Source organism: Candoia aspera, chromosome 5, assembly GCF_035149785.1.
Source record: "Candoia aspera isolate rCanAsp1 chromosome 5, rCanAsp1.hap2, whole genome shotgun sequence".
In the NCBI taxonomy this organism is placed as follows: Eukaryota; Metazoa; Chordata; class Lepidosauria; order Squamata; family Boidae; genus Candoia; species Candoia aspera.
Window position 1 is genome coordinate 87,502,899 of NC_086157.1, and position 72,089 is coordinate 87,574,987.

The window sequence follows — 72,089 nt, forward strand, 5'->3', positions numbered from 1 at the left end:
ATTAAAGACTCTGAGATTGAGAAACACTGCACTACAGCCTTCAGCTGCTTGTCTCCCATACGTAATCCAGATGAAAATACATCTGGCTTAAAATCATTTTCTGGATTTCAATTCTTTCCTCCATTTTTGCCACAATGATGGATGGCAGTTAACACAGGGTGATTTCCCTGCTTCTTTTCCTCTCCTACCCATGCCAGGAAAGCCTGCACCAATTGCCTTCTATTCTGTGGGCATGTCTTTTGATGACTGGCGAAAGAACAACAGTCCACAACACATTTACAGTTCCTCTTTCATTTGTGCAATATGGCTGTTGATGGCAGAGAGTGGGGACAGGGATGGAGGGAGTGTTTGCCAGAATGTTTACCCTGCCAATTGGAATGGAGGCATTTGGTACAATGGAACAAACCACAACAGGCAGACTGAATTGCCCTGCTGGAACCAGCTGAGAGGTGAAAAACAGTACTTGTGATGTGGAACAAGAACCTTATGTTGATGTTGCCTTCCCAATCATCCCTTGCTGCCCTCCAAAAAGGTAGGTGGTCCACCTTGTTGGCAGAGTACTAGAAAGCCTTTGGCCCAGGAGAGATCAGAAAAGTCACACAACAGGCATTTCTATAAAAATAAATTTATTTACAGAAAACAAACATATTTAAAGGCTGTTTGCTGAGAGGAGAGATTTCTCTCAGCTGCATACTCTGCAAGCCTACACAGAAGGGAAACTGAAACTAAAACAAGTTCAGGCAAGTTCCTCCCTTAGGCAATGCAACCATTAACATGTGAAAAGGGGACAATTAAATTCAACCTCTTCACCTGGCCAAAATGATTAGTTACCATAGTAACCTTAATCTGTAGTAGAAAACATATTAACACTCCACTTTTTATACTACAGAATAACATGCAAACCAATTTTGTTTGACAACTCTGTATGTCTTTCCATTCACAATATTTTAACATTATCTCCCTTTGGTTTAACAGAAAGCTACCATCCTTCTTCCTGTGTATTTCCAAACCTACGTAATTTGTTACAGTTCCAAGACTTTTTAATGTGAAATGGCTTTTCCTGCAGGCTTCAAAATCAAGCCTTTGTTTTTCTGTTGGTGTGAACAGCAGCAAATCATCAACATAAATGCACAGATACATACAGCCTTGTTTGTCTTTCTTCATATATACACATGGATCTGTTTTTCCTTTTTCAAAACCAAAATTCTGCAGTTTTTCATCTAATTTTTGGTTCCAGGATCTAGCAGCTTGTTTTAACCCATAGATTGACTTCTGCAGTTCACAGACTAGATTCTCCCCTTTTTCATAGCCAGGGGGTTGCTGCATGTATAATCTGTGGTCTAAATCACCATAGAGAAATGCAGTTTGAATGTCATAGTGGTGAACTGACATTCCTTTGAGTGCAGCAATTTTTTAACAGTAATCTAATTGATTCACCTTTAGTAACTGGTGCAAAAGTCTTGTTAAAGTCTAAACCTTTCCTTTGAGTGAACCCTTCTGCAACTAACCTTGCTTTATATTTTTGGATTTTGCCATCAGCATCCCTTTTCAGTTTGAAAACTCACCTACAACCTAGACAGCGTTCATTAGGAAGTAGATTTACCAGTTTCCATGTTTTACTTTCTTTCAAGGATGCTAACTCCTGTTGCATGGCAGAATGCCAATTTTGTGCAATCTCAGGTGGTAAGCATTCACTTGTTCTAAAGACTCAGGTTCTGTGAATATGTGAAATGCCTTTACTGTTTCAGCCTGATGGAGGAACACCTTTATTACTTCTCTGAGATCTGCGAGGTAATACAGGGCTTAAATTGTGACTCCTATCACTTTCCTGAGAAGCATCTGTCTCATCAGACAGATCTTCAGTTTGCTTTTCTGGTTTAATGTCCTCATCAGGCAAAAGATCACTATCAGCAAGTCCTTGCTGTTCTCTTGTGGTGGTCAGATCAACTGGAGAGCTAGAATTTAATCTCCCCCAGTTTTGTTCAGCAAAAGAAGCGCTTTTGCTAATTATCAATTTCTCTCCCACTATGAACCTGTAGCTCCTCTGGCTTTGTTCACAGCCAACAAAAATGGCTTTCTTTGTTGTGGGGCCTCCTTTCCTTCTCTGCTGTTTTGGAATATGAACCCATGCAGTGCTACCAAACACTCTAAGATGGTTTACCTTTGGTTTCACACCATAAAACAAATGGAATGGAGTGTCCTGAATCACAGAGTTATACAATCTGTTTTGTACATAACAGGCAGTAGATATTGCCTCTCCCCAATACTTAAAAGATAAATGTGAATCTTTAAGCATGCATTCCATCGCATTTTGCAAGGTTCTGCCCTTTCTTTCAGCAACACCATTTTGCTGAGGGGTGTAAGGGTTAGAAAGAATTTGTTCTATCCCCTTTTCAGCTAGGAACCTTTTGAATTTGTGAGAAAGGTACTCTCCTCCTCTATCACATTGGAGTGCAGATGCAGGCCTAGGGAATTTTTCATTTGCCCATGTCACAAAACTTTTAAATTTCTCAAATGCCTCATCTTTATGTTTTAAGATGTAGATAAATGTGTATCTTGAGAAATCATCAATGATGGTCATTGCATACCTTGCTTGTCCAAGACTTGGGGTAAAAGGACCAATAATGTCAGAGTGTACCATTTCCAAAGGTCTAGTTGTAACTCTGTCACTGTGCTTACTCACAGGAGCTTTTAGTGTTTTGCACTCTTTGCAAACTACACAATCTAAGGATTTGTGACAGGGTTTTATCTTTAGGTCAGCACACAGCTGTGGCATTTGTGCTATATACTTGAAATTAGCATGACCAAATCTCCTGTGCATCAGGTGTACACATTAGTCATGATATGGAGTGTTGCCAACTGCAGCCTTGCAGCTTGGCTTCCTTGCATTTTGCACAATGTACAAGGAGTCTTTTAACATACCAGTAGCACACAATTTTCCATTTTTACGTATCTCACAACCATTTTTCTTAAATGTTATGATATACCCTGTTGCAGCCAATTGTGCCACAGATAAAAGGTTTGATTGTAAATTTGGAACATACAACACACCTTTTACAGTTTGTCCCAAGCAGGATAAATACAAGTCACCTTGTCCCATAATTTTGGTCACAGACCCATCAGGCAAAGATACACGTTGTCTTTCAGTTTTAGACAGTGACACAAAAGAGCTTTTACAATTACATAAATGACAGTTGGCCCCAGAATCTAACACACATACATCAGAATTACCCTTCTCAGCAACCTGTGCAATTTGGGTTGTCTGAAGAGCCTTCTTCTGTGTTGCCCTTGTGTTCTTCTTCTCTGTCTTTCTACTCTTGGGTTTCAAGGCACAGTCTTTCTGCAAATGTCCAGCTGAACCACAGGTGAAGCATCGCTGGCTGGTTAGTGCTGTGGCCTCAGCTTCCTTTCCCTTCTTTTCCCTTGTTTTCTGGTATTGCAGCTTTCCAGAAGAAATGCGGAGGGGATCTTTCCTCTCTCTTCTCCCATTCAGCGAGTAAGCGCTGTGGAACATACGATGGGGTGAAGTCTGCTTCAGGCATAGCCTCCAGGGTACAAATCAGCATGTCCCATGTTTCATTCAGTGAGGACAGGAGAATATAGGATTTTGTGAGAAGTGTAAATTCCATTCCTCTCTCCTGCAACTCAACAAACAGCTGCTGAATATGATGCAGGTGCTCAGGAAGGCTATCTCCTTCTGCAAGGTAGGCTTTGTACAGCTTTCTTGTCAGGGTAACTTTACTCCCTGCTGTTGCCTTTACATACAAAGCATTCCAAAGTTGCTTTGCAGACTGCATGCCTCGCACGTGGACTAGCTGATTGTCCTCAACTCCCAGGATAATGGTGGCTCTAGCCCACTCATCCTGTCTAAGCCATTCAGCACTGGGATTTTGTGGGGTTTGCTCACCAATTGGCAGCCAAAGATTCTCTCTGCGAAGATACATCTTTATCTTCAGGGCCCAATTCAAAAAGTTGGTCTCTGATAGGCACTCCATAGGCATTGCTGAGGGCTGGGAGGTAGCCATGAGTTCTTCCTTCTTTTGCAAGTCACCTCAGCTGGCTTCTTTGTCCTGTAGACCAGCAGTTGCTGGAAAATCTCCAGGTGGCTCCAAAGGAAATCTTCACAGGTCTTTGCTACCTGCCTTTAAATTGTGCATGAGGTGTGGAGCTGATCTCTCTATTCTCTCTGGGATTTTACTGGGCTTCTTACTGGGTTTACTGGGCTGCTTACTGGGCCCATAACCTGTTGGCAGAGTGCTAGAAAGCCTTTGGCCCAGGAGAGATCAGAAAAGTCACACAAGGCATTTTTATAAAAATAAATTTATTTACAGAAAACGAACATATTTAAAGGCTGTTTGCTGAGAGGAGAGATTTCTCTCAGCTGCATACTCTCTGCAAGCCTACACAGAAGGGAAACTGAAACTAAAACAAGTTCAAGCAAGTTCCTCCCTTAGGCAATGCAACCATTAACACGTGAAAAGGGGACAATTAAATTCAACCTCTTCACCTGGCCAAAATGATTAGTTACCATAGTAACCTTAATCTGTAGTAGAAAACATATTAACAATCCTCACATAAAGATCAGTCCCAATAACTGCTGAATTTCATTTGTGTCATAGCATGTTCTTGCTCCATTGCTAATTACTAACAACAACAATTATTATTATTTACATGCCTTGTTCTCTTGATGTTCCTACTGGTTCATTTTCTTTTTCTGTAATTTGGAGGTTTGCCATTTAGGGGCTATTGGTAGGCCACTTGGTTGGTTGTTACGCTGTGGTGCTGCTGCATCTTCCTTGGTCATTATTCAACTTTCTAATCCTGTGCCAAGATTTCTGTCATGTTCACTGTTTCAATGTGCACTGTACATCGTAATGTTTCACATGCCATGGTGCTGACACGCGTTTCTGTTTGGGAGGGAGCTGCTGTGAAACCTTGTACCAAGCTCTGTATCTATGTTCATTTCAATGGAATGTGTTTGGGTTATGTGCTCTGCTCAAGGACTTTTCCCGCGGACCATCAGAAGCCGTTAGGAGCATCTGGGATTGTGACCCTGGGAAGATTCTACGGGGGGAGGGATCTCATTTGTACCGAGGGTTTTTAGTTTGCATTTGGCGCGCTTTCATCATTCTCAGCTTTCTCTGTGATCCTGCATACTATCCTTTAATAAATCAGATATCTTTGCATTCCTGCTCATGAGTCTGAGAGTGTTTTAGAATAGGCATTCATTACATAAAGCTGAGAATCACCAAAGTTGTACCATTAGCTCCTGCCAAGATCAGTTTCTTGTGATGGAAAATAGTTAACGATGGCCGAGTCCAAGCTAACGACCGGGGGACTTGAGGAGCTGGCTAGCTTGATGCCCAAGTTGACGGTCAAGAGTGGAGAACTGAGCCTCACCCCAGGACCTTCAGATTTCTGGCAGGATTCGAGTTCCAGCCCTGAGGTGGAGGAATCTAACGATGGGGGAGAACCAGAGCAACCGTCACCCAGCGAATCGCCTGCACAGTTGATCACCTGGGATGCAATGGGAGAACCCCAGCCAGGGACGTCCCAGGCATCCTGAAAGCATCAGTTCCCACTGACCCCAGACATAGAATCTACCATGGTATCAACAGAGAGACAGCCTAACACGCGAGGGAGGGAGGAATCTCAAACCCCTGAAAGGCTAAGAGTGGTGGAGGCCAAAATAGAATTGATGGAGTACATGTTAAGAAACCCCCCTCTATCATTGGGGGGGGGCAGGGGAGGCACGACGGAGGTCCCAGCTTCACGCAACCATCCCCCATCCTCCCACCCAGACCGCTGGTGGAGTGGGGCCGGAGACAGCTCCGGGATGAATCTCCACCCCGCAGAGCGACAACTACCGTAACCTGGGGCCCAAACACTCAAGCAGCCGCCGGTTCTGCTCCAACAGGAGTGGGGGTGAAAGACTTTTCTTTCAAGTTTGATGGGGATCCAACCAAGTTATCTTTCTTTCTAACCAATGCTAAAAGTTACATGAGGCAGTTTGGAGCATACTTCCCTTCCGAAGAGTCTAAGATAACTGCCATTGCCACCAAGTTGAAGGGTTGAGCAGCTGACTGGTATGTTCAATTAAGTGAGGCTGATTCCCCTGAACTTGAGTATTTCGAGGACTTTATGGGGGTGTTAAAGCTGCATTTTGAGGATCCTCTGGCCAAGGCAAGAGCTAAGAAGGCACTGAAGGATCTTACCCAGGGCCAGCTGTCTGTAGCTGATTATGCCCTGGAGTTTAAGGCTTTAGCTGGGAAAATCCCCGACTGGTCTCAGTCAACCTTAATAGAATGGTTTGAAGAGGGACTCAACTGGGATGTCCTATGATGGGCGTTGTGTAGAGAGACCCAGAGTCATTGTATGAATGGATCTGTCTGGCCGGCAAGGCTGAGCACGCCCAGCATACCTTCATGCAAATCAGATGACCTGAAAAACCACCAGCCACCATGAGGGGACCCCGAAGTGCCGCAACTGCTGCCCAGCCAGGCTATAGAGCCTGGGAAGAGGAGAGAGATTGGTGCTATGCGAGGGGTCAGTGTCTCCGATGCGGAAAGGAAGGGCATCAATCAGCTGATTGCCCAAAAGCCAAGGCTGGAGATCGAGCAGGCAAGCTGCCGGCCAAATCGCCCCCCCCTTGTGGCGGATGACAGCAGCCAAGGGGGCAGCCGACGCTGAGGAAGTATTCTACTTCTCGGGAGAGGCTGAAGATGACTCTAAGGAGCTAGCGGGAAACGCCAGCCACCTGCCATGAAGAGCACCTGCGGGCAGGTGGAGGAGGATGGGTGTGAGGATGCTATGGTGAGTACTGACTGTCCCATTCTAGCAGTAAAAGTGAAGTTGGGCTCCCGCACAAAGACTGCGGAGGTCTGGGCTTTAGTTGACTCTGGGTGTTCCAGGTGTCTAATTCACCCTGATCTGGTTGCTGCTTTGGACCTGCCTAGCTTCCCCCTCCAGCAGCCTTTGATCTTCACACAGTTGGATGGTTCAACGGTGGGGGGGGGGCAACCCATTTCACTGGAACTGTCGCAATGCAAATGGGCAGCCACCGTGAAACTTTAAAATTTGTAGTGGCACCTGTTGGCAATCCCTTGGTAATTCTGAGGATCCCCTGGTTGACCTATCAAAGCTCATATATAAACTGGGAACACAGAACTGTGACTTTTAAGGATGGATTTTACCAAGCTCCTACAGTGGAAAGAGCTTCAAGTGCAGGGGTTGGAAGGGCTGCAATTGCCACGCCTCGCCCTAGTTTGGCACATTTAGAAGGCTTGCCCGATAGATACCAAGACTTTGCAGATGTCTTTGGGGAAATGGAAGCAGATCAGCTATTCTTTAATAAATCAGATATCTTTGCATTCCTGCTCATGAGTCTGAAAGTGTTTTAGAATAGGCATTCATTACAATTTCTTACTGTTGTGGGTCATGTCAGTGCTTTCAGGCAACTCCTGCTGTATCTTATATTGCTTCTTAATTAGTATTGCCACAAGCTTTCCCTGTAGAGATGGTATTTTCTGCAGAGGAACTGGTATTGTACATTTCAATATGTTTTTAATATATAGTGGATAAAAAAAGGTGTAAGAAGAATATACTTTGTCTGAAAGTTTCTTTGTATATGTGTCCTGGCAGCATACTGCAAGGATTTGACAAAATTGTTATAGTTCTCTTGATTAGTTTTTATATCTGCTATTGCTGTGTCAAGAGGAGCTGTGAAACCCTGCCAGTTAGCTATGCTGAAACTGAGTTGACATTGAAAGATACTGTCTTTGCTGTATTTATCAGGTGAACTTGAACAGCAACAGGGCAATACTGGGAATGTAGGGTTGAGTCTAATACCATGTTGCTGCTAGTAATGCATTATCATTGCTAACAACTGTAATTAAGGACTCAGTACAGGTTTCAGAATAGACTCGTTCTTATCATGTTTATAACCTCTAGAATCTTCAAAATTCATTAGATTAACTTGATTAATTTAATGAGATTGTTTTAGCATGACTAACAGTCAGTAGTACTAGAAAAGATTCTTGATTCACAGACTTGATTCACAGATGTAGATCTCTTGCTGTGGTCCCATGAGGTGTTCTCAGATGAGATCTTGTGAAATTTCACATGAGAATACACTATGTATTGGAAGTAAATTTGCCAAAACTTTTTGAGATTTAATAATCTCACAAGATTTCAGTTTATATTTTTTAAAAGGAGGGTGGCATTATTGAAACTCAAAAGGTGTTCCTGACACCAGAAAAAGCTACCCACCCTAGATTAAAGTACTTATTAAATTAGTAATTAAGCATTAATTAAAGATTAAAATACTTTTGTTCAATACACATTTTTAATTTTTTTTAAATAAACTAAGCTGTAGTTAGTGAAATTGATAACTGCCTGTTATATAAGCTTACTCTGTTTTCAGAATAGAATAGAACTTCCTCTCACCTTGTGGTACATTATAACATGACCCATTCTATGGACATGTCATAATGTCCATTGACTATGAAATACTTAAATGTTCCTTGACATAATTATATGTAGTACAATCTTAAGACAAACAAATTGGTGTTCTGTGTATAAGGCTTATATTCTATGCTCTTTCCAGACACTACAAAGTCTAGAAACATGTTTTGCTGAAATTTTTATTATTCACTTGACAGTGACTGAAACTGCTAGAGTACAGTGAACTTGAACTGAACATTCAAGAAAATTACAATGACCAGATAAGCCAGGAAAATCAGAAGTAAGTACTGTGAAAGGTGATAGCAAAAATTTAATCATTCTTCTGTGAAACCATAAAGCATAGTTAAGTCAGTATTCTTCCGTGCCCTAAATGACCATGTTGTTTCTCATTAAAGTTTAATAAGGAGCAATATTTTTTCTCATGAAATGCTATCCACAATTTAATTTAATCAGATCTGTTAATTATTAATAATTATTGCCCTTCTTTAAACTAGTCTAAATTTGATCCATTTCAGTTTTGCATGTACAATAGAGAGTCATAAATCCAATCCATCAACACTGTATACATCCAGTAACTGTACACAGTTTGTTTCCACACAGTTTTCTATAACATGTTCATTTTATATATTCTCTCAAATACTTCATTTTTGCACATAATGTTTCATAATATACCCTTTTATCCTCCAATGGATAACTACTTATTTTCACAGAAGTCCAGAGAGTGTTAATGGTAGCCAGAGCCCAGCCTGGTCACAATTGGCCTGATAGCTGGGTTACATCACCCATTATCCAGAATTGCTGATTCATCCATTTTCTCAGTCTACTTGAGGCCTTTGGAATTTTCAGTGGCTGCAATTGGGTCCATCTGAATATAAGATAAAACTTTGATTCCTCCTACAAGACTATTCTTGGGTATTTATTAGTCAGGTTCACCTCTTCATGCCCCTTTATGTGATTCAGATGTGCATGTTGGTTTTGAACCTACTTTGGTTAAATTTAAAGTTTATTAACGTACTTACTGGTTAAATTTAACTGTCCCACTAGGCTCACATACACATAGTACAATCATACAACATCCTTATGTGGATAATTTCAGCTACACACAGACTAGATAAAACAAGTAACCAACTTATATATATGTAATGATTGCCTATTCCAATAAAAGGAGTCTCATCAGTAGTTACTAGAGAAAACTAATTTATTGAATGAATAGTATGCAAAGTATGAAGAAAGCTGAGAATGAGCAAAAGCGCGCCAAATGCAAACTTAAAAAGCCTTGCTCCCGTTGCGAACCCTCCCCTCAGGCTAGCATAGCAACCACCCCCCCAGATGCTAGCAACCATTAGAATCGGCCTGAGAAAGTAACCTTGAACAACAGAGATAACCCAAACATACATTCCAGAAGATTACAAGTCAGCACAAAGGAAATTTACCAGCGTGGCCAGGCAGGCACGCAACTGCAGATATGACATGTGAAACGTTACGAGGAACCATAAACATCGGAACGGGAACATGACATACTGCCCCCCCCCACCAAGAAAAAAAACTTAATTGTTAAGGCGCAGGTTTATCAGGGTAAGCAGCGTGAAACTGAGCAACCAAGTGGGGAGAGCGCACATGTTGTGCAGGGACCCACTCTGGATGAGAGAAATGCTTCCAGCGAATCAGATATTGCAGAGTGGAATGGAAACGTCTAGAGTCTAGTATTTCCTTGACTTCGAAATGTTGTTGACCATCAATCATTATGGGGGGAGGATGCCAATGGGTAGACTCCACGAATGGTTTAAGCAAACTGCAATGAAAAACAGGGTGTAAGCGCTTGAGATTGTGAGGTAAGTCCAACTTAAAGGTAACAGGATTAATCTGAGCAACAATAGGAAATGGACCTATGAACTTGGGCGCCAGTTTTTTGGATGGTTGAGGGGATTTGATGTATTTGGTGGAGAGGTATACTCTATCCCCTATTTGAAAAAGAGGTTGTGGTTTCCTTTTCTCGTTGCCATGTCATTGATAAGTGGCTTGAGCATCGGCTAAAGCTTGCTGTAGTTTTGGCCAGGAATCTGCCAGTTGTGAGGCCCAATCGGTCGGGGAGGTGGGCGAGGTAGACGGTGGAGGCAATTCAGGAATAGGGACAAAGTCATGGCCGAATACAGTACAGAAGGGCACCGCCCCAGTACTTTGATGCACAGCATTATTGTAAGCAACTTCAGCAAATGGCAGGAGGTCTACCCAGTTGTCTTGTTGATAATTAACAAAAGCACGTAAATATTGCTCCAACGTGGCATTAACCGCCTCAGTATTTCCATCCGTTTGAGGATGAAAAGCCGTGGATAGCGCCTGTTTAGTGCCCAATAGTTTCATAAATTCCCGCCAAAAGCGTGAAGTAAATTGTGTTCCTCTGTCGGTCACCAAGCGGGCGGGGCTACCGTGTAATCTGTACACGTGAACTAGAAAGAGGCGTGCCAGCTGTTGTGCAGATGGTAGAGACGCACAAGGGACGAAATGAGCTTGCTTCGAGAAAAAATCCTTAACAACCCAAATGACAGTCTTTCTCTGGCTAGGAGGTAGATCCACAATAAAATCCATAGAGATTTCCTCCCAGGGGTGGGAGGGATTGGCCACTGGCTGCACAAAGCCCTGAGGTTTCCCCCCTTTTCGTTTTGCAGTAGCACAGACAGGGCAAGACTTGACATAGGCTTTTACATCTCGCCGCAGGGTTGGCCACCAGAACTGTTGATGCACTATATGAATAGTTTTTGTAAAGCCAAAATGCCCAGCTGTTTTATCGTCATGAGACCTGAATAGCACGGTTTTGCGCAAGGTTACAGGCACATAGAGGCGATCATCTTTCCATGCCAAACCTTGCTTCAAAGTAACCTCGCTCTGATTGTTTTGCAACCAAGTATCTGATTTCAACTCTGCCAGAAATCTTTGTTGCAAATCTGCAGGAACGGATACATGTATCGCGCTAGGACCGGCAGGAGTGTCAGGTTGCTGCACTCGCGTCTGACTGTGAGTGACTGCTGCTAGTGCCATTTGGGAATCTGTCCAGAGGGTTCCCACCACATCTGGGGCTGTTCCCGAATCCTGGGGTTGGCGCGACAGTGCATCAGCTAAAAAGTTTTTCTTTCCCGGAATGAATCTGAGTTTAAAATCAAAGCGGCTGAAGTACTGAGCCCATCGCACTTGCTTAGGGCTGAGCTTGCGAGAGGCAGTAAGGGACTCCAAGTTTTTATGATCAGTCCACACTTCAAAAGGGTGTGCCGCCCCCTCCAATAGATGCCTCCAATTCTCCAAAGCAGCTTTCACCGCAAAAGCCTCCTTTTCCCAAACATGCCAGTGTCTCTCTGTCTCAGAGAATTTATGTGACAGATAAGCACAAGGCTTTAATTGTCCTTGCTCATCGCCTTGCAATAAGAGGGCACCAATAGAAAAGTCTGAGGCATCGACTTGCACCACAAATGGTCTGTCAGGATCAGGGTGTTGCAAGATTGGTTCAGAGGTAAACAGTCGCTTGAGTTGGTCAAACGCCTGTTGACAAGCAGGCGTCCATTTTAGGAGTGCCCCTGGATTCTTTGATTTGCGGGTGTCTCCCACACCCTTTGTTTTGAGTAATTCAGTTAAGGGTAAGGCAATCTCAGCAAATTTTTCTAAAAATGGATGATAGAAATTCGCAAATCCGAGGAAAGATTGTAGTTGTTTGCGTGTGCGTGGGGGTTCCCATACTAAAATAGCCTCAATTTTGGCAGGATCCATTTCAATGCCTTTTATCTGAAATCCTATACCCCAAATAATCAATTTGTGTTTGATGAAATGCACATTTGGATAGCTTGGCATACAATTCAGCATTTCTCAATTTGGTTAACACTTGCCTAACCAATTGCACATGTTCCCTCATGGTTTTTGAATATATTAACACATCATCTAAATAAACCAAAACCCCATTGAACAAGTGGTCGTGCAAGACCTCATTTATCAATTGCATAAAAACCCCAGGTGCCCCAGCCAATCCAAACGGTAACACTTTATACTGAAAAGCCCCAAATGCACAATTAAAAGCTGTTTTCCATTCATCCCCCTCCCGAATGCGAATGCGATAATACGCCTCCCTTAAGTCCAATTTAGAGAAGATTTTCCCCCCCGCCAAGTGGGCTAACATTTCCTTGATGACTGGGAGGGGAGATTTGTTTAATAGGGAGACTGCATTTAATCCACGGAAATCCGTGCATAGTCTTAAAGTTCCATCTTTCTTTGATCTAAAGAGTACTGGAGCAACCACTGGTGAATTGGCTGGTTCTATGAAGCCCCGCTGTAAGTTTTTGTCTATGAATTCACGAAGAGTAGCCAATTCCTTTGGGGTCATTGCATATACCTTTGGTCTGGGCGACTTGGCATTGGGAAGAATTTCAATGGCACAGTCAGTTTTCCGATGAGGCGGCAGCCGATCTGCCTCCTTCTCCCCAAACACATCGGCAAAGTCCTGGTATTGGTCCGGTAGCCCTTCCAACGGTACAGCGAGGGTATGCAGCGTTGACACTGCTGCCTTCCCCACATTGGTATCCTCCTCCTCATCATCCCCAGGAGGGGCTTTATAGAACCCATCTGCAAAAGTAACAGTTCGGTGTACCCAGTTTATACTAGGGTTCTGTTGAACAAACCAAGGCATCCCCAGAATGACCAAGGGACCACCCACCGGTGCAACCACAAAGGGCAACTTTTCCCAGTGGCTACCCAGTTGCAAAGCCACTAACGCTGTAGACTGGGTGACTGGTTTTCTCCCCGATATAGATCCATCCAATTGGGTGAAAATCATGGGACGTTTCAACAGGAAGGTGGGTAACTCCAAAGCAGCTACTACATCAGGATGCATTAAGGAACGTGAGCATCCAGGATCAATCATAGCCCATAGTTCCACAGTTTTTGTAGGGGAACCGAGCTTAAGTCTCACGGTTAACGTTGGGAAATTTCCACTCACTGAGACATGATCGCGCCCCTCTTCTTCCACCTGCTCCTTGGCGCTTTTTAGAGCAGGTGGCTGGAGTTTTCCGCCAGTTGGGAGGCTTCTTTTTCGTCTTGCCCACCATAAAACAAGTCCACATCCTCCACCAGCTCTGCTACTGTCGCTTTCAGCTTCCTCGGTGCCACTGGTGATTTCCCCCCCGATCTGTCTCTCCGTTCCTCTGGTTTCCTGCGGGGACATGCAGCTGCCAGGTGCCCCTCCTTACCACACCACAGGCACAATCCTTTGGCAAAACGGCTTTCTTTTTCTTCTTGCCACGACCGTCTCACTGGTTTGCTAGCAGTAGCTGCTGGCCTTGTAGGTTTCCCCATCGCTTGTTGTTTGGGACCTCTTTTAGTTTGAGTATACTTAGCTTGGGCTTGCTCAACCTTCGCAGCCAATTGTATCCACTCATACAGCGTTGCTGGGTCGTCCCGTACAACGGCCCATCGTAGTATATCTGGTCTTAGTCCATCTTTGAACATCTCTACAAGGGTGGTGGCAGACCAATCCTCTACTTTGCCGGAGAGTGCTTGAAACTCCAGCGCATAATCCGAGACTGATCTGGAGCCTTGAACCAACTCCCTTAGGGCTACCTTTGCTTTTTCCTCAGCTAGATGATCACCAAAATGCATTTTCATTGCCCACATGAAATCATCAAAGCAATCCAACTCCAAAGCGTCCATGTCAACCAGCCGCACGAACCAGTCTGCTGCCCTCTCCTCTAGTTGGGTCGCGACAGCATTAATCTTAGCCCGCTCAGAACGAAACACGCTCCCAAACTCTTCCATATAGCTGTGTGCATTAGTCAAAAAAAATGACAGCTTTGTAGGATCCCCATTAAACTTCACATTAAAGTCTCGATATCGGACCCGGGTTGGGCTATCGTGTCTCTTTTTTGTTTGCTTAGCCTTTCGTGGCTGTGGTGGCTCTTCCTCCTGCACCTCTGGCGCTATTTCTTGAGCCTCTGCCAGTCGAACTTTCACACGTCTCCCCCCCTCCCGGCTCCGTCCTCTCTCCTTCTGTTCCCTACTTGGGGAAGGTAAGGAGGCTTTCTTTGGAGGCTTGCTCGGCGGGGGCCCTCCCCCCCAATATTTCCGTGGCTTTCTCTGTTTGTCTACTGGGGGGGGGGGGTTGGGGATGCGGAGGTGTCAGGCGAGTCACTACCTTCTTTACCTCCCGTCTTTTTCTTTTTCTGAGTGTCCCTGGTAAAGGTTAACTTTGCCAACAAATCCTCTATGGATTTCATCCTCGCCTCCAGCTGCTGGGATTTCTCCGTCTCCATCTCCGTTGGTGTCACTGCTCTCGTCCTTTTGGTGATCTGCACGGTCGGAAACAGCGAGGAATACACCGGCTTGGCTGGGGCTGGTGGCGACCCATACAAGGGTCCCTCCGTCTTCTTGACTACCACTGACTTCACTGCCTTCTCCGTATCACAACTGGAATCCGTTGCCTCGGAGAGGTCATCCGACCCTGGCGTAAGAGTCCCCTCTCTCCGCGGTCCCATGGGCTCTTGTTCCCCACCTCTGGAGAGCTGACTTTCCCCCGAGCCGGTGGTTGAGGTTGGGGCAGTTTCAGTCATCGCTAATTAAACTCCTCACAGGAAACTGGATGGATGCTAGCGGACTGATATTAAAGATTCTCAGCTTTACGTAATGATTGCCTATTCCAATAAAAGGAGTCTCATCAGTAGTTACTAGAGAAAACTAATTTATTGAATGAATAGTATGCAAAGTACGAAGAAAGCTGAGAATGAGCAAAAGCGCGCCAAATGCAAACTTAAAAAGCCTTGCTCCCGTTGCGAACCCTCCCCTCAGGCTAGCATAGCAACCACCCCCCCAGATGCTAGCAACCGTTAGAATCAGCCTGAGAAAGTAACCTTGAACAGCAGAGATAACCCAAACATACATTCCAGAAGATTACAAGTCAGCACAAAGGAAATTTACCAGCGTGGCCAGGCAGGCACGCAACTGCAAATATGACATGTGAAACGTTACGAGGAACCATAAACATCGAAACGGGAACATGACATATATATGATTTATATAACCAGTGTAACTTTTGGCCAACATACAAGCCAATACTGTATGTCTTAACAGAAGCCTGAACTAAGGTTCTAATCCTACACATTATTTTCCTAGTGCAAAGTAATAATCAGTACATAGTGTTCAATAGTGCCCTTAAGCAATATGATACAAACATGCACTACCCTGTACATGGTACCAAGGTACTTCCAGCAGGGTTTTAGACTTCTTGGAAGCTTGGACACTGCAGTTTACCAAAAGGATGAATACAATTGCTCTGTTTATTTCATTTCCTTAAACTTATGAAAGGCTTATAACTCTTATTTTGCCTTTTAATTCTCTCAAACTTTGAACAATGCAAAAAGGATCCCCAAATTTTGTGAGCCCTTCTAGGAAAGGGGTTTGTCACAAAAAGGATGAAGGTGTTTCTCATGAGGCCGCTGGGCTGTGTTTTTTGTACCCGTGTACTAAGGCTTGCTGGTAATCAGATGATAGATAGGAGATTATCAAATTCCTTGGAGTCTTGATTCCTTTCTAGCACCTCTTCCTCCCATTGGGGGACTCCACCCAGAGTCCCCCAATGGGAGGAGATGGGTGGGGACAAATTAATTAATTAATTAAATAAATCTTGATCTTTTCTCAAACTAAACTGTAAATTGGGGGAATGCTTTAGTGAGAAGTAAGACTTCCATTTTAGCCTGCCTGCCTGCCTGCCTTCCATCCCAAATATTCAGAAGGAATGAAATAAATTTGTTTACAAAGGCTTAATAAGAGCTTGGTCAATTTTGTCCCATTTGTACAACTGTCTACCAGCTAAATGGATATGCATGAAACTACTACTTCACGTGGCCTACATTTTAGTTGTATTGTCTATTTGCTTCTGAAGAACACAAATATTACTTGATTATCTCTGCTTTCAACAGTAATGTTTAAAAGAAAATGCAAGTAAACCTAATTTACATCCCTGGAGACATTAGTGCTTGATTGTTGTTAAAATGCTAATATTACTGTGAATAATATAATCCTGATTTTCATAATTACTAAAAGAAAATACATCCAGAAGAGAAGCTTGCTTGTATGATAAATGCACCAGTGTAAACGTGATAGCTAAGAAAGTTCTCAGAATTCCTCTTTCTCTGTAAAATTGGTTATTCTGCCCTGTGATTGTGAAGAGAGAAAACGTCAGAGATAGAAGGTTGGTTTATGTCAAAGATAATTAAAATATATACAAATGAAGGAAAAACTGTTGGCCTTTCAATGTGGCTATTCATGTATTTCTCTTCTTTTTTCCTGCATGCCCTTTGCCCTTTCCAAAAGCAAAACCTCAGGAGATGGTGTCTTTTTCAGAATTTTGTTTTTGCAATGAACTGATTTGACTAAGAATGCTGATTTGTTTAATCCATGTGTTTCAAAGCAAGGAATGGGGATTGACAATTTTGACTGTGAATTTTTCTCCTCCTTGATTTTATTGAGAACCTATATGGACTTAGCTGATCATGCAAGAAAAGCTCGTCTGCCACCTCTTTTCTCTCCATTTATTTTTATTATCACAAACTATCACCCTTCCCACATTTCATGTTGAATCTATAGTTGTGGGTTTCTCTTGCATTTTAAAAGATATGCAGAACCTTTTTATCACTGTGGTACAGTTTTTGGTGTTGTACTGAATGCTTGCCATACTCAGTTTGTGCTACACATCTCCTCATTAACATCTGAGACAGAAGAGACCCTGTGTATGAAGAATGTTGACTTTTACTTTGACCAATTTTACTTTGAACAGTCTTCCACATTCTTCATTATATTTGTCACTCAACACTCATATCATTAGTTTTTTCCCCTCTGACACTTAACATAGATTATGCAATAGTAAGATGAGAAGCACTGCTAAAGTAAGATATAGGTAGTCCTCAGTTAACACCTGTAATTGGGACTGGGAACTCCGTCGCTAAATGACAGGGTTGTAAAGCACATCACATGACTGCACTGACTTATGATGGCAGTTCCAGCAGTTCCAGATGCTGTCATTAGGTGAATCCCACACAGTCATTAGGTATGATGTCATGTGATTGCCATTTGCAATCTCCTGCTGGCTTCCCCATTGACTTTGCTGGTTGGAAGCTGGCAGGGAAGGTTGCAAAAGGAAATCATGTGACTGTCGGACACTGCGACATCACAATAGAAAGCTGGTTGCCAAGCACCCAAGTTGCGATTATGTGACCGCAGGGACGCTGTGATGGCTGCAACTACAAGAACCAATCATAAGTCTCCTTGTTCAGTCCCATTTTAACTTCAGACAGTCACTGAACAAGTCGTTGTTGAACAAGGATACCTGGTCAGTAAGAGATGTCATATATCCATATATGTAGAAAACATTCCAGGGATCCATATATGTCATTAGGTCAGTGAATGTCATTATATTTATTATGTGAATAGTGGAGATAACAATGGTCTGGTGGATTTAAACTGCTATAGTGGGACAAGCAATGGGCAAACTTCTTCAGTTTGGTAGTAATTCCAGGATAGGCATTCTGGTCCCATGCACAGGTTTTGAAGTTCAACTTCCATCAGCCCCCACCATCCTGGACCAGAATGCCAGTCCCTGGAGTAATCTGTCAAAGCCATGCACATTAAGTAGGCAGAGACACAACCCAAAGTGGGTGTGACCATCACTATTCTTGCTTATACTTTCTCCTTCTCCACCTCTTTCCTTCTGATGATTTTTCCCCCTTCTCTCTATTCTTCACCTTGACTTCCTTGGGGGAGGGTCTGAACTATTCTTGCAAAGCCCTAAGCCAAGGTCACATTAAATTAGGTAGATTTTGGCAAGGGCTACATGTGGCCCTAGGGTCACATGTTATTAGCCCTTCAAGGTAGTCCAGATCAGAAAACAAAACCAAGAATACTAATACGCCTATGGTTACAGCAACAGAATCTTGCAAGTCTGAAAGCACTTCCCCTGTTCCCTGCCTTTAGTTCCAGAGAACTAGGGAGGGTCAACTCTTTGTCCATCCCTATTCCTGCTTTGGACTCAGATTTCTCTTATCAGACCATTGCCTAGGCTGCAGTTCTTCCTCCTGTCTCTCAGGTTATTCTCATAGCCCATTACATATGTTGCCCACCCCTGTTTTGAACTATATTTATGTCAGTATATACTGCACTGTTAAAAATGCACATACACTTACAGATAAACATTTTGAAATCCATATTTATGACTGAAGAAAGTGAATGCTTTGGGTTCACGTGTGACAGGCAACCAATTCAAGGATGTGTGACTGGACATGTAACATAGCATATTGGGCATAGTCAGTCTTGCCATGCATACAGACCAATAAATTGGAAGACAAATGAAGGGAGAAAGTGGTATCTATCCCTAACAATGTATATATCTGCAATGACAGGGAATCATAGCCAGGAACGAATTATGATATACATTTTCCTAAACAGTGTGACAAGAGTTCAGAAGCAGAAGTCATCCACAGCAGTGTTTTGTAAAACCATTTTCTGTGGAACACGACTCTACCCAGATAATTTGAAAGTGTTTCGCAAATGTCCTCAAAAGTACTGAAGCCCATTCCACCTTTTCCTTCACAATATCTTTATATAAAATGGATTTAGTACTCATCACAACCAAGACCAGATATTAAAATACTGTAGGTTGAATAGTTTTCAGCAAAGGATTGTTACCTTGCCGTGGTGCTGGAGCTTGAGCACCTCAATGATGCCATGAGCTAAACCATGGGCCACCCAAGATGGGAAGGTCATGACAGAGAGGTCAGACTAAATGCGATCCCTGGGGAAGGTAATGGCAACCCACTCCAGTATTCTTGCCGTGAAAACTAAATGGATCAGTACAACCAGAGATATGTCAGTATACCACCGGAAAATGAGACCCCCAGGTCGGAAGATGGTCAAAATGCTACTGGGGAGGAAGAGAGGATGAGTTCAACTAGCCCCAGACGTGATGACGCAGCTAGCTCAAAGCCGAAAGGATGGCTAGCGGCCGACGGTGCTGGTGGTGAACGGCGAAGCCAATGTTCTAAGGATCAACACACCATTGGAAACTGGAATGTAAGATCTATGAGCCAGGGCAAATTGGATGTGGTTATTGGTGAGATGTCAAGATTAAAGATAGATATTTTGGGCGTCAGTGAACTGAAATGGACTGGAATGGGCCACTTCACATCAAATGACCACCAGATGTACTACTGTGGACAAGAGGACCGCAGACGGAATGGAGGAGCCTTCATAATTAATAGTAAAGTGGCTAAAGCAGTGCTTGGATACAATCCAAAAAACGATAGAATGATCTCAATTCGAATTCAGGGCAAGCCATCTAACATCACAGTGATCCAAATATACGCCCCAACCACAGATGCTGAAGAAGCTGAAGTAGAGCAGTTCTATGAGGATCTGCAGCACCTACTGGACAACACGCCTATAAGAGATGTTATTTTCATCACAGGAGACTGGAATGCTAAGGTGGGCAGTCAAATGACACCTGGAATTACAGGTAAGCATGGCCTGGGAGAACAAAATGAAGCAGGACATAGGCTGATAGAATTTTGCCAAGACAACTCACTCTGCATAACAAACACTTTCTTCCAACAACCTAAGAGACGGCTTTGTACATGGACTTCACCAGATGGACAACACTGAAATCAGACTGATTACATCCTTTGCAGCCAAAGGTGGCAGACATCTATACAGTCGGTAAAAACAAGACCTGGAACTGACTGTAGTTCCGATCACGAACTTCTTCTTGCACAATTTAGGATCCGACTAAAGAGATTAGGGAAGACCCACAGATCAGCTAGATATGAGCTCACTAATATTCCTAAGGAATATGCAGTGGAGGTGAAGAATAGATTTAAGGGACTGGACTTAGTAGATAGGGTCCCGGAAGAACTATGGACAGAAGTTTGCAACATTGTTCAGGAGGCAGCAACAAAATACATCCCAAAGAAAGAGAAAACCAAGAAGGCAAAGTGGCTGTCTGCTGAGACACTAGAAGTAGCCCAAGAAAGAAGGAAAGCAAAAGGCAACAGTGATAGGGGGAGATGTGCCCAATTAAATGCAAAATTCCAGAGGTTAGCCAGAAGAGATAAGGAATTATTTTTAAACAAGCAATGCACAGAAGTGGAAGAAGACAATAGAATAGGAAGGACAAGAGACCTATCAAACAGTGGCACTTATTTCACATGCCAGTAACGTAATGCTCAAGATCCTGCAAGGTAGACTTCAGCAATTCATGAAGCGAGAATTGCCAGATGTACAAGCTGGGTTTAGAAAAGGCAGAGGAACTAGGGACCAAATGGCCAATATCCGCTGGATAATGGAAAAAGCCAGGGAGTTTCAGAAAAACATCTATTTCTGTTTGATTGACTATTCTAAAGCCTTTGACTGTGTGGACCATAACAAATTGTGGCAAGTTCTTAGCGGTATGGGGATACCAAGTCATCTTGTATGCCTCCTGAAGAATCTGTATAACAAGTAGCAACAGTAAGAACAGACCATGGAACAACAGACTGGTTTAAGTTTGGGAAAGGAGTACGGCAGGGCTGTATACTCTCACCCTACCTATTCAATTTGTATGCAGAACACATCATGAGACATGCTGGGCTTGAGGAATCCAAGGCTGGGGTTAAAATCGCTGGAAGAAACCTTAACAATCTCAGATATGCAGATGATACCACTTTGATGGCTGAAAGCGAAGAGGAACTGAGGAACCTTATGATGAAGGTGAAAGAAGAAAGTGCAAAAGCTGGCTTGCAGCTAAACCTCAAAAAAACCAAGATTATGGCAACCAGCTTGATTGATAACTGGCAAATAGAGGGGGGAAATGTAGAAGCAGTGAAAGACTTGTATTTCTAGGTGCAAAGATTACTGCAGATGCTGACTGCAGTAGGGAAATCAGAAGACGCTTAATCCTTGGGAGAAGAGCAATGACAAATCTCGATAGAATAGTTAAGAGCAGAGACATCACACTGACAACAGAGGTCCGTATAGTTAAAGCAATGGTATTCCCAGTAGTAACATATGGCTGCGAGAGCTGGACCATAAGGAAGGCTGAGCGAAGGAAGATAGATGCTTTTGAACTGTGGTGTTGGAGGAAAATTCTGAGAGTGCCTTGGACTGCAAGAAGATCAAACCAGTCCATCCTCCAGGAAATAAAGCCAGACTGCTCACTTGAGGGAATGATATTAAAGGCAAAACTGAAATACTTTGGCCACATAATGAGAAGACAGGACACCCTGGAGAAGATGCTGATGCTAGGGAGAGTGGAGGGCAAAAGGAAGAGGGGCTGACCAAGGGCATTGGTGGATGGATGATATTCTAGAGGTGACGGACTCATCCCTGGGGGAGCTGGGGGTGTTGACAACCGACAGGAAGCTCTGGTGTGGGCTGGTCCATGAAGTCATGAAGAGTTGGAAGTGACTGAATGAATAAACAAGAACAAAGTTGAATAGTATGCTGACTGTTAAAGAGGTTTTCATTGCAAACATTAATGAACTATGCCATCAAGTGCAGGCTCATATATTTCATTAAGAATTATAATAATTGGATTAAGGGAAAATAAACAGTATTATTAATACATTTTTATTTATTCCTTTTTACTACATTTTAAAAAATAATCTTTAGGTATTGGTCATTAAAAATATGTTCCATGTTGTTGAAACATTTAAGAAACACTAATTTAATGTGTACACTGAATTAGAGCTCTACATAGATGTTTCCTAGCAACCAGGTGGAGCCAAGTAAGCCTGCTGGGCTACTAATGTGAAATGTGTCCTTTACGTAGTGCTTTACGATGTGCTTTTCAGTCCTGATCTATGCTGGTAGACTTTCAAATGACTTCTTAAAAATTGTTTATATTTTTAACATCTGTTGAGCTTGTTTACCTCTGACTCAAGTGCAGTTTATGGAGTTAATTCTGGTTTTAAACTTCTAATTCAGAAACAGAGTTAATGTTACTATTACTTTGGTCTTACATTCACTTGAACGCATGGAGAGCTCAAAATGGGATCAGAACAGGAAGAAGTGTAAAGAAGAGCTTGAAGTGAAGTATGACTATTAGTGAGATCCCTATCTTATTCAAGTTCTAGATAACACTGAAAGTTGCATTCAGTTCTAGCCAATGCAAGGACATCTACCTTCAGATCCCTCATCTGAATGCAGAAAGCCTATAGAAGGATGTTCTATTCTTTGCCCACTTTATTGATTGATGATTGATTGATTCACTCATTAGCATTTCTATACCCCTCCATTCCTGCAAACTCTGAGTAGTGTACAATTATCAGAAAAAATTAAAAACACCATAGAATTACAACCATATAAGCTCAAAAAAACCAGTAACAGCATCTTCTACCAGGGCAAGAAAGATCTTAGCATTCCCAGAATGCTCTTTCAAAAGCCCTTAAGACTATTTTGTGGGGGAAAATGCACGGACAGAGGAAAGGGACTTACTAAATTAGAGAAAAGAATGAAAAAGGGCACAGCCAAGGAACCCAGTTTCAAGTCTCTTCTGCCATCTCTTGTCTCAGAGCTTCTTAAATTTTTTGTCATGTATTGTTTTTTATTTATTGGGCTGAAATTGGCACGATAGTTTTTTTTTATGTAAATATTTTTAATTGAATATTTTTGGTTCCAGCAGCTTGAAAACATTGCTTTTCCTGTAATCCTGTCAATGCTGACTTGAGTTCTATAGGCTCTGAAGAAATTGCATGGCTTGCGTGCTTGTTCAATGAACTGGCTTCACATACTTGTATGTGAAACACCTTGTGGTGGTGTTAAACACCTAAACAGTGTGTTAAAGAGGATTTTTAAGCAATTGCAGATAGAATGCAACAGATTAACTTGGTGAACTGGTGATAAGCACCAGTCAAACAGAGATATATAATTTTGTTTCATGACCATGCGGAATTCCTCCTCTCAGGAGTCAATCTTTCTCCTAGCAGTTCTTTAATTTCCATCCCTCTGGGGTATTTGCAGAATGACCTCTGTCTCATTTCATTCCCTTGCTTGTAGCCTTGAAAGGAAAATTAAGTCAGCTGAAAATACAAATAACAAAGGTGATGAAGTGCACATGGAAAGTCTGTCATAGGAGTAGTTGCAAGATGTTTGAACCTGCCAAGGCTGTCCCTGGAGTATGTGAGAATGGGGCAATTTTGAGCTTTGGCGCCACAGTGTCAGTTGGGAGTTGCACAGAGTTTAATTAGGAGACACCTTCAGCATCTCATTGGAGATTTATTGGGATGGGGAGCACTGAGCTCCTCTTGAGGGGAATATTGAAATAGAGGCAATAATCTTAGACTGCTTGTTTAGAACATCTTAGGATGATCTGCATTCTGTGGATATATCACTGTGTTAAAGCAAAGAATTATTGAGGGTAAAGAAGAAAATATTTATCTGGGAAGAGACTGAAGGATGGTATGAACTGCCTTTATCATAATGCCAGCTATTTGAGTACAGTGCAACACCAATGGCAGATCTCAGAGTAAAATCACTCAGAAGTTTGATGCAAATGGATGTTAAACAGCACAAAGGACAAAAGAGATGCTCCTTTGTAACATCCAGTAGGCTAATGTCCATGGAAGGCAGCAGCCATCCTCCAGTATCATTTTCTCAGACATACCTTAGGAAAGATCAGAGCCACTAGAGCCCAGCCCCCTGGCCCAAGACATTTTACAGTCTTGAGCAAAGAAAAAGAGAGTGCCTCCTCTTATCTAATGTCTGAAAATACAACTGCACTACTGGCAGCTGATTGTTTCATCAAAACTGATGAGGAGGCAGAAACCTCTATCAGAGGCAATAGGCCTATTTAGAGCTTGGGGAGGCTGTGTGAAACATCACTCTCTTTTCCTATCCTTTCTTGCTACTTTCCTGCATCTCCCACCTAGTCCAGCTTGGGTTGGTGACACAGCCAATGGTATTAAAAAATAAGAAAATCATCAATGAGGTGCTGCTCTTAAATATCTTCCTACATTTTAGGATAATCAGAATGGTTTAAGTCCCAAAACAAAGTCAGAAACCAGATTAAAAAGGATGAGTATCTTCTTAATTAGGCTGAATCTGCGGGTAAAAGAAACGTTGCAGATCTGTGACCAATTTAGCCTAATATGTACTGCTAGCAGTTCACAAAACTCTTGTTACCTCCAATTCTTCAATTGGAAATGCTTCAGGTCGAACCCAGGGTATTAAGAACATGTCCTTTCCACAATATTATGTAGTTATGAACTTCAGCAATTGATGAAGGTTATATACTAAGATGTGCTATTTTGAAACTAATGATTTAGATTTAAATCCAAAATGGATTTAAATGCTTAGGCAGTGACAGATGGAATGATACTTGAATAATCACAACTGTCATTGAAATAAAGTGTACAGATACTGATGAACCTCATGGCATTAAACCCCTAGTGTCATACTGTACAAATGTTACAAATAAAACTGGATTTTATGTGTATTGCTTGGTTAGCAATTACACACCTTTTTGTTTTAAAAGTAGGTTTAAGGGGGCAAGGGGATATGAGATTTTCATTGGAATCATAGTGTGATTGGTCACAAATCATACTATAAATGAATGTACAGTTTTCCCTTGATGGGAAAGACAAAGGTGAATATTTTTCCTCACAACAACTGAAATCCTAGAATTTCCTTTTTTAAAAAATTTCAGTTGCACTTGCAAGGGAGTTAGGGCATTAATATATTCAGTACAGGATCAGGATTCAAAGCCCCCAAAATTCCAGTTGCTTATAGGCCTTTTCAACTCTGGCCCAATTTCAGGCCTTCCTTCCTTAAAGGCATTGTTAAAAGGAATTATGGGTAGTCCCTGCTTAACGACTGCCCTGTTAAGTGACCATTCAAAGTTATGATGGCACTGAAAAAGTAACTTTACATCTGGTCCTTGCGTTTACAACTGTTGCAGCATCCTGCGATTACATGATCGCCATTTGCACACATCACATCTGGCTTTTGACAAGCAGAGTCAATGGAGAAGCCAGCAGTAAAATTGCAAGTTGTGGTCATGTGATGTCTTGCTTAACGACTGCAGGTGACTCACTTAATGAACATGACAGAAGTGAGGTCATAGGTCCATCATGGTCACATGATGTGTCACTTAATGGCCATGTCACTTAGCAATGGAATAATTATGGTTGTTAAGTGAGAACTACCTGTATTTCTCCACTGTGTGTATCAGGAAGTATTTTCTATAAAGCTGCTTGCTTTTCAAAGTAAAGGCATTTTTACTTCTGTGGCAACCTATTACTGGAATATCCAACTTTTCATGGGATTATTGTACTATCCTTATAACAGAAATGGATGATCTTTGGAGGGATTTTACTTTATAAATTATGTTAATACTATTTTAGGATTTATGAAAAATGACAGAAATCCATGTTATCAATTTTTGACAACTGTAGTTTTCCCAATGCTTTCTATATATTTTAACTGCTTTGAATGAAAAGTATTGCTCCATCTTATTGTCTCAAATATTAAACCATACTTTGGGTGATTTCCTTTATATGTTTGGGGCCCAGAGCAATTGTCTTTATTATCTCTTCTGAAAAAGATATAGAAGTACAGTATGTCCTCGCCCCCCCCCCCCCGCCGAGCCCACAAGATAAGGGGAATTTATTCTCCAGTAAGTGCTTTTAAGACTACAGTTCTTAGATTGTAATTCTGTGGCTATTTAATGAGCAGTATGCCCCACTGAACTCTGTGGGATTTTTTGAACAGACATGTAGGTTTGCAGGGCTATAACTGAAGATCAGAAGTTCCTCTATCAAATTAAGCTGGCTTGATGCTTTATCCAGCACTGAATGCCAGACTTGCTTGTATAAGATGATAAGGAAAGCTTGGGAAAAGGAGCTCTATAAGACTGTTCTTCTTCTTACTGAGAAGGAGGAGGAGGAGGAGGAGGAGGAGAAGGAGGAGGAGGAGGAGGAGGAGGAGGAGGAGGAGGAGGAGGAGGAGAAGAAGAAGAAGAAGAAGAAGAAATATTATCAAGCCTTTTATTGTATGTGGTGGTCATGTAAAAAATTTCAAAAGTACTGAAAAGAGATACACAGCATTATTCAAAAAATCTTAAAAATCTTGAATTGTAACCTCACTTTTTTCAGCATTATTCAAAAAATCTTAAAAAGCTTGAATTGTAACCTCACTTTTTTCTACTAGGAATATTTCCTAAACAAATATTTTTTTAAAAAAAATCACAATCTATTTATATATATTTTGACTGCTGCAAGGACAAACTTGGCCCAACATTGGAAAACAGACATTTTGCTGACAATATAAGATTGGGAAACCAAATCTGGGGGATATTCAGCAATGGCAAAATTAACAGTATACACCTAAAATAGAAGTTTGACTAATTTAAGCAAGAATGTCTATGTATTACATGTTACACAACAAGGCAAATTCTGTAATTGTACTAACTGTAATTAGAGTACAGTTTTTAAGGGTGGAATATTTTATGTAAAGATAGAACCAGAAGCATTGTTGACGTTTATAAATAATTTTATGTAATCACCAATCTGGTACAGTGGGAGGGAATGTAGAACTTCATATCATTTCTACTAATTGCTTTTAGTATTTTTCCCCCCTCTCCTTTTATTATAGGATCATGTGCATTTATTTTAGATAATAACAAATAGTGGTGATATCAATATCTAATATTAATGTTTATAATTTTGTAATGATTAACAATTATTAGTCAGGATGATATAAGTTTAGTTTTTTATATTAAATTAATTGTTTAATCAATGAAATAGTGAAATAATGAATTTTTAATTTTATGACAATTGTAAATACTGTTTATTTACTCATAGTTTATTTCCCATCTGCTATGTCTTTTGTCATTTTCTTCTTTTGATTTTGTATAGTCGTTTTATTTTTTAAATGTTTTAAAATAAATATGTAAACAGTCATCTTTTCTTTTCTTTTCTTTTCTTTTCTTTTCTTTTCATAAGCCTCCAGATGCCAACTTACAAATAACTTCTAAAGTAAAGAGCACATCAATATTGCAGGAGTTTCCAATACTAAAAGCTGATGAAGTTTATTGCACTTATAATATAAATAGAAGGAAATGCTTTGGGTTTCCTATTTATAGACCTCCAGAGAGGTCTCAGGTATGATTTATGGCTTCAATTTTTACCGTTTTATTCTCCCGGTCACACATGCTTGTGGACATATATACAAACTCTTCTGTATCTTGCCCTCCTGCACTTGGATACTCCTTCCTCCTTATCCACAAAGCTGGTGGGGTTTTCTCATATAAACAACAATTGAATCTTAATACGTTTTCCAGGGTACGTATCTGTCATCCTCCAAAATATGGAATGACCTCAACACTCAGTGAAGTCAGCAGATACACTGAGCACTCAAGCAGAAGGTTGCAAATCCCCAGTAATTCTTAATTCAAATGAAAAGATTTGTTAACATTTTCCTCATCAATCAACTCCTGAATTTCATTGCTTTTGCATCTCTCCATTGGTTCTCCTTGACTCGTTGTAGGAAAATGCAATCTTGGGTCTATTGCAGGGTTGTGCACATCTACATCTTGGTTATAACATCTGATATGTCATTAGTGCTACTTGTTTTGCTTTTGTTGTTCCATTTCCTACTTTCACTACCTATCAGATTTTTTTCCACATATGAGCCGATGGCTTCAGGGTTTCTGTGATCAAACAGCCTTTTCTGATTCTTCATCTTCCTATTACTTCACTAAGGAAGTAGTGAAGCAAAGCAAACCACAATTTTATTTTTGGTTCTGAATGTTGCTGTTTCTGCTAAAAATATATAATATATAATCAAGAGGGGGTCTGCTTCAGCAAAGCATCTTGGGCTACAACTGTATACACATTTACCTGAGATTAAAGCAAATTGAACTTAATACAAGTTACTTCTATTCTGAACTCAGAGATCAATCGATCGATTGGTAGAAAGGATAGTTGTCATAGCGTCTTAGAGTACTTCAAGGAGTAGGAAACACATAAAATTTTGTGGGTCAGAAATGACCTTATAGTCCCATACTATTGCCAACAAGAATATGAATCAACCAATCTGTTAAAAAAAATTAAAATAACTCATTGTCCATTTAGCACTTGGGGACCTCCTGTGGACATTTTGCTTTTTTCTTCTTTTCCCAGTATGAAGAATATCTATTTTCCAATTTATATTTCTCAAGTCCCAGCTGGACACAAGTTAACTCATCACCATCATCACCATCATCACCATCATCACCATCATCATCATCTTGTAAGCAACTCATACCTCAGGCATCCAGAGACTATTGTATGAGTCTTGTAGATTTCATCTTGCTACAAAATATAATAGCATGGTTTGCTGCCAAAATTTAAGTGGCAGATATCTAGGACATAGTTTTTAGCTATATGAAATGATTAAGCTTAGATCTAAGATTGAGTTATGAATGTGTGGCTCACCAGCATTCCTTCTATGGCCCTCAGATTCCCTGGGATAGGTCTGGTCTCTCACTCTGCTTCTTTTTGGAGAATTTGAGGGATTAAGCAACAATATACTGTAGATGCCTTAAACCGGTGGACACTCATACTACACTTATTGCTCCTTAAAACTCCTGAAACTGTTCTCAAATCAGTGTCTGCTGGCTCTGCCCATTCTGAAAAAGTCTGCCTCCCAATGTATCACACCAAAGTGAATGTATCACTTGAGCTGATGGAAGTTAGATATCCTAGGGACTGCCTGGGAATACCAGGGCTGCTCAGTGGACTGGAAAGTTGGGGGAAAAATATCCTGGAAGAAAATAATGGCAAAGCATTTCTATAACCGTGCCAAGAAAACTGCATGGATGCTGCCAGCAGTGGCTGAGATTGATTGAGAGCATTTTTATTGGGGGGGGGGGGGAATTGGTTTTGAGACTAGGATGAAGACAAGAATTTTTAAAAAAATATAAGCTGTCCAATGAAAACTGTCTAAACTGGTGATATATGTATTTAAGAGCTCTGAAATTTATATAATGTTACACCTCAAAAGTATATTAAAATAATCTGTTCACCTTTTTCTTCTTTCCAAATGCCCTCAAAGGCAAAATGGGTGGAGTGCATTTATTTGTGTGAGTGTGATACAGAGATATAAATATGGATATACTGTAGATGTAGAATACTCAGAACCATTTATCTTCATTTTAAAGGGGAAAAGCATTATGGGCAATAGAAGTTAAATTATATAAGAAAACTGTTGTGCCCTCTAAGGTTTTCATGCCATTATTTTGGATTACTGAGCTGGCTATCACATTTTATTTTTATTATATATTATTTATTCAATATTATATATCTCCTTCCCCCATGTTATTCCTCCTTTTAGCTATAGCCCCATTAACTTTCCTCCTTTGTCCTTGTTTGTAGCCATATTTTTATTTTCTGAGTCTGGTTCTTTGCCCGCTAAAAATATCTCAGTGCCCACAGAACTACCTCCTTGTTTTGAATAATAGCATTGGATCCACTGATGTGTATATTAATGGCAATTGCAAGGCATCAAGCATTTTAACTTGTATATGAGAGAATATTTTCATTTTCAGCAGACGAATATGTCGAGTAAAATCAGCCAGATAAATGGTATTGCAGAAACAAATAACTACATAATTTTCTTGCCTTGCGTCTTTGGAAAGCAAGAAACATCTGCTTGACAGGACTTCAGTTTTTTTTGTCAGGAGTGATGACCTTAGGTTAGTTTTCTGACCTCTTCCTGGCAAGAAGGAATACTGAGCTGCACTTAAATATTTGAAGCTCAAGCTAAATGCTGTCACACAAAATGAGAGCATGTTCAGAGTGTGTGGCTAAGTGGGATGTGACACTTCCCTTCCCATCATTAACAACAAAGGAACACTAATGAGTATAGGCTAAAGCAATACCACAAAGACAATACTAACACCCAAGTGGTAAAATAGGTTTCAAGAGTTATAGAAAAAAGTTAATATTTAACAATCTGGTTAAAGATGGTTACATTTTTTTAAAATGTTCCTCAATCTTCTATAAAATCCACTTATGGTTCTGTGAAAGGTTGTCTATTGTTTCCTCGTGGAAAGTTATTCCTCTTTTGGCCAATTGACTGACTTTGATTCTTTTCCTTTTTAAAACTCACCCTTCTCCATATGAAATAACATTTCATACAAACTGTTTCTGTTTAAGAATGAAATTCTTTATTGGCTGAATCAATACACTTGCTGTGGTTCTTAATTGTAATAGTGCTTCTTTATCAATAAACAGACAGTTACCAGTAGAAGAGAATATATGTAGCTCAGGGTTGAAGTGTGGAGGGTGTTCTCTGAGCTTGGTTGTTTGCTTGCAGATATTTCATTACCCAACTAGGTAACATCATCAGTGCTAGTGAGTGTGGGATTTGCTCCCTGTTTATATACAGTAGCTTGCCCTGCCAGTGTTGGTGGGGGAGTGGTTTTCTCAGTGTTGGTGGGTGGGTGTGTAGGAGAAAACCCTCAATTAAAAACACTACCCTAAAAAGGCAGAACTTCCTTAAGCAAAACTGGGAAGCAGCTCAGAGAAAAACCTCTTAAATATCCCACAGATATGTATTTCTGATGCTGTAAGAACTAAAAGACATTTCTCAAGACTTTAAACCCACAGTGCTGGGGATAAGGTTTATGGTAAAAGTGTGTGCGCATGTGTGTGTGTGCGCGATAGAGAAAGAGAGGTCATCTTGAGTTCCTTGGAATAAAAAAATAATAAAATAAATGCTAACATGTCTGAGATAAGCTGAGTGTGCTTGTACTGATAATTTAGGAGTACATACCAGAGTAATTTTCATTATTGTTTCTGCATCATGTTGCTTACTCAGAAAGAGAATAGCACAATGGGTATGCAGGCAGGTATGATGTAATGTCTACAGTATTCCATTTATGGTGAAAAAGAAACCAATTTCTCAAAAATAATCTCAGCGTTACCACAGGTGAGAAAATTAAGGATGATTAGAGAACAAAGATGGTATAGTAGAAAAGGTCTTGAACTAAGGGTATCTCCCTTTTTCAGTCTTGGAAGTGTTGTCAAGCTGTGTGGATACAGAGCCGATAATGATGTGCTTGAGGGACTGAATGCAGAGTACTGCAGAGACTACCTTTGAGAAGATACGTGGTAGCTGTAAGTGAACATGGACTCAGCCCAGAAAGCAACATAGAGTAAGAAATAAATTTAGAGTTGCACTGCCCTGACTTCCATTAGAATAAAAGGGAAGGAAGGGATGACAGTCAGGCTTCAAACTTTCTGTTGTTATAGCATATATCTATAAGTAGAGTTCCCATATTTCCTGAGCTGATCTGCTTCAAAGGACTAACACTGAATGTAAACTGTGGGTATGTTGTGTTTATAGAACAACTCTTCTCCAACAGCCTAAAACATTCCTAGAACCCTTCCTAAATCTCACATATGTTCACACCAACATGACAAGTGAAAGTGCAGTTACATATTATTTCAACATCGGTTTATTACTGTAGTGACAAGGACAAAAAAGACCAATTTATAATTTTATTGATCTGGCCAAAACTTCAAGGCAGTTGAGTGGGACACAAGGTTTCCACTGAAAGAATGGGTATGGGAACATGTAGTATACTTCTGAAAAATTACAGAGGGAGGCAAAGCAGGGGAAAATGGGGCCCCTTCACTTAGTGACTAAAGCAGTGTTTCTCAACCTTGGCAACTATAAACTGTGTGGACTTCAAGTCCCAGAATTCCCCAGCCATTTTTGCTGGCTGGGGAATTCTGGGAGTTGAAGTCCACACAGCTTAAAGTTGCCAGGGTTGAGAAACACTGGACTAAAGCCAAAAGGATAATTACAAAAAGAAAAAAAATCAAGATGTTTTGCATTAAGCTTCAGCCCTTTTCCCCTTAAACGTAGAGCAAAAATTATTAAAATTAACTGTGTGAAAATGTTTCTCTTTGTATGGAGAGTATGAAATTGCTGTAGGAACCAGAAATGCAGTGCCTAAGTGCATTTAAAATAGTGAATGCAGTGTTGAGTCTCCTTCATGTATTTATAATTTAATAAAACTTCAATTAGTGTATGACCTCAGTAAATAATTTTAATTCTACATTACAGCCTTCCTCAACCTAATGACCTCCAGATATATTGTACTTTTAGGGCTGAAATGAAATGAGAGTTTATTTCCCAGACACCTATCCCTGACCTTACAAAACATGACAGGGGCCAGGTTCAGTTCCCCACTTTACATAATCCATCAGACTCAAAAGAACTATTCCTGCACCTAAACAAAGCCCACCCACCTTCCTTGCTGAGAAGATAGAAGTATTGCTCACCATTAAACAAAGGCAGAATAAAACTGTCTACAGGCAGGGATGATCCAGTCCGAGGCAATTGACTAAGGCAATGTTTCTCAACCTTGGCAACTTTAAGATGTGTAGACTTCAACTCCCAGAATTCCCCAGTAGGCTAAAGTTGTCAATGTTGAGAAACACTGGAGTAAGGCAAACACATAAAGGAAATTGCAAAGTAACTAGGTAATATGTGCCTGATCCCATCAAGTTCCACAGCTTGCTAACAAGGGACAATGTATATTTCCAGCATTCCTGCCACCTCTAAAATGCACAATATTTATTAACAACAAAACCACTTTCCTTACACAATCAAACTTATCCAATTTTCCCTATATGGTCCAAAGACAGCAAATCAGAGCCTAAAATTTCCCAATCCCATTATTCAAAATGCTTATAACAGGATTCTCTGTTCCTTTTTATTTGTAAGCTGGAACAAAATGATTGTTGTTCCAATAAAGTGTGATCTTCCTCATCTGCATTTATGACAGTTTTCAAAATCCCAGAATTTCTAGATAGTGTGCTGTGAACAGTAGCATTACTGGTTTTGAAAATTATGTTTAACATCTAAATGAAGCTGCTGAGTGAGGTCATCTGATGATTTGCAGTGAGGTATCATCAGTATGCTGATGATACTCAGCTTTATATCTCTACTTCAGGCTGCCTGAGTGATGCTGTTGAGGTTCTCTGTCAGTGTGGGGAGGCTGTGGAGGCCTGGATGGCATGCAACAGGCTTCAGCTCAATCAAAGCAAGACCAAGTGGCTTTGGTGTTTTGAACCTCCTGGTTCCAAGGACATTCTGTCTTTGGTGGCACTGAGCAATGTGACCCAGTGACATGGTGCACAATCTGGGGCTACTCCTGGACTTGCAATTCCTGCTCATGGAGTAGGTGGCAGCCACAGGTTGGAGAGCCTTTGCACTCCTTCGGGTTGTGCATCAGTTGTACCCATTTGTGGACTGGGTAGCTCTGCTCATGGTCACTCATGCCCTCATGATCTCCACAGTAGACTATTGCAGTGTAGTCTTCAAGGGGCTGCCCTTGAAGAGCATTTGGAAGCTTCAACTGGTACAGAATGTGGTGGCGCAGGCAGCTAATGGCATTGGTTTTTTGGTGCATGTGGCACCACTGCTCTGAGAACTGCATTGGCTTCACGGCTTGGGACTGGGCTACATGGGACCATGTCTCCTCAACTGTTTCTACTCATCCCACTGGTCTGGTGCGGGGTGGGGGGATGCTCCAGGTGCTGTTGGCTAAGAAGTGTCAGCTGGCAGGGCCCAGGAGAAGGCCCTTTTCTGCTATGGCACCTGCCCTGTGGAGCACCATTCTACCTAAGCTTAGGTTAGACCCACCCTGGCTGTCCTTTTGCAAGGCCCTAGAAACTTGGTTTAGTGCCCGGGCTTGGGCCCCAGAAGTATGATAGAGCCCATCTCTTGGCTTCGTTGATGGTTATTTTATGATCCTCAACTGCTATACAGGTAGTCCTTGTTTAGTGACCGCAACTGGGACAGGCAACTCCATCACTAAATGAAGCAGTCACTAAGTGGGAAATCACAGGATTGCGACAAATACTTTTACTTTTCTTCAATGCATAAAGATGTAGCCAATCTAATCCTGAGATATTTCAGTATTATGATACTGTAAGAAGTGATAAAGATCATAAATTCATAGGGTTGGAAGAGAGCTGGAGGTCTTATAATCCAATCCCCTGTCCAAGACAGGAATCCTCAGATTATATTGCAGACAAATGTTTGGCCTCTGCTTGAAAAGCTCTGGTGATACAGCACTCATGACCCAGGGGCAGCTGTTCCACTGCTGAATAGCTCTCACAATTCAGAAAGTCCTCTTCCTTTGGGGTTCAGCTCTCCTCTATAAAGCTTCTACCCACTGGTTCTTGTCCTACCCTTGGGAATTACAGCAAATCAACCCACACCCTTTTCCCTGTGACAGCTCTTCAAATATTTGAAGATTGCTATCATTTTCCCTCTTAGTTTTCTTTATCTTTCTTCACCACTCAAGTTGTTAGCTGGCAGCCATATGAATTTGTTTCACAAATTAATAAATAAACCACACTGTGCCACACATTCAGGAGCATGATTGGTGGTTGATACTGGGTGGGTGGTGGGTGGGAGGGGAAAGAATGGCAAGGAATCTACCAATCACTGCCCTGAAACTGTCAAACAGTAAAAACTGTGTGGACAGCAATACTACGCAGCCTTGTTGCTGAGGCCTGCCAGGGGGAGGGGGTGGGTATACAGGAAGAAATGCAGTCTCAAGCCATTGCTTCATTGAGCCTAAGAATCTTCCTGTGCCTCTCAAAATGAACAGTTTCACTGAAATTCTGAATGTGTTTTTGTTAGTAGTATGAGTAACTAGCATCATTCTTAATTAATCTGCCAATTATTTCATGTAAATGACTTTCTGCGGGCACATTTGAGTCATACATTGGATTAAATATGATTAGGTTTTATGTTAACAGGTTATGAAGCCAATCTTGTTTTATATACCTATAATAATCCCTTCCAATTCCTGTAAATTTTAGATGCCCAACGTGTTCCATCTGCAGCCATAAACTAAAGGAAACTCAACTTGTGTTAAGTCAGGTTGTGAAATTCCTCTAAGCTACCCTTTTCCTTATTTAACAGAAACTATACTAATATTTATTTGCTCTAATGATTCAGATTCAGTATGAATATGAAAAGCTTTAACAGTACCTACTTCAAAATGTTTAGGAGGAATTCCCTTGTTATTTCTTTCAGATCTACGAGGAATTACAGGACTAACATTCTGACTTCCACTGTCTTCCTCCTGAGAAGCATCTGTCTCATCAGACAGTCCAGCTTCCTGCTCCTCTTTGACCTCATCTGGTAAAGAATCTTGCAGATCACCATCAGCAAATTCTTGCTGTTCCCTTGATGACAAATCAACCAGGAAACTGGAATTTAATTTTCCCAATTTTGCTCTGCAAATGAAGCACTTTTGCTAATTATTAATTTGCCTACTATGAACCTATAGCTCCTCTGGCTCTGTTCATATCCAACAAAAATAACTTTTATTGTTTTGGAAGCCCCTTTACATCTCATTTGCTTGGGTACATGGACCCATGCTGCACTACAAAAATCCTGAGATGATTGACTTTAGGTTTCATCCCATTGAACAGATGAAATGGAGTGTCTTGAATCACACTATTGAACAATCTGTTCTGTACATAACAGGCAGTTGAGACAGCTTCACCCCAAAAATTAAATGGTAATTTTGCATCTTTAAGCAAACAAGTCATTGTTTCTTGTAATGTTCTGCCTTTCCTTTCAGCAACTCCATTCTGTTGAGGAATATAGGGATTAGAATTTGTTCTATCCCTTTTTCTGCCAGAAAAAAATTTAAAGGTGTGAGACAGAAACTCTCCTCCATGATCACACTGTAAAGCAGATACAGGGTTTTGAAATTTAACATTTGCCTATGTTACAAAGTTTTTAAATTTTTCAAATACTTCATCTTTGTGTTTTAACAGATGGATGAATGTATACCTGGAGAAATCATCAATTATAGTCATTATATACCTTGCGCCACCTAAACTTGGAGAAAAGGGACCAATAATATCACTATGAACAACTTCTAAAGGTCCTTTTGTGGTTCTATTACTCTGTTTATTCTCAGGAACTTTGTGAGTTTTACACTCTTTGCACACATCACAATGCAGAAATTTGTTGCAAGGTTTCAGCTTCAAATCAGCACATAACTCTGGCATATTTGCTATGTACTTAAAATTGGCATGACCAAATCTCCTATGCATCAGATGAACACACTGATCATGTATTAGAATATTACCATCACAGCTTTTGCAGTTTGATTCTTAGTAACATTCAGCACAATGTATAAAGAATCCTTCTGTACACAAGTTGCACACAACTTACCATTTTTCTGTATTTCACAGCCATCCTTTTAAAATATTATTACATATCCAGCTGTTACTAACTATGCTACAGACAAAAGATTAGTTTGCAATATAGGGACATACAGTACACCCTTTACAGTTTCACCCAAACAGGATAAATACGTACCACCTTGACCCATAATTTTAGTTATGGATCCATCAGCTAAAGAAACAGTTTGTTTGTTAGTTTTAGAGAGTGATATAAAAGACTTTTTACAATTAGAAAGATGACAATTTGTTATCCAACACCCACACATTAGCCTTACAGTTTTCATGAACCTGTGCAATGTTGGTTGTTTGAAGAGCTTTCTTGCGTGTTGCCTCTCTGTTTTTCTTTGTTGTCTTCTGACCTTTAGGCAGTGAATCAGTCTTTGCGTAGATGGCTTGCTGACCCACAATGGAAGCATTTTCTACTTGCCAGTGCCTCATTGTCCTTCCATTCTCTAGCTCTCTCACGCTGCAGCTTTCCATGGGGTTTAAGTGCAGATTTTTCTTATCTCTTCTCCTACTCTGCTAGCAGCTGTGCAGAAACAAACAAAGGGGTTAAATCAGCCTCAGGAATGGCTTCCAGCATGCAGATCAAGGTGTCCCACGTTGTATTCAGTGAAGACAGAATGATGTAGGCTTTTGGCAGAGGAGTGAATTCCATTCCTCATTCTTGCAACTCAATAAACAATTGTTGGATTGCATGCAAATGGTCAGGAAGACTGTCCTGTTCTGATAAATAAGCCTTGTAGAGCTTCCTGGTCAGAGTGACTTTGCTCCCTGCTGTATTTACATATACATTTCATAAAGCATCCCACAGCTCTTTGGCAGTGTGCAAACCACGGACATGCACAAATTGGTTGTCCTCCACTCCCAAAATAATGGAGGCTCTGGCTTGCTCATCCAGCACCAGCCAAGCATTTGTGGGGTTTGCAGGAGTTGGGCCACCTATGGGGGTTCAGATATCTTCCTTTGAAGGTACATCTCCATTTTCAGGGCCAAATTCAAAAAATTATAGTCATTCAAATTCCAGCGGCATACCTGGGGTTTGAAAAGCTGCAGCAGCAGCCATGGCTTCTTCCCTGTTCCAAAATCTCATAGCTCAGCTTCTTCAAGGAAGCAACAGCTTGGAAAAATCCAGCCAGTTCCAAAAAAAAAAAAAGTTCACTGGCCTTTTTCACTCACCTTTCAAATGTAAATGAAGGTGCTGCAGAGATCTCTCTTTTGGCTTTTCTTCTGGGTGCTCCTGGGCCCATAACCTGTTGGTGTGTGATCCTGAGGATCAAGGCAGGAATTTTAGAAGATCTTCAACAAATATAAACTGTATTTACAAAACAGAGAGTAAAAGCATTTTTACAGTTCTGCCTCTCTCCATGCAGGGAGATAAACTTTCAAGCAGGACTTAGTTGAATCTGAATAGCAAAAACAGAAGCAGAGAGAGACGAGAAGAAGAACGAGGTGAGGCAAGGATATTGACCTTTATCTAGGCTATTGACAATTAGTTACCATAGTAACTATTAGCATATGAATTTGGAAGACAAAGGATTGACTTCTTGATCTAGCTGATACTTAGAGTCTTTGGCTCCAACAAGAAAACTACACCCACCAGAACTTTTTGCTTGTCTTGCCTCTTAACTCCTGTGCTATAAAAAAATGAAATAACAACAAATACTGTGGTGGATTTTGGTAGTGCTGCTGGTTCTCAGGAAGCAGGGAGCACAGTCCAAGGAGCTGGAGGAGATAAGCAGATGCATAGTCCAGGGAGCAACGGTGGGGAAACGAAGAGGTCCAGGATAGCCCTGCCCTAGAGTCTCCCAGGTTATTTCACCTTAGGTTAGGTAGAGCAGCTTTAGTCCAGCAAGATTCTGTCTGTACAGTGTGAGCAAATAAAGAACTGGAGTTTGAATGCCCTGACTTCCTTGTTCTTGGGCTGGGCCCAACAAATAACTTTCTTTCATAGAAGCAAGGGCACTTCTCCAGGGCTCTTTGCTGACCTGAGACTGGAATAACAACAACAACAACAACAACAATAATAAATTAAACTTGTACACCCCTCAGTTCTCAACGATTCTGGGTGGCTCACAACAAACAAAAATAATTACAATAAAATCAATAAAAGATAAAAAATAAAGTTAAAGATGACAAGTTCAGTGAAGTAAGGGGTCTCACTCTCCCTCACCAAAGGCCTGGGTGAAGAGCAAAGTCTTCATGGCCCTTCTAAAGAACAGCAGGGGAGGCATCCAGATCTTGGGGAGCACCTTGTCTTAGGAGGCAAGCACTGCTACCAAGAAGATGCACTTCTGGGGACCTGATAGATTACATTGTTTAACTGAAGTAACCTGGAGCATGCCAACCCTGCAGGATTGAATTGGCCAGGCAGATTTATGGGAGACATGTGGTCTCTCAAATAACCAGGCTCTATATCATGTAGGACTTTATAGATAGTGACCAGCACCTTGAATCACATGTGGAAACAAACTGGGAACCAGTGCAGCTAGCAAAGTAACCATGATTGATCTGCTATTGAACTTTTGCGTGACTGACCTGCTAGCGAAGTCTTGAGTTTCAAGTAAAATGACACACAGGCATTTAAGGGAGGTCTAGGAATGTAACTGAGGGTCAGAGGAAGTGGGAGGTGTGAAGTGGGCAGTGGACACAGTATATGTGACTCATGGAAAGGAGAAGAAACAAGGTCACTGGTTATGGCATAGGAAGAAACAAGGTTGCTACCATATATCAGATATGGAATGAACTGTAAAGATTGATAGCCCTGTTACTGATTGCTTTGAACAATGTACTGTATAAATACAGAGCATTCGTAATTGTTCACGGTCTCTTCTCCTAAGAGAGAAGACCCTGTTTTCCTTCACTAAGAAAATAAAGTGTTTTGCTATACCCTTTTTGTATGGCTATTGACTCTGGGCTAAAAACCAAGGATCTGGAATTCTGGGAGCAGGCTAGTGGCCCTTATACCTTGGCAAGGTGAAAGTGTTGACCTGAGGGACATGAATAGCAAGGGGTTGCTGTCAGATTTGTCCATGACAGTAGGAAAGCATTTGAACTCAGAAATGCTTTATGAATCTCTTTAGAGTTTGTATGCCTTTAGAATGTTTTTAAGCATGCCTTTAGAATGTTTTTGCTCTTTTATTCTGTACCTTTTTCTGCTGATTGAAATTTGTATTATTATACTGTAAAGTATGAGTGCAACAAGATGCCCACTTTAGACCTTGATTTCAACAAGAGAAAGTTGCTTACTGAATGACCAGGGGCAGAGATCTTGGAGGTGGGAATTGAAACTCCATATTCCCTCTCAGTATTAGGCCTGCTGAACTGCCATTCACAACTAGCATGGACAGCTAATATCAAAAGTTCTTTCTGCACAAGAGATGGATCACTCTTTTGCTCTGAAAAAAGGTTGGCTGTTATTCATTCAACTTAAGCTTCTTGCTTGCTAAATTCAGTGGCATCTTGGAAAGCACAGAGAAAACTCCACTTCAGGAAGGACTCATGTTTTACTGTGGCTGCTGCTGGTTTACAGTGACTTTTCTGAAAGAATTCTTGGCATTCTCAACTAAGCAGCCAGCTGCTTATTTTATGGTTTCCATAGTGATTAGAACATGATATAAAGGTAGTAGTGGTAGAGGTATATGGCAAAGGAAAAAGTAAGGCAGTGTGTGGGGGTTCTCTGCAAGCAAATAAATGAAGCTGGATGAGTGAAGGAGGTGGGAAAGAGGTTGACTGTCATAATCTCACATTATTTAAGTCCCATGAATCCAAATATAACATCTAAGAACGAAGTCACAGTTGAATTTCTTTCTTTTTTAAATGCACAAAACACAAGTTCTTATATATTATCTGCTGGCCACATTATTTCTAAAGAATCCATTTTTTTTTGTCTTGCTCTATAATAAGTAGCTCTGTATTTCAGCTGAAAGTAAGTTAATCAAGGCCTAGTTAATGTATGAATGGAAAATAATATTTTAAAAATATTTTAATATAGTCAATATTGGAACAACAAGATGGTCTCTTGCCTGAAGAAGTTACAAATTATAAGATCAAATTAAAGATATATTAAATATGTAGGGTTCAGATGGTCCTCTGTTCTTTTTATATCTCTAAAGCAAGTAGATTTTGAGGAGAGACTTGAAAGAAGAAATAATGGGTATAAGGCATTGTGTTTTTGACTATGCATACCATGAAATAACTGATCCACAGAATTCTGTAACTCGGTCAACTTCAAGGGCAGGACCACAAACAGCTTTTTACTAGAGTCTAAATGTGAGGTCATTAAGGCTAACCTGGCAGGTAAACCACCTAAGCTGCAGATACAACCATGAACCACTAACCTAACCCCTACAGCCATCTCAACTTGCACTGATAACATTTGTGATAAAGAAGAATCCCAAAGCTACCCACCTGCCAGCTCCATCCAGAACATAAGATGTAAAATACATGCATTGGGTATACACTGGGAAGCACATCAGAACATGCAGTTTGGATCCAGCTTGAATTTTAATCACTACGAATGTAATCTAAATTATGAGGAGTGGAAGATGACATTTGCTTCTTTTTGGAGACAATCCAGAAAAAAGAATCAAGAGACTAAGCCTCTTTTCAGACAGCCATCCAATGTGTGGTAAAGCGCCTGACCTTTGTGCATTTAGCTGATTGCCTGGACAAGGCCAGTATATGCATATCCTCTGTTAGCAATCTGGAATCCTGTGCAGACTGCATGGAAAAAAAAAAGAACTGTGCATAAACTGTAAATTCATAGGCACTGTAAAACGATTACATGAATGAGTAGAGCTGAGCTGGCACATCAGTTGTGTTCTTAAGCTTTTCCCTTTTTCTTCTTTCCTTCCCTTTCGGGTTTTTTTTTTTTTTTGCTCGTTAACTTAGATATATAAATAAACATCGAAATCGTCCATATCATTTCTATTGGTGGAAAAAAAATAGCAAGATTCTTCTTGTGACTTTTGCAACAAGGTTTGAATATAGAAGGAGAGAGATTTCTAGTATTAATATAATTAATTAATATTAATATAATGCTAGTTCTCGTCTCGTGATCTAACCCTACCTAATTGTTATTATTACCCATGGAGTGTTGTATGCATCTGGAGTCAGACTGGGACTAATAGCTCTTGCACTGAGGAACTGAACACATTTGGGATTTGGCGTTATAACTATTAGTATCTGCTTTATCATTCCAAGGTATCTGATTCCAAAGAAGGACACACACTGGCTTACTTTTCTTTCGAGTGCATTGAAATTATTTGATTGTCCAGTTGCCATGAATAGAAGAGTTAATCTTATTAACTTAACCCTAATTATAATTATATACAAGAAATGCTTTGTTGCCTGTATTCTTACATTTTGACTATTCACATTCAACACCAACATATATTTCACAAAAGCTTTTCATATTTGTGGCAGCTTAAAATGCTTCATTGATAAAATGCAATTACAAACTTGCCTGCAGACTGAGAGCATGAAAGAGTATCAAAATGAAGAAAAAAATACTCTCTGATAGAGGAACAAGGCAGGGAATTGACTATAGATCCAGCTGATTCATTCCCCTCAGGTAGCTAACCCTCCTCCATATCAACGAAATAAGGAAGACGTCATCCTATCACAACAGTTTGGAGGAAATACAAAAAAAGATGTAAAAAACAACAATACAAAAATGCTGTATATTTTAGCATTCCCCCAAAAGACAGCCAAATACGGTTGAAGCATATTTAGTGCCTACAAAATCCTGACTTGACTGATGTGAGGGGAAAAAAGACAAAAACAAACCCAGACATGGAAAGTGATGGGAGAAAACCTGGAGTACCCTGGAAAAGGGCAGGAGTAGCTAGCTGGACCTTGGGGGTGGGGAAGGGAAATATAATATTGAAACACCTTATTTTTTAACTGCTAATCAGATTTGGAATGGCTTCGTTTTCTAATAGAGGATGGAAGAATTCCATAAAAGGGTGCAGCTGTAAAATGAATCACTTCCTTCCCGCATACAAGAACTACATTTTAAAGAAATTATTTGATTTATATCCTGCCTTTCCACCTGGATCTCAAAGTACTATATAAAGCAGCCCTTCCTCCACCTTTTCCCCCCACAACCCTCCTGTGACATAAGTTAGGCTAAAATAGAGTGAGCAGCTCAAGTCACCCAGTGAATTTCTCTGAGGATGGACTTGCAGGTGGATCTTCCCAGTCCTTAACCACTACATTATATTAGGTCTCCCAGATGCTTCTTGAAACCCTACTGTCATGGTCCCTGTTCCAATGTTCCTGGAAAACATCGTAGTGTGTTCCCATGCCATGCTGATGCTGATGTTGACACGGGTTGCTGTATGGGAGGGGGCTGCTCCTGTTCCCTTGTACCAGGCTGCAATGCAGGGAGTGAAGAATGCATGTTTGGGTTATCTTGACTGATCAAGGACATTTCCCGAGGACCTGCAGAAACCATTAGGGGAACCTGCAGGGAATGGAATTGTACTGACTCTGGGGGGAGGGACTGGATACTGCTTGGAGTTTTACTGGGAAAAATCCCACATTTTTATATTCTCAGCTTTGCTTGTGATCCTGCATACTATTCATTATTAAATCAGATATCCATGAAAGCCTTGTGTAAGTCTGATAGTGATTTTGAATAGGCAATCATTACACCTACAAGCAGGATTCAAAGATAACAAGTTGATCTTACAATATGACTGTAAGATCATATTGGCATACAGGTTCTGGACATGGAGCCATTAAGATTCATATTTATTTGCTAAAATTAATATCAATTTTTAAAAAAATGAATAAGCTTATTAAGAATGACAATTCTGCAGAATAGTAAAAATAAATAATTATTAAAGCAGTGGCAAAATAGTAGTAGTATCAAAATAGTAACAGCAGTAAATCTTGAATCTTTTTTTGAGTATTGAGAAACCAGTGATTGATTTATCATCCAAACAAGTGGTGATGTACTGTATATTATATTTGCATTATAAAACCTATATGATAGTAGTGATCCATGCACCTTTCACCTTCATACATCAGTATCTTTCCCAGATATAAGTCTTTTCTCTGACTTTTCTCCTGATCTGGATTTAAATTAGGAGGCTTTTGGCTGGTTAGGCAGAACAATTATATTGCTATTACCTTAGCAATAATTTTCCACTGAAGTCTCCTTCTGGAATTCAGAGTTGCATTAAACTAACTTAAGTACAGCACAATTTTAAAAAAAAAATAAACAAGCAGTTTTCATGGTAAGGCTAAAAGCAGGTTCTATTGTAGTGTTTGGCAGGAAAACCTACCTAGAAGATACCTATGAAAACTTGACATTTTGGTTATGAGATTTCTGGAATGCTGCTTCATTTCTAGGCATTATCCTGTAGTATTCAACCAACCAGTTACATTAAATTCTTGATTTTCTGTATTTTGTATGAAAGTCTATGCTGAAGAATGTGAATGGTGTTTATGTTCAGGAAAAGGATTGAGTTTTCTGAATTTAGATTCTTCATGGTCAAAGAGCATGACTTTATTATCCCTTTCCAACTTACAGAATGACATTTTGGAGAACTTGCCTCAACCTTGCAGAAATTTATCAGGCTGAGAAAAGTCAAATGAAGACTGCTTTAAAAATTAGAACAGCTCCCTGCAAGGGAGGTGGATCTGGTAGATTTTGATAGGGCTTCAGTTGACTTTAGAGCAGTAGGAGAAACTTCAGGGCTTCAGTTGACCTTAGAGCAGTAGGAGAAACTCAGCATTATTCACTCAGAGAGAAGCTTTTTAGCTTGACACTCTGATCTCTTCTTTTGATTTTGCACAGTGGGCCAGACCTCCCTCTACCAGGACCAGCCAGCCCTGATTATTTCTGATACCCCTAATTTCATCTGATACACATAGATAATTTCAGGGTGTGGCATTTGAGAGGCTTCTTCACCTTTATTTGGCATGTAATTCTTGCAGGCTTACAACTGTCTTCCAAATCTGTTTTCTTTGTTGTTGTTTTTAAATACTGTTTCTAGAGATGACAAGAGGTAAGAAATCACAATAAACTCCTCATGTTGTTCCATGAGGAAGGAAAAAAAAAACAAATGGAAGAGTTACAAATATAAGAAGCCACTATTTTCTCTGTTTATTATGAATGGGAATGACTCTTCCGGGTCTTCAGCAGAAGAATGACCATTATTTGATTTATATTCGCAGACACTGAAGATGAGAGGAGTTGAACCATCTACATTGAAACCATGTGTTCTACCTCTGAATTTTGAATTCTACCTGAATTCACTTCTGAACTGAAAATCAACAGACAGTTAAATATCCCACCCTTTTACTTTTTAGATGCAGTCTGCTTGGCCTTCTTTGGTTAAACATTGTGAAGGAAAGAATTATGGAGATGGAACTGGAGCCTTGGAGATCTACAGCCCACAGAAGCACCAGATGGTGCACAGTCTATGCTGCTGGGATATTTCAGGAAAACACGTCTGCTTCCTTCAACTTATTTAAAAGAATGCCAGATATTTTCTGTTGACTGCATATTTCCATAAAAGATGCTGTGCTTTCCAAAACTGGACAAGAAAATATGGCTTTTTCGTTCTGATTCAGTCTGTGCTCACACAGAAGAATCTATTGCTTTGCTTAGCTGCATATGTCACTTATACACTATAACATGGACATTTTACATACAAATTTTGCATGTATTCAAATAAATCAGAGACATAGAAAAATGTCTTAATTTTGACAAACTATGAAATGGGAATGCAGGAGAACCCTTTACCATCTTGCTACACTTGGAATAAAAACAAATATATGTCTTTTTGATTACTTGAGTCAGCATAAGCTATACATGAATCACACTTTTATCCTTTTTATTATTAACGCTTATTTATGTACCACTTGCTCTTCTATAAGATACTAGGTCAGTACAATAAGCATTTCAGGCAGGAGAGTCTTGACAAAGCAATCTCTTTAAAAGCCATGAGACCAGAACAATTCATCCTATCTATACTTCTGAACTGGAGAAGGCTGTGGCGCCAAGATTAGAAAATCTGCCAATGGAAGCAGGTATTTGGGCTGGAAAAGGCTGCGTGATACCTTTCATGTCAAACCTTGCCATTTGATTTTCACAGTAATACAGTTACTGAAAATGACTGATGCGTCTGCTGGGGTAGGGTGGGGGTGAAAAATCTTATGGGTTATGAACAGATAGTTAGATCACCACCAGTAATAGTAAGTGACAGCACATGCCTTCAATCACTGCTTTCATCTATGCACCACTTTCACTTGGCACCCAGCCTGCCTTTAATGGAATGTGACCCACATCTGGGAATGAGATCAGCTGTAATCCACTTAGAGGAACTGTATGAGCAAGACTCTGATGCCAGAGGTATGCTCCTGCAATTATCTTTCCCAGTATTATAGTTCAGAGAAAGAAACCTGCTGCATCTATTTCTACATTTTTAAAGTTGTTTTGTAAGAAAACACATGGAACTTCTGAATAATTTCTATATCAGGAATTGTATTTTCCCAGTGGCAAAACAAACACACTAAAAAATTATTTTATTTTTTGGGCCATTCTTTTCCAGGCTAGGGGTCTCCGAAGACCCAACCACTGGAAACAATGGACAAAGGGTGGGAGGTTATTTGCATAACAGTCTAAGTAAGAATCCCAAGTTAATAAGTATATGGTGAAATTTTAAAGTCTCTGCATACTACTCTTTAACTGAAGTTTTAGGCTTACTATGTTATTCAAACTGTAAATGGCTACTATCTTGGTTCCTTAACTCAGATACTATACAGTTGGGTTGTTGTAAGCTGGAACATCCAGTTTAAAGGGATTCAAGATAGTAGCTGTTTGGGTATTGGGAAGAATCCAAGATGATAGTTATTTGGGATTAAACACCAATTAAATAGTGTGTCAGCCCTTCAAAGTAGACCAGACTAGGAAACCATGCTACTACTACTTTTATTATAAGGTTATAGTCACAAAATCTTGCAAGTCTGAATGCACTTTCCCCCTCCCTCCCTTTGTCTTTGTGAGAACTAGAGAGGGTCTTAAGACTTTGTTTTAGGTTACAGTTCTGCCCTGGATTCAGATTTCTTTTATGTGACTGTTGTCTTGGTTGTGACTCTTCCTCCTGTTCCTCAAGGTTATTCCTATTAAATCATGTCATAAAAGGAAATTAAAAATGGCATCACTCATGTGATCACTGACTGAGGTTTCTTGCACAGCATGTTGTGTTGACATAGAATCATGGGTTTGTTTCAAGAGCCCTTGCAAAGGAGAGCTCACTACTTCATATGGCAGCCTGTTCCACTGGCTGACAACTTGTACAGTCAGGAAGTTCCTCTTGATGTCTAGCCTACTTCTTTGTAGTTGTAATCCACTGGGTATGGTTTGCTGTCTTGAGCAATAGAGAATAAACTCCACTCTCTTTTCTATGTGACAATATTTCAGATATTTGAAGACTGCTATACTATCTCTCCTTGGTTGTCTTTTCTGTAACTAAACGTACCCAGGTCCTTTAGCTGTTCCCCATATGGCTTGATTAACAGACCTTTCACCATCAATAATTTGGTAGTCCTCTGAATGTGCTGCAATTTGTCCCTGCCCTTTTTGAACTGTGATGCCCAGAACTGAACACAGTCCTTCATATCATGTCTGACCAGAACAGAGTAGAACAATTACTTCATGTGATCTGGAATATTTTTAACTGTTTGTGACTGTGCCTTCATTATCTTGTTTTATAAGGTTTCCCCCCTTCATGGACCCTTTTCCTCTCAGCATTTCAAGCCATAGGATCAGACTAAACTTCCCTCAAAATCTACTCATCTGAAGTCCAATATGCAAATCTGATTCTTCTCAGGTCCTCTCCCTCAGGATATTACAAATTCAAGGATAACACAATCACTTTTTCCTCAAGGTGACAATTGCTTTTCATTCTGTGACCAGTTCCTTCCTATTGGTGAAGCTGAGGTCCAGGTTACCAGAGTTTCTTGTTCTTTCTTCCACTTCCTAGAAAATGAAAAGCACAAGAATTTGTTGGACATCTGAGTTGTGACACAGTTAGATTCCCAGCATATGTCATGATAATAGAAATCCCCTGTTATCACTATCACATGCCTCTTTGAAATACTGGTAATTTGATGTAAAATGCTCATCTGAATCTTCTGCCTTTCTAGGTTGTGTATAATAAACTCCCACTGTAGTAACACTTTTGTTTCTCGCTCCTTTTATTTTTATCCAAATACTTTGCAAAGAATTTCCATGTTCTGGCAGAATTTTCTGTGCAAGTATATATTTTTTCTTCATGTGTAGTATCATGCCTTCATTCTTTCTTTTGCATCTGTTCATTTGAAGAAACTGTAGCTTTCTATTGTTGTCTGCCAATCATGAGTATCATCAACCACCACACAATGCCTATCACATCTTCCAGAATTAGGATCTCTAGTTCTCCCTGTCTATTTGCCATACTCTGTGCATTGATGTAGAAACACCTGAGGTTTTGAGTGGCACCATCTGCTGGCTTCTCTGCAGTTTCCTGCAAAACTCTGAGTCTCCAACCTGCCTGCATCTGGCTTTATGTTCTGCTTTCTTGAGTCTAGTCCTTGGCTATATATTCAGTTCTGGGCTTTTACCACTTTTGTTCTAATTTAATAACATTCTGCTAAAGTTGGTGAGGTGTCTTTCCAGTTTTTGTAAGATGTATTCCACCTCTTCTTCGGAGTCCTTCATGAAATCAGCATAGGTCATTTTCATGGAATCTAAACTCTTCTCAGGGACTCCATCTGTCTCATACATGCATGGCTCAGAAACTATTGTGACTTTGTACTTCTAAAACCTCCAACTCCCTTGCATGAAAGAAAATTACAAAAGGGTTCCAGTCCCCTCTTTCCAGCAGAGTCCATAACAAGCATCAGTGATGTTAATATGATACCATGTGTATCATGATGTCATCACCCCAATGGTGCAATGCTGCCACAATAATCTCTGACCTAAGTACATATTGTAAGGTCTGTAATTTTGTGCTTAGATCATGATGCATGTGTCTTCATGATTGCCCTCTTTGCCTACCAGAGTGGATGCCCTTGATCTTCTAGCAATTAAATTACAAGATCTGGAAGTGAGAATCTCTTTTCTAGTGCAAATGAATTGTATGTAATTGACTTCTTCTAAACATGGAATTAAATGGTTAGTAGCTAGTATAAGTTTATTGTGGAAACCTTAGTTTGGACTATGCCAACTGCATGGATTTTGTTACTCCAGATGGAATAATAACAATTAGTATTTGGAACACTCCATTCTTTGTGATTTACAAGCATTGGGCACATTAAATTTTCACTGGCATCATCTTAGGCTTTGCAAAATTTGCACATCAATCTTGAAATATAGAGCAAATTAGTGAATTATTAGTGCTTCCATATGGATGATTCCTAATGTTACTAATCATTGTGCATTGATTATGTCTTTTCCTCCTTAAGAGAGTTTGTAGGAATTAAAAAGACATAAGCAGCAGTGGGAGGACACATGAAATTTGCAAATGATAAATGATGTCCAGATTTTCCCTATATCTGTTAATAGGGAATTATGACTGCATGGTAAAAGCTCCTCTGAAAGTGCCTTAGGTTTCAGAAAACATGAAGAAATAAGTCTAGTCTTTATAAACTTGTCTGTCTGGGTGGTTAATGGGTCCATTTAAGTCATCTGGGGATGTAGAAAGGAAAATATAATTAGAGTAGTAAGCAATTCTCTTGAATCAGAACTTCTATCTCCAGAAGAGATTACCAGAAATAAAGAATTTCCCCTGTAGAAGAGAGCTGACAAGGAGCAGACCACAAATGAGCTGCTAGAAATGATTACGGACAGACCTCAGTCTTTTAAACATTATTATAATTATTGGCTGAAATCTGCTTATTTCAGTCTTTTCAGGACTTTGGGGGATGTTCAGAACACACACAAGCATATACACACCTTTTCTGGAAAATTTCCCTGAGCGCAGAAAGAACCATTGCAGGAAAATTCTTTAACAATAGTTATCCTTTTTTTCTATACACTCTCCATTGCCCAAGTTAAAGAATCTCAAGAGCAAGTAAGATATGGTGATATAACTACAGATATTTAGCCAATTGTCTTTCAGATCTAAGGAGAAATTGTTGAGGTACCTTCTGGAGTAAAACCAGTTAGAAAGTTAAAAATCTAATAGATAATTGGTGCCCAATTTTCTAAATTGATGGGACGCGGTGGCGCTGCGGGTTAAACCGCTGAGCTGCCGATCGGAAGGTCGGCGGTTCGAAACCGCGCGGTGGGGTGAGCTCCCGTTGCTCGTCCCAGCTCCTGCACACCAAGCAGTTCGAAAACATGCAAATGTGAGTAGATTAATTGGTACCGCTTCGGCGGGAAGGTAACGGCGTTCCGTGAGTCATGCCGGCCACATGACCACGGACGGGTCCTTAGGGACAACGCCGGCTCCAAGGCTTAGAAACGGAGATGAGCACCGCCCCCTAGAGTCGGACACGACTGGACTTTACGTCAAGGGAAACCTTTACCTTTACCTTTTAATTTTCTAAATTATATTTAAAATTAGAAATGCCATTTTCCCTTAGGGCTTTATTATTTGTTAACAAAGCTATTTTCTCGTTTGTCTCTGCACCTGATACAGGAGGTCATAAATCAATATTAAGAGGGTTCACAAAGAAAGACAGACTCTGAGAATCTTCTTCGAACACAGGAACAACATGGAATTCCAGCTCCAAATTAGAAATGGTAGATGAAAACAAGTTATTGTACTCATGGCAAGTTACTGATTGAATTATTGAAACTTTTATTATCTTTTGGCCACATGGCCTAGTCTGGGGCAGCTGTATAAATCTGATAAATAATGTTATTAGTATTAATTAATTAATTAATTCTATTTTATCTTTTTACTTATCTATTTATATTGTAATTTATATGTTTTAATTGTGATTTTATTGTAAACTTCCCAGAGTCCCCTTTTTGGGAGAGATGGGCAGTGATAGAAATTTGAAAAATAAATAAATAAAATAAATTTATTTAATAAACCTACAGATTTGTAACTGATTGACAGATCTTTTGAAGTATATACTTTTTTACATATTACTTGACAGTGTTACTCCATGAGTGTGTGTGTGTGTGTGTGTGTGTGTGTTTTGTAGATGACCTCCACTGTATTGGGATGCCTGTCAAGGATATGTATTGAAAACATGGAGATTTGTTCAATCTGTTATATAAAGAATAAACATGTAAGAAAACTATTACGTTCAGAAGAAATTATTTATCTGTCAGATTGAGTGACTGTGAATAAAAGAATTGAGATATTTATATTTTAGTAGCACTATTTTTTATTTTGGTCATCAGCCAGCATCAAATAATATTTAATTACAAAATTACACCCATCCCATTGTAATAGTTATTGTTTATTCATTCAGTTGCTTCCGACTCTTCATGACTTCAGGGACCAGCCCACACCAGAGCTTCCTGTTGGTTGATGCCACCCCCAGCTGCCCCAAGGTCAAGTCCATCACCTCTAGAATGTCATCTATCCATCTTGCCCTTGGTTGGCCCCTCTTCCTTTTGCCTTCCACTCTCCCTAGCATCAGCATCTTCTCCAGGGTGTCCTGTCTTCTCATTATGTGGACAAAGTACTTCAGTTTTGCCTTTAATATCATTCCCTCAAGTGAGCAGTCTGGCTTTGTTTCCTGGAGTATGGACTGGTTTGATCTTCTTGCAGTCCAAGGCACTCTCAGAATTTTCCTCCAATACCACAGCTCAAAAGCATCTATCTTCCTTCTCTCAGCTTTCCTTATGGTCCAGCTCTCGCAGCCATATGTTACTATGGGGAACACCATTTCTTTAACTATGCAGACATTTGCTGTCAGTGTGATGTCTCTGCTCTTAACTATTTTATTGAGATTGGTCATTGCTCTTCTCCCAAGGATTAAGCGTCTTCTGATTTCTTGGCTGCAGTTAGACTCTGCAGTAATCTTCGCACCTAGAAATACAAAGTCTGTCACTTCCTCTATGTTTTCTCCCTCTATTTGCCAGTTATCAATCAATCTTGGTTTTTTTGAGGTTTAACTGCAAGCCAGCTTTTGCACTTTCTTCTTTCACCTTCATCATAAGGCTCCTCAGTTCCTCTTCGCTTTCAGCCATCAAAGTGGTATCATCTGCATATCTGAGAATGTTAATGTTTCTTCCAGCGATTTTAACTCCAGCCTTGGATTCTTCAAGCCCAGCATGTCGCATGTCGTGTTCTGTGTACAAGTTGAATAGGTAGGGTGAGAGTATATAACCCTGCCATACTCCTTTCCCAATCTTAAACCAGTCTGTTGTTCTGTGGTCTGCTTTTACCGTTGCTACTTGGTCATTATACAGATTCCTCAGGAGGCAGACAAGATGACTTGCTATCCCCACACCACCAAAACTTGCAAGAATTTGTTATGGTCCACACAGTCAAAGGCTTTAGAATAGTCAATAAAGAAATATATATGTTTTTCTGAAACTCCCTGACTTTTTCCATTATCCAACGGATATTGGCCATTTGGTCCCTAGTTCCTCTGCCTTTTCTAAACCCAGCTTGTACATCTGGCAATTCTTGCTCCATGAATTGCTGGAGTCTACCTTGCAGGATTTTGAGCATTACCTTAGTGGCATGTGAAATAAGTGCCACTGTTTGATAGTTTGAACATTCTTTAGTGTTTCCCTTTTTTGGTATGGGGATATAAGTTGATTTTTTCCAATCTGATGGCCATTCTTGTGTTTTCCAAATTTCCTGGCATATAGCATGCATCACCTTGACAGCATCACCTTGCAAGATTTTAAACAGTTCAGCTGGGATGCTGTCGTCTCCTGCTACCTTGTTATTAGCAATGCTTCTTAAGGCCCAATCAACCTCTCTCTTCAGGATGTCTGGTTCTAATTCACTAACCACACCGTCAAAGCTATCCCCAATATTGTTATCCTTCCTATACAGGTCTTCTGTATATTCTTGCCACCTTTTCTTGATCTCTTCTTCTGTTAGGTCCTTGCCATCTTTGTTTTTGATCATGCCCATTTTTGCCTGGAATTTACCTCCAATGTTTCTAATTTTCTGGAAGAGGTCTCTTGTCCTTCCTATTCTATTGTCTTCCACTTCCGCGCATTGCTTGTTTAAAAATAATTCCTTATCTCTTCTGGCTAACTTCTGGAATTTTGCATTTAATTGGGCATATCTCTCCCTATCTCTGTTGCCTTTTGCTTTCCTTCTTTCTTGGGCCACTTCTAGTTTCTCAGCAGACAGCCATTTTGCTTTCTTGGTTTCCTTTTTCTTTGAGATGTATTTTCTTGCCACCTCCTGAACAATGTTGTGAACTTCTGTCCATAGTTCTTCCAGGACCCTATCTACTAAGTCCAGTCCCTGAAATCTATTCTTCACCTCCACTGCATATTCCTTAGGAATATTAGTGAACTCATATCTAGCTGACCTGTGGGTCTTCCCTAATCTCTTTAGTCTGATCCTAAATTGTGCAATAAGAAGTTTGTGATCTGAACTACAGTCAGCTCCAGGTCTTGTTTTTATCAACTGTATAGATGTCCGCCACCTTTGGCTGCAAAGGATGTAGTCAATCTGATGTCGGTGTTGTCCATCTGGTGAAGTCCATGTATAAAGCCGTCTCTTAGGTTGTTGGAAGAGAGTGTTTGTTATGCAGAGTGAGTTGTCTTGGCAAAATTCTATCAGCCTATGTCCTGCTTCATTTTGTTCTCCCAGGCCATGCTTACCTGTAATTCCAGGTGTCATTTGACTGCCCATGTTGACTGCCCACCAGTCTCCTGTGATGAAAATAGCATCATTTTTAGGTGTGTTGTCCCGTAGGTGCTGCAGATCCTCATAGAACTGCTCTACTTCAGCTTCCGCAGCATCTGTGGTTGGGGTATATATTTGGATCGCTGTGATGTTAGATGGCTTACCCTGAATTCAAACTGAGATCATTCGATTGTTTTTTGGATTGTATCCAAGCACTGCTTTAGCCACCAAGAGGACCACAGAAGAAATTGAGTAGCTTCATAATTAATAGTAGTTACTCCATTTCTTCTGTGGTCCTCTTGTCCACAGTAGTAGATCTGGTGTCATCTGATGTGAAGTGGCCCATTCCAGTCCATTTCAGTTCACTGACACCCAAAATGTCTATCTTTAATCTTGACATCTCACCAATAACCACATCCAATTTGCCCTGGCTCATAGATCTTACATTCCAGGTTCCAATGGTGTGTTGATCCTTAGAACATCGGATTCACCATTCACCACCAGCACCGTCAGCTGCTAGCCGTCCTTTTGACTTTGAGCTAGCTGTGTTGTAATAGTAATGTAGTCTATATACTGTGAGAAATGATTATGATTTAAGTAATTTTGTTGTTTATTCGTTTAGTCGCTTCCGACTCTTCGTGACTTCATGGACCAGCCCACGCCAGAGCTTCCTGTCGGTCGTCAACACCCCCAGCTTCCTCAGGGACGAGTCCGTCACCTCTAGAATATCATCCATCCACCTTGCCCTTGGTCGGCCCCTCTTCCTTTTGCCTTCCACTCTCCCTAGCATCAGCATCTTCTCCAGGGTGTCCTGTCTTCTCATTATGTGGCCAAAGTATTTCAGTTTGGCCTTTAATATCATTCCCTCAAGTGAGCAGTCTGGCTTTATTTCCTGGAGGATGGACTGGTTTGATCTTCTTGCAGTCCAAGGCACTCTCAGAATTTTCCTCCAACACCACAGTTCAAAAGCATCGATCTTCCTTCGCTCAGCCTTCCTTATGGTCCAGCTCTCGCAACCATATATTACTACGGGGAACACCATTGCTTTAACTATGCGGACCTTTGTTGTCAGTGTGATGTCTCTGCTCTTAACTATTTTATCGAGATTTGTCATTGCTCTTCTTCCAAGGATTAAGCGTCTTCTGATTTCCTGACTGCAGTCAGCATCTGCAGTAATCTTCGCACCTAGGAATACAAAGTCTTTCACTGCTTCTACATTTTCTCCCTCTATTTGCCAGTTATCAATCAAGCGGGTTGCCATAATCTTGGTTTTTTTGAGGTTTAGCTGCAAGCCAGCTTTTGCACTTTCTTCTTTCACCTTCATCATAAGGCTCCTCAGTTCCTCTTCGCTTTCAGCCATCAAAGTGGTATCATCTGCATATCTGAGATTGTTAAGGTTTCTTCCAGCGATTTTAACTCCAGCCTTGGATTCCTCAAGGCCAGCTTGTCGCATGATGTGTTCTGCGTACAAGTTGAATAGGTAGGGTGAGAGGATACAGCCCTGCCGTACTCCTTTCCCAATCTTAAACCAGTCTGTTGTTCCGTGGTCTGTTCTTACTGTTGCTACTTGGTCGTTATACAGATTCTTCAGGAGGCATACAAGATGACTTGGTATCCCCATACCACTAAGAACTTGCCACAATTTGTTATGGTCCACACAGTCAAAGGCTTTAGAATAGTCAATAAAACAGAAATAGATGTTTTTCTGAAACTCCCTGGCTTTTTCCATTATCCAGCGGATATTGGCAATTTGGTCTCTAGTTCCTCTGCCTTTTCTAAACCCAGCTTGTACATCTGGCAATTCTCGCTCCATGAACTGCTGAAGTCTACCTTGCAGGATCTTGAGCATTACCTTACTGGCATGTGAAATGAGTGCCACTGTTCGATAGTTTGAACATTCTTTAGTGTTTCCCTTTTTTGGTATGGGGATATAAGTTGATTTTTTCCAGTCTGATGGCCATTCTTGTGTTTTCCAAATTTGCTGGCATAGAGCATGCATTACCTTGACAGCATCATCTTGCAAGATTTTGAATAGTTCAGCTGGGATGCCGTCGTCTCCTGCTGCCTTGTTATTAGCAATGCTTCTTAAGGCCCACTCAACCTCACTCTTCAGGATGTCTGGCTCTAGCTCACTGACCACCCCGTCAAAGCTATCCCCGATATTGTTATCCTTCCTATACAGGTCTTCCGTATATTCTTGCCACCTTTTCTTGATCTCTTCTTCTTCTGTTAGGTCCTTGCCATCTTTGTTTTTGATCATACCCATTTTTGCCTGGAATTTACCTCCAATGTTTCTAATTTTCTGGAAGAGGTCTCTTGTCCTTCCTATTCTATTGTCTTCTTCCACTTCCGCGCATTGCTTGTTTAAAAATAATTCCTTATCTCTTCTGGCTAACCTCTGGAATTTTGCATTTAATTGGGCATATCTCCCCCTATCACTGTTGCCTTTTGCTTTCCTTCTTTCTTGGGCTACTTCTAGTGTCTCAGCAGACAGCCATTTTGCCTTCTTGGTTTTCTCTTTCTTTGGGATGTATTTTGTTGCCGCCTCCTGAACAATGCTGCCAACTTCTGTCCAGAGTTCTTCCGGGACCCTATCTACTAAGTCCAGTCCCTTAAATCTATTCTTCACCTCCACTGCATATTCCTTAGGAATATTAGTGAGCTCATATCTAGCTGATCTGTGGGTCTTCCCTAATCTCTTGAGTCTGATCCTAAATTGTGCAATAAGACGTTCGTGATCTGAACTACAGTCAGCTCCAGGCCTTGTTTTTACCGACTGTACAGATGTCCGCCACCTTTGGCTGCAAAGGATGTAATCAATCTGATTTCGGTGTTGTCCATCTGGTGAAGTCCATGTATAAAGCCGTCTCTTAGGTTGTTGGAAGAGAGTGTTTGTTATGCAGAGTGAATTGTCTTGGCAAAATTCTATCAGCCTATGTCCTGCTTCATTTTGTTCTCCCAGGCCATACTTACCTGTAATTCGAGGTGTCATTTGACTGCCCACCTTAGCATTCCAGTCTCCTGTGATGAAAATAACATCTCTTTTAGGCGTGTTGTCCAGTAGGTGCTGCAGATCCTCATAGAACTGTTCTACTTCAGCTTCTTCAGCATTTGTGGTTGGGGCGTATATTTGGATCACTGTGATGTTAGATGGCTTGCCCTGAATTCGAATTGAGATCATTCTGTCGTTTTTTGGGTTGTATCCAAGCACTGCTTTCGCCACTTTACTATTAATTATGAAGGCTACTCCATTTCTTCTGTGGTCCTCTTGTCCACAGTAGTAGATCTGGTGGTCATTTGATGTGAAGTGGCCCATTCCAGTCCATTTCAGTTCACTGACGCCCAGAATGTCTATCTTTAATCTTGACATCTCACCAATAACCACATCCAATTTGCCCTGGCTCATAGATCTTACATTCCAGGTTCCAATGGTGTGTTGATCCTTAGAACATCGGATTCGCCGTTCACCACCAGCACCGTCGGCCGCTAGCCGTCCTTTCGGCTTTGAGCTAGCTGCGTCATCACGTCTGGGGCTAGTTGAGCTCATCCTCTGTTCCTCCCCAGTAGCATTTTGACCATCTTCCGACCTGGGGGTCTCACCTTCCGATGGTATACCGACATATCTCTGGTTGTACTGATCCATTTAGTTTTCACGGCAAGAATACTGGGGTGGGTTGCCATTACCTTCCCCAGGGATCGCATTTAGTCTGACCTCTCTGTCATGACCTTCCCGTCTTGGGTGGCCCTTCACGGTTTAGCTCATGGCATCATTGAGGTGCTCAAGCTCCAGCACCACGACAAGGTAACGATCCTTTGCTGAAGTTAAGTAATTAGTGCGATTAATTAGTGCAATTTAAGTAATTAGTGCAATTAGTGAGGGATGGGGTGGCGCTGCGGGTTAAACCGCTGAGCTGCTGAGCCTGCCGATCGGAAGGTCAGTGGTTTGAATCCCTGTGACGGGGTGAGCTCCCGTTGCTAGTCCCAGCTCCTGCCAACCTAGCAGTTTGAAAACATGCAAATGTGAGTAGATTAATAGTTACCGCTTTGGCGGGCAGGTAACGGCGTTCCGTTTAGTCATGCCAGCCACATGACCACAGAAGTGTCTACGGACAAACGCCGGATCTTCAGTTTTGAAACGGAGATGAGCACCGCCCCCTAGAGTCAGAGACGACTGGACTTAATGTCAAGGGAAACCTTTACCTTTACCTAATTAGTGCAACTATAAAATTCTAATGCCAATATTATTAAGATTGTAAATGTTAAGATGATTAAGTTTATTAAGATAATGAAGACAAGAATGAATACAGTAGTGTATAGATTTTATATAATTTAGATATTAAATTTATACATAAATATAAATATTTGCCCCAGCATCCAAAGATCATAATGCCAACATACAGTGACAACATGACAGAGTTTCAGTGTTGGGAATGGTAGTGGTTTGTTTTCAAGAATCTCCTGCCACTGTTTCCCACTTCTGTACTTTTACTGACCATTTATAGTTTGGAAAAATAAGATACATGAAAATTCAAATAAGCTGAATTCCATTAATAAGGTTTTGTCATTGTGATAAGTAATTTTCTCTTGAAAGTGCAGTGCAAAAGCCTTCATAGGCCAATATCATTAGTGATACAAATGGAAGATATGCAGGAATACAGACTAAAATCCTACTGGGATAGCCTTACAATGATTCAGATGTAGCTTTTATGAGAATGTGGTCAAATTTGACAAGTTATGGCAATTTAGATAGATCAGAATAACGATGGAGAATAAGCAGATGCATATTAAATTATACAATAACTGAGGTAGAAAATAACTATTTCACAATTCATAGTCCTTTAATTCCATACTTGGAATGGATAGAAACAAATGAGATGGAGTGGTTATCAGGAGAAGAGAGAAAGAAGACGATGGCCGGCCAGCTGGCTGGCTGGCTGGCTGGCTGGACGGACAGACAGTGTAGTTAGATTCTAAGGAAGAGTCTGTTGTATTGACATTCTTTTGAATAACTTAGGGGAGAAAATGTAATAGCAAATATTTTAGCAAGTGACATTAAGGTATAAATATTCTCGAACTTTAGATTTCAGAGCTTAGAGGGCAACATCTATAAGCTCTTTCACTACTTAAGGTTCCAATCTTTTCAAGCCAATCAGTTCTTGAGGGGGTTAAATAAGAGTCCTTGGATTTTTTTGCACAGAGATAATTACTTTGTCCCTAGCAATTGGCTACAGGCTTAACCTTTGTTAATGGGCAGGCTCACAACCGTAGTCATTGCCATGCTCTCAAAATAAGAAATGTTCCCACATAAAAAATGATAAATGTGCCCCTGGCTCAGGTGCTCCAAAGGCTTTTTGAAAGACTACCACATAGACATTATATGACTTGTAGGTTCTTCAGGTTTGAAATTAGCCTACTCATGTATTATGTAGCCAACAAGTCAAGTAACAAAGGGGTGAATAAAAAAAGAATAATTTTTCTTGTTATGGAATAATTTCACATTCACAAGTATCTGACCAAATTAGAACTGGACAAGGTGGTAATGATATCATGAACCATAGCTCATTTGCTCATTCTGCAGTGCCTAATGCTGAAACAGTATATCAATTGCTAACCATACTTTTCTGGAATAGATTCTGATTCTGATTCCTTCCAACTGTTGTCCCATGATTAGTTAATAAAAGATACACATTCATTTGCACTGATTATTTTGAGAATGCCAAAATTAAAATTACCAAGAGCTCAGTAATACCAAATGAGCCAGAAATAATTGAAGTTTTAAAATATACATCATATTCATCTGTTCATCTTGCAACTATTCAGTTTTGTTAATATCTTTCATCCAGGAATTTGAATCTGGTTTTTGTCACTATTTATGGGGATGTGGGGGGGAACAACATTAACATACATTCAAGAACTCAGTTATAACTTATGGATTCCTTGGGTATCTTGTGAGTGATTGACTTCCTTCTGTGGATTAAGGTTAATCACTTCAATGCCAGAAGTAGTAAGGAAGATTGTGGTCTTGTCACGTATATTTCTTATTCAATAAAACCAGCCATAAAACATTTGGGGTCGTGGAATTTCCTAACTTCCAGTTCATATTAAAACCACACAATCATACAGAAAAGGGCACAAGATGACAACTTATCATTAGATATTATTGTAGTCTGTTATAAACTTGATTTCTTCCATTTAAAAAAATGTCTAAAAATTATACCTTGTCATCCTTTCCTCTCCTCCAGTTTTCTAAAGCTTTTTAGTGAGCCATTTTTTTATTTAGCAAGGTTCAGAGTAAGGGAAATAACTACAAAGAGTTAATATCAACATATTTTCTTGGCAGTAAGAGTGTTCATGAATATTCACAGGTAGGAATCTGACTAAGAATTTTGTTCAGGCTATGAGGAAAGTTCACCAATAGGCCAGAGTCAAGACGGGATCAAAATCCTAAGAGTTTGAGATCCAAGTACCTTAAGGACCAATTTGTTCAATATGATCTTTCCTGTATCACCAGAGTCTTATATGATAATGTTATATCTTCCTTTGCTATCTGAGCTTTAGCAAAAAGCTCATAGTCCACAGGGGAATCCTAGATTCAAATACTGGAATAAGAAATGTGTGGAATTATGAGAGTCTGCATAAGACCCTTGCTTTCAACAAAATGATAAAAGCAGCATTGCATTGTCATACCATAAGCTCCACCCCTTTGGTCATGTGTATCACATCAGGATGCACACAAGGAAGGGCTTGTCTCAACCCTCTCTGTCAACATTGCTATGTGAAATGATATATACTAAATATTTCTGTTGTTTAGTACACCTTTATTATTCACTTCTTTGTAGAAGTCAAGGCAGGATACATGGAGTTTCCATATGAATGCCCATCCAGACATGGATTATACCTGCATAGGTTTATCATGGAATCACAGAACTGAAAGATGCCATTTCAGTTACTGAAAACAATTTCCTGCTCAGTGCGTATCTATGGATGGTTGTTCCACCAGTACTTGAATTAATGATGTAATCTTATGGATACATCATGGGCCTGTGGAAACATATATTAGGTAAATGAAAGGCTATTTATAATATGACCATCAAATTCAGTTACCCAATTAATGTCTTGTACTTTTCATCTTTGAGGGCTGAGATTTGCCCTGACAGGAAGAATCCTATGGATCAAACAAACAAACAAACAAACAATTAAGTTAAAAAGGGAATTGCCCTGGCATGGAGCACAGTAAGAGAAATAAAAGAGATGTTGCTAAAGCAGTGACTGAGCTTTGTCTAGGTTCCTTATTAGATTGTGATGGTTCTTCTAAAATGTAGGGATATTAGACATGATATTAGATGGGTAGAACATTCCTGAATCAGGGTTACCAGTCCTAGGCCTTTATCAGGAAATGTATGTACAGTATGTACAGTATGCATGTGTATATTTATTTATATTTTAAATTTAGTCACTAAATTTGTGACTAAAAGAGCAACCCTGGATGGTTTACAATAAAGCAAGAATAAATACTAGTTAAAATACAGGTTAAAAAACAATAAAACAATATTCTTAAATAAAAATGGTCAGAAAGGTTAGGGTTAGGTAACTGTATGTTATGATTTCCCAACATCCTGATGTGTCAATAAAATGTTTGATAAAGATAATAATGTAACCATTATTCTTTTTCTATTCACCCCTCTGTTATTTGACTTGTTGGCTACATAATACATGAAGAGGCTAATTCCAAAGCTGAAGAGCCTACAAGTCATATAATATCTATGTGGTAGTCTTTCAAAAAGCCTTTGGAGCACCTAAGGCAGGGCACATTTATCATTTTTTATGTGGGAACATTTCTTATTTTGAGAGCATGGCAATGACTACAATTGTGAGCCTGCCCATTAACAAAGATGCTGCCATCTTTTGTCCTTGGAGTTCTACAAGTGATCCTGGTTTCTTGGGAGAAGGGAGGTAGAACAATTATGACCCTTTGGTTCAATCAATACAAAACTTTTCCTGAGTAGGACATTCCCTTGGAGATGGTCTGAAAAGGATAATAATAGTTTCATATCCACATATACATTATTGGGCAGCAATAGAATCTTCTTTTCTGACATCTTATCCAGTTCTGAAGAAGTCCTAATAGGAAGGTAATTCAACAAACTAATAAGGTTTAGTATTCATAATTGTTTTTCTGTGAGATCACTGCCTTAAAAGAGTTAGTCACATACAGTATATGCATTTCTCTTTTGCTATTTTTAGCTTTAGAAAATGATTACTGTAGCTCAAGGAAAATAGCAGGGTAACTGTATGCTACGATTTCCCAACATCCTGATGTGTCAATAAAATATTTGACAATGGTAATAACATTACCATTAATTTTTTTTTTAACTTGGATCACTTGAAAAAGAAACATACGATATGGAAACATTATTTGAAGAACTTTACTCTTTGTTGTATACCTTCCCAGGGTTATTTTTTTCTTCTTACAAGCTTGGATCTCTTGTGGGGTGGAGATTTCCTTGTGGTATTTTTTAATTGGACATTCAGTCTGAATGTATGCATAGATATAGATTATGTTTGGTTTTGCTTGACTTGAAGGTTTTTGCTAAGGATGGATTGATTTGTTTAGTTTCATTATTTCTTTTGGTGTTAATTTAATTTATGGAAGGTATGTTATTGTTAGATTTCTTCAGTGATGTGCTGGATAGATTGCTGTTATTGATACTACTCTTGATGATACTGGGTATTGTTATATGATTAATATTTCTTTCTTCTTCAGTTTTTGATGTGCCTTAAATGCATTTATTTACTAAATCAATGTATTATCTGCTTCAATTGCCAAAGCATCTCTAGGCAGCATAGGAAGATTAAAGAAACAATTTAAAACTGGCTATATATTGCCAACAATAGGCAAATATAAACCACCCACATTGGGAAATTGTACTACTAACCCATACACCAGCAGCCTAGGGCCTGTTGAAAAGCCTAGGTCTTCGTGGCCTTTGTAAAGACAACTGGGTTGAGGCCAGGCAGACCTTGGGAAAAATGCTGTAACTGCTTAAATTTCAATACTGTGTTTTCTAGGCCAGCTCAATTATTAGGTAACAGACAAAGTGTCCTGGTAGTGGTGGTCCTGGAAAATAGAACTGTATAACTCATATAGTTGCCCTATATCATTATTCTGTTGCCCTTGGGTGGAAGATACTATCCCAATTCCAATGTCGAAGAGTCATTAAAATAATAAAATAAAATAAAAAATGGCCAAATTCTATAGACAGAATTGGTGATGATTGAGAAATCTTGTCCATAAGAACCAGAAAACATTTTTGTGATGTATTATTAATATTGTACTAATATGTGCTTGGGTTGTGTGAATCCTCAAAGTGCTGAGATGGTGATGTCCTCCTGAAGATTTGCTGAAAGCTCTTCAAAGGTTTTCCCAAGTCATTTGTCCAAATTGATTAAATCCTGAAAACAAACTGCTCAGTTATACTACAGATGCAATAAGGAGTAAAGATAAATAAAGGAGAATTCTCAGAACTCCTTTTTTTTTCCAGAGCTGTAGCCTTTTAAGAAACCAGAAAGTGTCAGGATTACTCCACAACATGTTCTGATTCTAACTACTCTTCTAAGTGGTTTGGGATAGATTCACCAGTCTGAATCAACACAACTGGCCATATGTTTATTGGACTGCCAGAAAACAAAACCCCCCAAAATCCTGTAGTGGCCAAGCAATTTGTGTGCCTGATTAATATACTATTATAGTTATGAACAAAATCATAATACTTTATAGCAACTTTGCAAACGGCAGAAACACCCTGAATGCAACTTTCAAGAACTGAATTCTGTAGTTTATTTCCTTTGCAGCATTAAAAATATTTAAACATTTCTTCGTAAGTATCCCCTCAGCTCCCATATCCAAGTCAATATTACTTCATGCAGTCAGGTTTAATTTGTTGTTCATGAAATCAGATTTGTATTTCTCTATTACTGACATTTACTTTATTTCATTACGTATTTCTGTTTTTTAAATATTTTTGTCCATTTCTTTGTCTTTCCCTCTCTCCTCCTCTCTCTGTATATTCAATTACTGCCTTTCTTTTCTTTGTTTGTATATTAAAGCTAGACATTGTCTGAAAAAAGAAGGAAGATAGTTTTGGATTGTAACTCCCTTGTCATAGGCCATTCCTTTTTAGTTTTTTAATTGTCTCTTTTGAATGGTGTGTAAATGTTGTTTGTCTCTACGTGCCTGTTGATGGCTGACTTGTCTTCCAAGCTTCCAGGAATTCTCTCACATTTGTGGATTTAGCTTGGTCTAGGATGCTCACAGTTTCCCAGTTGAAAGTATGGTTGAGTCTGTCCATGTGTTGTGAGATTAAGGAGTTTTCATCATGTCTTCTGACTGCTAGTTGGTGTTCATGGATGTGCCTGCTAGTCTTCTGCCTGTCTGTCCTACATACTGTAGTGGCTGTTATAGTCCTTATACTGTGCGTTGTAGATGACTCCTGTATGATGAATGGAGGTGACAAGGGTCATCCACAACATATAGCTAGTCCTGTATTCCTGAAAGCTTAGTATACAAACAAGTCAGCCATCCACATCGCAAGCTAAAAAGGAAACAAAAAGACTAGAACACCTCCTTGCCAGCAATCAACACCCAGATAAGCAGGGATTAACGCTAGGATTAACACCAGACAAACAATCTAGCAGTAAATAATACCCTAATCAAGGAACTATCAACTCAGACAAACAATCAAGCAGTAAATAACAGGCTAATCAAGGAACTACCAAGGAGAAAACCATACCCCCACCAACACTGACAGGGCTAGCAACGGTATATAAACAGAGAGCAAATCCCACTCCCTTCTAGCACTGAAGATGTTACCTAGTTGGGTAACAAAATGTCTTCAAGCAAACAACCATGCTCAGAGAGCACCAAGGACTCCACAAAATAAGATCATATATACTCTGGATGTATACCAGCAAGCATGCATGTTTCATTAGGAAGTTATTCATTAGAAAATGAATGAATATATGTCAGATATAAAATAAAACTATATTTAGTGAGGTTTCCAAAGTATAAGCATTAGATTTTTATATTTTTCTTGGATTTGTTCCAGGTTTTGACCAAAATCTGACTGATAAGCATGAATTCTCACTAATAAATGTTATTCTCTATTCCAGGATCAATTTAATTTTCATTTGTTTATTCAATAAATATGATATATTGCATTAAATATAATGCCTGTGACAACTTAGCCTATCTCTAAAATTGACTGTGTTATTCTCCTCCTTTACCATAGTATTTTTTTTCTTTGTGCAGGTCTGAGAATCAAGGTGGTAAGAGGAAGATGATTTTTGATCCTGGGAAAAACTGAAGTGGAAGAATATAAATTAAATATATTTTCCATTTTTGTAAAGGCAAAGGTAAGCTCTCCTTTCAGCTAAGTTTGATTCATGGTGATTTCATGGTGATTTCACATAGTTTTCTTGGCAACAATAAATAAACAGTTTGCTATGACAATTCTGTGGGATGTTTTTTCAATTTTCATATCTAACTTCTACCCTAGTACTTTTCTGATGATCTCCTATTCATGTACAAAAGTTATGTTTGTTACATATGCCAAATGGGTTGGTATTTTGTTTTTCTGGTTGGCCAGGTTTATTACTTGTATCTTTGCTTGTTTTTCTCTTTTATTTGTAAGCTACCCAAAGTTATTGAGGAGTTGGGTGGCCTCTAAATTTGGATAGACAAATAAATAAATTAATACTGACCAGTACTGACCCTGTTTACCTTTCAGAGATCGCTCAAAGTTGACTAGGTGCTGCCATTAGCTGGGCACTAGTCTTCTATATCTAGATCTAATCTTGTGTTTCTGCAATGATGCCATCTCATTTTTTTCTCCATTTCTCTGATATCATTCTAGGAAGATCTCCCTCAGAATATTAAATATATAGTTTCTTTTGAATTGAGCTCATCTCCTGATGACTTTATAGATACAGATTTTCTTCTTCTTTTTTCTTTGGTAATAATTCACTAATGCTTTATTTTTTTAATTTCCAGTCTAGCCTAGTGATCACCCATCAAAGTAATAACCTAATCTTGCATAGCTTTTTGAGATAAACTTTTTTTGGCTAAATACTTCCACCTAACTGGACCCTGAGGAATTATACACCTGGAATGCAATGTAATGCAAATGGCCAAAGAAACATGAGACATAGTCTTCAAAAAAACAAATACACATCCACTCTCCAAGAAAGCAAAACATACTGCTGTGGGCTTTTTAGTACCAGCCCATATCTCAAGCAATGAGTTCTTGGATTCTCTAAAATATACTATATTTTATCCACGGGTCAGATAAAACTTTTTCATTTCCAGAGAGTTGGTTCACATCAGCTAAGCTGTATTCCAAATTCAGCTTTTTACACTCAGCTTTCAGCTTGGATGGAAATACTTTGACATTTATAGGGATATCTCAGTGTTATTCTGTAAAATTCTTCCTACAATTTAGCACAAATTAACGTTTGCATGCAGCAGTAGTTTACTGACCTTTTGCTACACCATGCTTCTAGCTGGGACTTGATAAAGCACATCCTAATTACAAAGTGTCCAATTGCTGGCTCTTTGAAATAGGCCAGATCAGGAAACAGGAGTCATTAGGAATCTTGTAAAGTACTTTAATGCAGTTAGCATGCTCTAACAGAAGCCGGAAAACTGTCAAAACCTCTCACTAATTTAGAGGTGGAGTCATTTTGAGTTTCTTTCTCACACTTGTTTACTTTCCCAAGCCTCAAATATCTTTTCTATAATAGCTCAGCATTCCTCTTGCCCTTCTCTGAGTCAAACCCACATTCCTTCACACTATCATCCCTCTTCCCCAAAATAGTTGATGGTGGCAAAAGGAAAATGCTTTTTGTATTAGGAGTAGAAGATGAAAAGGCAGTGATTAAAAAGTTATTTCCCTGAGTTTATGTGTCTGTGTGTGATGAAATAAAAACATGAGGGATTTATCCACTTCCATAACTGTAATGAATAAAGTTCAAGACTAAAGGCAGGCCCTGGACTAAGCCCCAACACTTGCAAGTGTAAATCTCCACTGAGGAATGCAGGAGAGAATTACATGAGTACTCGTATGTTTAACTGTCTGTTCTATGTCTAACAGGAAAATTTTGGTATGTATCTAATACCACTCTGTTAGGCCCATAATTTTTATATAGCCTTTAAGGACTGAATTATAAGATTTAAATTGTTTTTCTGTACTGATGTGGGATCATCCAAAAGCAAATCAATATGCCTATAACCTCCCTTTTCCTATCAATGAACATGATAACTGTGAATTGGTTGTGGAATAGTGTAAGACCCACAACAGGCTGCACAGACAGCCTTCAAAGGGATGTTTGTTGACTGCAGGTTTGGGGTTGTCTGCCTCTGCCATAAGCTACAAGATCTAGGACTAAGGTTTAGAAAGTTAAAAATTCACAGCAGTAATCACCGCAAGTTGTTGTGGCAAAAGAAGAACATGTCAATATTTCTGTGTCATATGTATTCATTAATTAAATTCACTTCAACTGGGGGATGAAAGGTTGTCCTCAGTTGTCAAAGATATGCAGAAATGCAGAAGGAACATGTAAACAATGGAGCCAGAAGGCCTTGAAATACAGAATAGCAGCCTATATTTTTGAGTGGAGTTCTTATATATATATAACAACAATGCAAACACCTGTCATCTGCCTGACTTGTATCAATGGACATCACTCGAATCCATAAGATCAGGTCCTTGAGAAAATCCATTACGATTTTAGTTCTGTCCTATTATCAGTTTTGAAGGCTGGTTACTAAGTGAAATCACTGGGGTCTAAATGTCAATTCAGAAGGCAATGCCGGTTGCCTCCTATTCTGCATGAGGAATCTGAATAACAACGGTCAAAGTGAAGGTGCTGGAAAAGATGGAGATTTGGTTTCATGAGTGGGTGTATCTCCTTCTCTCCTGAGATCAAAAGTTTCAATGCTGCCTGGTGAAGAGGTTTAAAAAAGTCCCACCTTCTCCTTAATTGGAGAGTGTGTTCCATAAAATGGACAAGAAACTCAGTGCACGTGGGGGTGTGGTGACAAAGGAATTGAGTCAGGAAGATGCTGCAGCAGAAAAGCATATCAAATAACTAAATGTGCTTTATACAATTGATAACAAAATAAAATAAATAATACTTCTATCGCTAAAATAATCTGGCCCAGAGAAACAGCTAAAAGCCTTCTAAAAAACCAGCTGTTTTTCCAAGCTTTTGGAAATGGGTCACCCTTAGCAAGTCTCCTTGAGAAGGAATTTGCTTGAATGGGTTGCCTTTCAATGTTTAAATGTGCTGGAATTCTTTCTTCGAGGCACAGGCCTTTTAAATCACAGTGTATTAACCACTATGACAAACACATTTCTCTAGTAAGTTTAAACCTAATCTCCCACACAATATACTTTCTTCCCTCTACTATCCAATTAATGTAAAGAAAATGCATATCACTGTGAATCTTGTTCCCAGCATTGTTCACATATACAATAAAGAACATGGCTGAATACTGATGACATAGAATGGATCAAAGCTTTTTGGATCGTATGTAGATGACCTCATTTGTTTGAATGCTTGTCTACATTAATATGTCTGCATAGCAACCAAAGGGGTAAACTAAACCTGTTTGATACATTAGCTTTCTTTTTCTTTTTTATACCAAATCATGCAAAGTGCTACTTATAACTCACAGAAAAGCACTCAGAATGGAAAAGATATCAGCATTTGACATTTCATTCTTCTATGAGTGTATATCTAGTATAATTTGCTTATTGGAAATAGCATACGCCACTATATAACAGTTCCATTCTTATAACTTGAATTAGTTATGGAAATGATACTTGCTGGTTTTTCTTTTTTCTTTTAGCTGAATTCTAACACACATACTTATAATTTTGCTAGAATTTGATCCTTGTTTCTATGAGACATTTTAATGGTTTTTAGTCAAACATACATTTTTGTGGTCAAATGTATGCACATACACTCCTGCTGAAAATGCATATATGCATACACATACAAATTCACAAACAGGCCTTTCTTACGTGAGGGCGACCACAACATTTGATTATGATAACGGTGATGATTCTGTTAATATAAATCTTTCTAATCCACACAATAGCTGAAATTGTCTGTGCAGATTATGTTACTTAAAATATTAAAAGTTTCTTAAAAATATCAGCCAAGAAAAAGAGTAAAACAACAAAACACAATTATTAAATGGTAAGGAAAACATAAATTCCACTGTTCAGTGTATTCTCAGCTTTTCCCAAACCAGTATCTTCTAAACATATTAGCCTACAACTTTTATCAGCTCAGGAGCTGTAGCCAGGAATGGTGGGGCAATAGCCTAACACTTCTGGAGGTTATTGGTTGGAAATATCTTTCTGTGTCTTCATGCTAATGTGTATTTACTCCTACACAAATGCGTATCTCCTCACTTTCATTTCCTTCCCCCCTTGAGTCCATGAAAGTTTTGTTTTCACCATGTTTGCTTTCGTACTTCAGCAGAACAGCAGGAAGAGAATGACGTGAGCAGACAGAATAACCAGGGAATAAAACAGTGGTGGTTGAGAATCTGTAATTTCCACTCCCTTCCTAGGCACTTTTTAAAGCCCCTTTCAAAGGTTCTTGAATGCTTCAAAATAGAATGTCATTGAGATTTTGCATCTCTTGTTTCCTTGGCAACAGGTTGGTGATGCTTCACCTAGAAATATGCTGTGTTTCCGTGGTGATGATGGCGTGGGTGTGCTCTGATAATCACAATGGGCATATTGCTTTGCCAGTCCCTCCTCTCTGCATGTATTAAAAGGGACAGAAGAATGACATGTTTTTATTTTTATCTAGATAAGTGTTAATTTGTTTTATTTTCATCATAGTTACCACAAAGACACTGAACATTAAGATACTGTATATAGGTTTCAATAGTTATATCACCAAAAATAATGCTAAGATTTAGCTTATCTATAGCAATAGTACCGAAATTTAGTGTATCTCACATAGTCAGGAAGCCTTACAACAACACTGCAAGTATAGAAATATCATTTTTCCCATATCAGAAATGAGGGCCACATCTGTGAACCCAAAGAAAGCCACAAATCAATTCCTGTCAGAAATGAGATTGAACTCAGATTCCCAGTTCATAGCAAATCTCTTAACCAGTACACTAAAATCCCTGAATTCTCAAAACAACAATATCCCTCCAGAAGTACTCTTTCGTTGCAACCAAAGCTTTTCAACTACGTTTTCTTTATTTTACAGAGATTTCTGGTACCTGAGAACTGGGGGCAAAGCTTTTGGTAAAAAACATTGCCTTTTAAAACCACCCATGCTGAGTAGCAATACATTCATCATGGGTAATGAATTCCATAGTTCAACTGTAGTTTGTGTGAAGAAGTATTTCCTTTAGTCTGCCTGAATCTCATCATTTAGCTTTATTGGATATAATCCTGGGGTTTTGATATTATAAAATGAGAAAAACTTTTCTCTATGCAGTTTCTTCACAGTAGGTATAATGGACATAAAATGTTCATACTACAAATATTTAACTGCTATTACAATGCATGAGCGGGTTGCTGTTTATTACAGTTAAAAAGAATTATGGATTCAAACAATGCCCCAGTTTATATATCATATTAAATCATGTTTTTAAAAAATATTTAATTGAATAAGTCTCAATTGGCTGCCCAACAGTTAAAAGTCCATCAATGTTTTATATATATATTAAGCTGAAGAGAGAATTAGGACCACATAGTATTTAAGGTGTTAGGTTAGGACCAGGGAGACCAATTAAAGTCCATCCTCAGTCATGAAAGCTTAGTGGGTGACTTTTGACTACTTGCTCTTAGCCCCACAACTTAATAAAGTTGATGTTGAGAGAACAGTTGCTGGATAGCCCATTATGTACACTGCTTTGAGCTTCTAAAAAGAAAAAAAAAGTGGAGTATAATCTAAAAAATAAATAGTTGCAAAGTGTTCTACTTTTTCTGGTTTTTCCTCCCACAGTAAAAGCTTTTTAAAAACTTTGAAGGTCCAATAACAGAATGTTATTTTGACTTCTCTACACACTTTATTCTCACTCCATCTCAGTTCTTTTAAAATGTAATTGTGTTCTCAGTCATTTGTAAGCCACTCTTTGAAGGACAGCATAATAAGCAAACAAACAAATTATGTAGTAGATTCCTACATTGATCACGGTTGTTGGATTAGACAATCATGGTCCCTTCCAATTCTTATATTCTGTGATTCTTTAATTCTATGAAAATGAATTATTTTAATGTTATGCCAATAGTTTGTTTCCATTGGAGTCATAATGTTCATAACTAAGAGTCTGTGTGAAACCAAAAATATTGAAGTAACTTTTGAGTTTAGATTTTAACATTAATTTTACCAGCCTGAAAAGTATTTATTAATAATTTCAAATACTGAATCATATTTTGGATTGTCCCCTCCAAGTGTCAGCCCTGGAGTTATTGCCTATTTCTTTCCCAAGGCCCTGTCCTTAGCGGATTGAACTGTACATCCTGCCTACTCTGCTACCACAAAAGTGTCTCTTCTCTAACACATATCACTTAACCTTGTTCCATACTTACTTTATATGGCTGGAATGCAGTGGATCAGTCCTCCCAAGAAAACAAGTGGGTACCAGGTTTAGGAAAGGCCCCTATACATGAAAACAGAAGAACAATTCACTGACCTGAATTTCCTCGATGCCAGTCTTCAAGAACTGTGCAAAATTTCTAAAGAACTGCAATAGCACAAACAAAAACTTCCTCATAATCACTTCCTCAGTTTTTTTTCCTTCCAATTTCCTCTGGCACTGTCTCATACCAGAAGATTCAGTACAGCCCTCTAGGAAGCTTTTAAAAAGAATTTTTCTATGATCTTGCATTTGCCAGACAAGCATAAAGTTGAGGCTGATATCCAGCATGAAATTCTCTTCTATCCAAATGGCTAATTAAAGGATTAACCAAAGGAGAAACCTGCAACATGATATGGTTTACTTAAAAATATTAATAATTGAGTTGGTCCAGACATCTTAAAGATGCCAAGGTTGAGAAACACTGCTCTAGGGATTAGCCTCCTCAAGCATATGTTACATTTGATCCACACTAAAAAAAGCTTTAAAAAAAGTTAAAAACAAAAAAAAAATGAAAAAAATATTTAAAACATTTTTTAAAAAACAGACTTTATGCAAAATAATCAGATTTTGTCTCCCAAGTCCACTGTAAGTGACACTATCACATCTGTGACATTTCATAGATTCTCAGTGTTTTCCTTAGAAGAAACAAAAATGTTTAAATGCTTTCGGTGAAAGAGTCTGCAGTTTTGGTCACACATTATTTAGTATCTGATTCCAGATAAAAACTGGAAGGAAGCTGACTGAATTCAGATTAAGCCTGGAAGGGGATGGGGGCGGGGGGAAGGCACTTGTTAGCACATAGAACCTTGTTCACCCCAGCACCTAGCTAATTCTGGCTGACCTTAAAAAGATAGTCAGGCTCTGACCTGATGTATACCTACATAGGACAGAACTAAGAAA